General features: G+C 43.3%; 1 protein-coding gene across 1 annotated transcript; it reads right to left on the reverse strand.

Annotated features, from left to right (window-relative positions):
• Positions 1-2,674: 2,674 nt before the first annotated feature.
• Positions 2,675-25,059, reverse strand: MGST3 (microsomal glutathione S-transferase 3). Its single transcript, XM_004424847.3, has 6 exons — positions 24,957-25,059; positions 8,722-8,845; positions 7,424-7,497; positions 6,516-6,573; positions 4,215-4,287; positions 2,675-2,919 (listed from the first exon to the last, which is right to left on the reverse strand). Exons 2-6 carry the CDS (start codon positions 8,836-8,838, stop codon positions 2,783-2,785), a joined length of 459 nt encoding a protein of 152 aa, XP_004424904.1. The 5' UTR covers positions 8,839-8,845; positions 24,957-25,059; the 3' UTR covers positions 2,675-2,782.
• Between the last annotated feature and the right edge of the window lie 47,030 nt (positions 25,060-72,089).

Consider the following 72,089-nt stretch of genomic DNA (forward strand, 5'->3'; position numbering starts at 1 on the left):
ATCTCCTCACAAAAAAAAAAAAGAATTACCCAGAGAGCTTTAAAAATCTGAGCTTCTAATTTAGTTGATGTGGGGGGTGGCCTGGCCTTCTGGATTCTTAAAAGGTCCCACTTGGGTGAACTTAAAAGGCTGCTGAGGCTGAGAACCACTGGTTTAGAGATGTGCTTTCCAAGTACAGTAGCCACTAGCCACAGGTAGCTACGTAAATGTACATTAAATAAAAATTCCACTCGTTAGCTGCTCTAGCCACATTCCAATTACTCCATGCCACACATGGGGAGTGGTTACTATATTGGACAATAGAGATGTAGAATATTTCCATCACGTCAGAAAGTCCTCTTGGACAATGCTGCTTAAGAGGGAAGGAACTGAGAGACTGCAGTTTCTGTTGGGTTAGGAGAGCATCTTTGGAGGCAAGTGCTATCAGGGAGGAAAAGGGAAGCGGGGCAGATTCGGGGGTCCTGAGAACATAAGAAGGTAACCTGGTTGCTGACCTTTGATGAATGAAGTGTCACCAGCAGGCGGCTCCCGCGCTGCGTACCACACCGTGTGCTGGAACCTGAGCTGGCACTTGGCCACGGGAGCGTGGTGCTGCTCCTGGGTGTGCACTGTCATTGATCCTCAAGAACTTTATCCAGTAAGTGTTATCACTGTCCCCAACTTACAGCTGGGCAAGCTGAGGCTTAGGGAGGGGAGTAAACTTGCCCAGGGCACGCAACGACCTGCAGGGGGTGGGGATACCGAGGTACCGTGTGGAGCAATTGTAGAGTGGGATGGTGCTCTCATTTCCATCTATAGCACAACTCAGGATGTGTTTTTCTATAGAAATAAACCGACTCTTGGGAATGTACACTGCCCGATTAGCAGTGATTGGTAGCAGTACTTAATGCCAATCTTCTTTTCATGAGACAAGGGAATTGAGCAGAAACTAGCTTGCCAGACAGGGTTATTCTCTACAGCAGCGATCTCACACTGGATCCCACCGAGCCCTCAGTGACCTGGCAGTGCCGTGAGTGGGGGCCCCAGGGAGATGCAGTGGCAGAGCTCCCGGTTCCCCACTTCTGTCACAGAGCCCTTTTATGTGTTGAGTTCCTTATAAAACTTCATTTGAGCCCATTCTAATAGGAAAATGACGACGATGGGTCACAAGACTTTGAAAAGCACACCCCGTTAAGACTTCAAACAAAGGTGAAAACCCAGCTTTGTCTCCAGGTCCCCTGCCTCGCTTCACTGATGCCTGTGCTCTGTAGACGAGAAACGAGACCTTCACAAGGGCTTATTTCCCTGGGTGCATTTCCTATCAAACACCCCCAAACCACAACCCTAGCTTATTACAAATTCTTAATTATGTTTGTTATTGTTTCAAGTCAGGACCACAAAAAACCCTAATGTTCATCATCACCATCATTTCATAAGGGGACATTTTAATGTAAATTAAAGTTTTATGAAAAGAGGCCTTATTTTTCTCTACACTGGTGAAAATCTCACAAACTAACACTGGGGTTTATACTGATCCAGTCCAACCTCCTCATGAAATGCCCCGAGGGCTCCTGGTGGTCATCTGGCCAAGGCTGACCATCTTAGTGGCCGGCCAGAATATTCTATCCATAAATAACTCAAGTTGTCTAAGTGGCACAGGAAGACAATGGAGAAAGCATGGATTTTATTTATTTATTTATTTATTTTTTTGTGAGGAAGATCGGCCCTGAGCTAACATCTGCCAATCCTCCTCTTTTTGCTGAGGAAGACTGGCCGTGGGCTAACATCCATGCCCATCTTCCTCCACTTTATATGGGACACCGCCACAGCATGGCTTGCCAAGCGGTACGTCGGTGCGCGCCCGGGATCCGAACCAGCGAACCCCGGGCTGCCACAGCGGAGCGTGCGCACTTAACTGCTTGCGCCACCGGGCCGGCCCCAAAAGCATGGATTTTAGAGTCAGGCCTGGGTTCAAATCTCCTCAGTCCTCATAGGCTACTGAGCACTTGAAATGTGACCAGAGCAACTAAAGCACCGATGTTTTTCTGTTGTTTTATTTAAATTTTATTAACTTAAATGTATATAGCCACCAGTGGCTAGTGGCTCCTGTGCTGGACAGCACAGGTCCTGACATATTTCTGTCAGTGTCATTTATGGTCACAGTCACTGTTGGAGCAGCCATCTCATTCTACTGCTTCGCATTGTTCTCCAGGTCAACTAAAACCTTGTCAGTCTTCCATAGTTGGTGGCTAAGGCGTCGTTCCCCATTTGTACCTATGCAATCAGATTTTGTATCCAAATGTAGAAAGTTACATTCATCTCTATTAGGTTTCATAATCTTAAATTGAGTCTATAACTTCAGTTTGTAAGCAATAAAAGCAATTTTCAAGAGATTTTTAAAAATCCTTATTGTCATCCTACATATTAGTAGCAAGTGATAAGATAATCTTATATCCTAACTAGAGCTAAAAGACTTTCCTTCTTTGAGTCCCATTTTTTCACCGCTGTGGCATGACTATGAACATAGTACCACAATTAGAATTAATTTTCCCAGCTTCACATACTAAGTAAGCATCTGCTGGCAGGGTGAGGAGGGGTGCTCTCTACCGTGGCTCCTCTCTCATTTAGTAGAAACAGGCTACTTATTTTAGATAAAGACTCAAAAAGAAAGAAGTGATAGAGTCAGGGTTAGGTATGAGGCTGATGCCAGATAAGTTTTTATTATATCTAGAAAAAAAATATAACTGGAAATAAAAGTAAGTCACTCAAAATGAATGAGAGTTTTTAAATATCCTATCATTTTTTAATGGCAGCTTTTGGACCCTTGGCCCAAGCCAGGATTAACCCAACCAAGATGCTGGAAGCCAGAGAACACAGTGGTGCCCATCAGGCCAATGAGGGCAATGAAACTCAGGGCTCCCCGAGCCCGCTTTCTGGGTTCTGAAAAAGAAGAAAAAACAGAAGTTACCTGGGATGTTCCAGAATGACAATGCTTTCAACATCCATGAGCCATTCTATCAAGGCATGGGGTCCTTATCTCGTCTTAAGAGGTCAACCAACTCTTTAGCCTAAAGCTGTCAGTATGTCAGATACTGCATGCAAAGTAATGTGTCACAGCATTGCTTGGACCTTAAAAAAATTATAGGGTAATAATTAAAGCAATTTTGCTCCAGGACGTTTGGGAGTGTTTCTTTCTCTTCAAAGAAGTAAGTACAGCCCCCAAATGTCTTTTTCCCCCTTCTCTCTCGGGCCCACTATTTATAGTGGCGTTAGGAGCAGGGGCTCCAGAGTCAGACTGCCCAGGTTTGAATCCTGGCTCATAGTTTACACTTAGTAGCTCTGTGACCTGGAGCCCTAATCTTTCTAAGCCTCAGTTTCCTCATCTATAAAATAGGATAATATTATCTATTATCATAGGATTGTTGTACGGTGGAAGAGCATGTGCAGAGTTCTTAGAACAGCAACTGACACAAAGAAAATGCTCAATAAAGATAAGTTTTGGGGCCGGCCCCCTGGCTTAGTGGTTGAGTGCGCGAGCTCCGCTACTGGCGGCCCGGGTTCGGATCCCGGGTGCGCACCGATGCACTGCTTCTCCGGCCATGCTGAGGCCGAGTCCCATATACAGTAACTAGAAGGATGTGCAACTATGACATACAACTATCTACTGGGGCTTTGGGGAGAAAAGGGGAAAGAAGAGGAGGAGGATTGGCAATAGATGTTAGCTCAGCGCCAGTCTTCCTCAGCAAAAAGAGGAGGATTAGCATGGATGTTAGCTCAGGGCTGATCTCCCTCACAAAAAAAATAAATAAATAAGTTTTGTTGGAGCTGGCCCCATGGCGTAGTGGTTAAGTCTGGTGTGCTCCGCTTCAGTGGCCCAGGTTTGAGGATTTGGATCTTGGGTGAGGACCTACACACCGCTCATCAAGCCATTATGTGGCGGCAACCCACATACAAAATAGAGGAAGACTGGCACAGATGTTAGCTCAGGGCTAATCTTCCTCAAGCAAAAAAAGAGGAAGATGGGCAACAGATGTTAGCTCAGAGCGAATCTTCCTCACCAAAACAAATAAGTAAGTTTTGTTACTATTCAAAGGTTAGTAAAGAGAAAGAAGACAACAGACCTTTCACCTAAATATCAAGTTACTTCCCCTTTTCTTAAAGCCCTGCTAAGAAGAAAAATATAGTAGCATCAGATTTTAAATCTGTTTCCTTGGCAGATGTCAACATGCACTTACCTCCTGTGTAATAGCCGTAAGCATAAAGAACTCGTCCAATAATCCAGGCCCAGCCCAAGCCAGAAACTATACGCTAAAATAAAAGGGCTAGGTTAGTATTTGCATTAAAGAAACAGGCAAATCTTTATGAACATCTAGGGTTGATTACCCAATGTTTTAACAAAAAGTTACTAATTTCATGGATATGGTATAATACTCCTCACCAAAGTTAGGGTAGAATTAAGTTATTTGTTTCAGTCTGGAAAATTAAAGATCTGTGAGTCTTTATGAACTGCTCATTAACCTGGAAGGTGAGTGCTGGCTTTCTCCTAGGTGGGAGGGAAGGAACCTCCCAGCTTCCCCTGGGGAACTCAACGTGCTACACAAGAGAAGGAGAGGCAGGCCTGGGGGTGGAAGGGTAAGCGAGAAGAGTTAAGACTAGAGGAGAAGCCGTGTTGTCTCAATGGGCCTCTGAACAGGAGACGGACTGTGAACTCCTGCTGCTGTGTGCTGCGTTGTCTCAGTGAGGTTCCCCACGGGAAGGGGCTCTGAGCAGGCTGTGCTGCGGCCCGCACACAGGTGTGGGGCTCCACTAGAAAAAGTGGGCACAGAGTGTCATGTTTTGAACCCCAGAATATGCCTTCTTGAGGGGAAGTCTCCCCGTTCCCAACACCCTTGAGAAGAGAGAGTAACAACTTATGCAAGATGAAAAATCCTTCTATTTGGGTGTCATCCTGGGTAACCCATTTGGTCAAAAGGAGTCAGGGGAGAAGAATAAAGAAAGAGGGTGTGTGAGAACATGAAACATTGCACATCACTGTCCCCAAGTGCCTTTCTAACTTAGTAGTGGCATCAGTCGGGGGAAGGTTACTACCTTAGGATATTTGTTTGCTTGTTTAGTTGATTTTGGGTAAAGTTAAATATCAGTGCATGAAACAACCAAAAATAAAATCCCCAGGTCCATAAGTCACTATCTACATGTTTTGTAGTCTCTGCCAGGCCATTCTTTACTGTAACGTTACATGATTACCATCAACCTAGGAACAATATTACGTGTTTGTCCTCAGGGTGGTTCTTAGAGTACTTTTAAGAACTAAGCACAAGGAATGGGATCTAGGGAAGTGGGACAGGAAAGAGGATGGGGGGGAGACAGCAGGTGAAGCCTAATCTAGAGACACCAGCTAGTCTAGTCACTTGCTAGGATTGGGGTTCTTTAGAGGCACAAGAAAGAAATACCTTCTCTAAGAGATCAGCAGATGTTTCTTTGAAAAAATACAAGTCTTCAAGGTCATGAACTATAGACGTGCCATTCTGACAGCTGATAACAAAAGCACAGGCCATTCAGGTACAGACCAGAGGCTTATGAAAAGCTTAGAAGCAGAAATGTGAAGTGCCAGCCCCATGGTCAGAACTCAATTAAGGGAAAGTTTGGCCCCTGAAAAGGAAATGCTTTCTGTCCAAGGCAAGACCCAAATGGCAACTAATCAAATTTAGATAAACTTGCTTTATTTAGATAAGGTATAGTATAGACCGAATCTAGGTCCACAAGGGCTATAATGGCCTACACGGCCCAGTGGTCTGTCCTCTTCCTGCTCTGCCCTCAGCTCCTGCTCCCACTGAAGCTGCACTGCCCTTCTCACTGTTCACCAAACCAACCAGGCAGCTCCTGCCTCAAGGCCTCACCCTCACTCTTCTGCCTGGAAGATGTCTGGAGACCCGCTCCCTCAGCTTCTAAGTTTTGCTGTATTATCACCTCCTCAGCAAGGCCCTCCTCCCTGACCCTCCGACTCACACGTGTCTCCCTGCTCTAGAACTCCCTTCCTACCTCCCCTGCCTTGTTCCCCTCGGTAGCACGCATTGCCTTCTAACGTACCACCTAATGCACTCAGGTTGGTTTTGTCTGTGACCCCAACTAAAAGTCAGCTCCCTGAAACCAGGGGTCTGCCTGTTTTGTTTACTGTTGTAACCTCAGGTGACCAGTAAATGTTTTTTGCGTGAATGAGTGAATATGGCAAAGGAAACCCTAATGGACATGAACCTTGTAGAATTAGACATCCCTGGGTTCAAATTCTGATTCTTCTAATCTGTAGCTATTTGACCTTGTGAAAATTACATAGTATCCAAGAGGTTTCCCTCTATCTGTAAGAAAGGAGGAAAATTCTACCTACTTTAAAGAACTCTGTAAGAAGTAACTGAATGAAATTCTTTGAAACACATGGTAGTAGACATTGAAGATGTTATTAAATGTTCATTTCCTTCTTCCCTCTCTGATAGCTCAGTGAACTAAAGCCAAATAGATGAAACTCCCCTGCAAAAACTTACCGGGTGGTAAACACCTCCAACTGCTAGAAAAAATAAGAAGGGAGGATACACTTCCAACCTGGAATAGACAGAAAGACACTTTTTAAAAAAAAGTGCCCCCATTTGAGTATGTCTATGTAAAATGAAGAGCCCTTTATATTCTTATTCGCCAAGTTGTAAACTTGAAAGTAAAAATAAACATTGACTGGATGAGGAAGACCCAGCCACTAAGATCCACCTTCTTTTGCTCTGTTTGGGATTAGAGGTAACTCAGAACACAATGACGAAAAGACCTCAAATCTAACCAACCGAGGAGAAAGGTCTTGGCGAATTAGAGTTGATTTCCCTACAGAGCTCAAAGCCTCTCCGTCCCTAGGGCTGAGAGACTCAGTATCAATTTTGATGGGCCGTGCTGCACATATTGTGGAAGGGTAATGCAACATTAAAGACATCTGAGAAAAGATTATCCAGAATCCCACCATTCTAACAACTCTTAATTTTGCTTAATATTCAATCTTTTCACATACATATTTTTTATGATACTTTTAACGTACCCATGATTGTCATCATCGCGATTAGTCAGAAACAAAGAACCAAAGGCTGAGGTGTTGGACAGAAATCCACCCCCTCAGGGAGCTGGCCCAATGGCACAGTGGTTAAGTCCACACACTCCCCTTCAGTGGCCTGGGGTTCACAGGTTCGGATCCTGGGCACGGACATATGCACCGCTTATCAAGCCATGCTGTGGCAGGCGTCCCACATATAAAATAGAGGAAGATGGGCATAGATGTTAGCCCAGGGCCAATCTTCCTCAGCAAAAAGAGGAGGATTGGCAACAGATATTAGTTCAGGGCTAATCTTCCTCACCAAAAAAAAAAAGAATCCCATCCCCGAAGATGCCCCTGGTGCCCAGTAGGGCCGACACTCACGTGTTCTGGTGGGCTCGCTGAATGCAGTTGAAGAGGTGCCCATTTTCAGGGTCCGTGCTGTACATGGTAGGATACTGTGAAAACCAAATGCATGTTGATCAAATGGTGAAGAGTAGCATTCACTATTGAGAGTTAAAATCAACCTTAAAGGTAATCGATCCCATAGCATCTTCTGTTGTACCCTTGTGAGATGATCAATTTCTGCTTAAATATTTGCAGTGACAAGGGTCTCAATTCTCAGAGGCAGATTCAATCTATTTCTATTAACATCCAGTAATGAGAATGTATGTCTGAGCTGTAGCTGCACAGGGGATAGAGGCAGCTCGAGCCAAACTCAGTGCTTTTCACTGATGTTATGCCATCGCTGGTGGCTTTCAGATGCATTACAGATATCATAGGGAAACAGCTCCTTCTCAAGGGTCATCAAATACCACATCGTTTTAAGATTTCCCTTCATGGGGGAACAGAAATGGAGTGTATGAGAATTTTAATGGATGTGTCTATTAAAAAAACAGAAACTAGGGGCCAGCCCTGTGGCCTAGTGGTTAAGTTTGGTGTGCTCCGCTTTGGCGGCTTGGGTTCAGTTCCCGGGTGCAGACCTACACCACTCATCAGTGGTGCTGCTGTAGTGGTGTCCCACATACAAAACAGAGGAAGACTGGCACAGATGTTAGCTTAGGGCAGATCTTCCTCAGCAAAAAAACAAAAGAAACAGAAATGAGGTATGAAAACTTTAAAAGAAGCTCTAATTAGGGAGCCTAATTATAAGTTGCTACACAGAAATAGATATTTAAAATTGCTCACCAGGGACGACTTCAGTAATTATCCCTTCTAGATCAGCAAGCACTCAAGGAAGCATTAAAAGACCTTCTGCCTACGTGTCATGTCTAAGCCCAGGCTGACCTCTGCATCACGTATTTATTTTCTACTTGGGAAACAGGAAAATCACCTAAGACATCATTTTCAAAGTGGCACACCAGGAAACACTGTTGCCATTTAACCCTCTTTAGAAAATAACACTCTTCCTAGCAAATAGCTCCAGCCAAAAGCACATTGTTCTAACCGCAGCACCCCTGGTCTTTCTACAGAGGAGACAAAGTAAAACAAGATGGAAACTGCTCCCCAGTGGGGGCCCATTTTCTTACCTTCCTCCAGCCAGAAAGGGGCAGAATTTCTAAGGGGTGCAGTCTTGAAACTGTCACCTCTGACCACTGGCTTCTCACCTTTCCTTGCACGACTGAAAACAAGTTCTTGCCCCCGGACAAGCCTACAAAAGCACGGGCTATGTTCCCACTCACCTCCACTTTGTACTTCTTACGGGCCTTGGACACGTTGATGGCTAGATGAGTTACCATGATGAAGCTGGCAGCACCAGTCAGAATCACGAAACCATATTCTTTAGAGAGGACGGCCATCTTGGCTCTGTGGAAGAAAGAACACATTAGGATGCCGCCCGGCACTGTGGGCACTGCACTATAGGAGGCCTGAAGGAGCACAATGCTTTGTTATCGGCAAAGGTCTCCCTGCAGATGAAAAAGAGGTGTGAGTACATCTGATGTGTCTAAGAGGCAGTTAGAGATATTACTAAATATCACACAACAGAATTTAAAAATTATTCAAGTATGAGATATACACACAAAAAAGCACACGATCATATCATAGGTTCTCTTTTGTGCCTGGGTTCTGTTCTTGTGATCAACATTATATTCACGAGATTTATCTATCCCATTGCAGTAGTCATTGCTATAGAATGATACAGCCACTAAAAACCACATTTTTGAAAAAATATTTAACGTGGCAAAATGCTAAAGGACATATTAAATTACAAAAAAAAAAGAGAGGGAGAAAGAAAGAAACAGGATATAAAACAGTAAGTACACAATGATTCCAAGCTTTTTTTGTTTGTTTGTATGTCTGTTTTGTTTTGTTTTTTTCTTTTTGATAAGGAAGATTAGCCCTGAGCTAACATCTGTTGCCAATCCTTCTCTTTTTGCTGAGGAAGACTGGCCCCAGGCTAACATCCGTGCCCATCTTCTCCTACTTTATATGTGGGGGACACTGAGGGCAGGAACCTTGGGGCCTTTCCTGGACCCTGGGGGTGTGCTGGTATAGCAGCAGGAATACACAGCTGGGAAAGGCCCAGTTCTAGTGCTCTGAAAGCAGGGCATGGCTCTTGAGCCTGTCACACTGCCAAGACAGACAGTTTTGGGCAGTTCCTGGGGACCCGGGTTGTTCATTAACTCATCAGTTCAAAACAAGCCCCATGACCTGTTCTGATGTCTGCAACTTATTTTGAAATGTATCAAAAATGATATAAACCAATATAGAAAAATGTTAATTACAGAATCTAGGTGGTAGCTATATGGATGTTCAATGTACAGTTCTTTCAACTTTTCTATATGTCCGAAAAATTTCATAATAAATGTTTGGAGAAAAAGCTGATCTCAGCATTTTTCAGTGTTGAGCAATTTCAGCCATTTTAGCTCTTGTCCTGCCCAAGAAGGAAATAAGAGAGAAGGAAAGAAACAGACTGGGCATCAAGGAGAAGAAACCTTGGCAGGTGGGAGGAAGCCCTAATAATCTCAAGGTAAATTAGTGCTGCCCCTCCAACCTCTCTGAGCCTTGATCAGACAGAAGGAGGGTGAGAGGATGGCAGGACGATGCTTCAAGAGAGCCCAAGCCACCGGCCCATCGTGAGCAAGGACTCCACAGGCCAGCAGCTCCTGTGTGTGTTCTGCATTCAGTTTACAATTTCTATCCCTCATAACTATCTAGCTGCAATCTCTCCTGTAAGCCAGGGAGGGTTACCTTGCTCCAAAAGGTTTCTAGTCATCCTCAGACACAACCCAACAAGATGGTCATATCCCTGTTTTCTAGAGAAAATTTAGAGCTGGGCTGACATCAGGATCACAGCATCTTTCTCAGTGTGGAATTGGGGGTGGGCAAGCAGCTCAGTTCTTTAACAATTTTATTTATTTATTTTCTCCCCAAAGCCCCAGTAGATAGTTGTATGTCATGGCTGCACATCCTTCTAGTTGCTGCATGTGGGACGCGGCCTCAGCATGGCCGGAGAAGCGGTGCGTCGGTGCGCGCCCGGGATCCGAACCCGGGCTGCCAGCAGCGGAGCGCGCGCACTTAACCGCTAAGCCACAGGGCCAGCCCTCAGTTCTTTAAAAGTAAAAGTTTTCCTTAGGTCTGAAAAATAACATTTGGGGCCAAAATCCTAAAAATCTCCCCCCTCCCCCACCATGGTTCACAAGGATACTCACCAGTTTTCCCCTTGTACATTCTCCACCCTGAGCTGCTTGTCCACCTGCCCCTCCTCCGGGATGGGGGCTACACTGCAAAGGGCCACCTCCATGACTCAACACCGAATTATTTCCTGGGCAACATCTCCCGGGCCATCTTGTGAGGCCTCAAGAGAGCAAGGAGTCTTTGGCTGCCCTCCAAACTTCCCTGCCCTCATTCTCTTCTAGAGTTAGCCATTTCCCAAGTTTAGAAAATCAGCTCGGGGAGGAAGCTTCAGTAGTAGTTATTAAAACAAAAATAACGAGTGAATTTTGAACACATCTTTGAAAATAAATGACTAAGCTTTCCAACCTACCTGATATCCTTGGAATTTAACACATTTGGGCCAAACAGCCCATTTACAATGAAGCTGTGTCTAACTCTGTCAGCTGCCTGCTTAAGGACAATAGAATTAAGCATATTCGGTTGAGGTCAAAGTTTGCAAGTCGAGAGTCTGCTTCCCAACCCTCATTTTTGGACCAGATGCCGGCTCCCTGGCAGCGTGGGGCCACCGTGTGCTTAAACAGCACTTTTCAGCACTTCTAATCTTCACAATATCCCATTACCTCCATTTTACAGATAAAGAAATGATTAACTTCAGCTAGATGAAGGCAGAGCTAAGACCAGAGCTGATTTTAGAATTCCTCCCCAAATACTCCAACTAGCCCAGGTAAGACATTAGAATTTGGTGGCTTAGTCATTGACCTCTGTTTTTCTGATAAGGTCTTGGGCTAGGAGAGGCGAGGTGGCAAGACAAAGAAGTGCCTCTTGAGTAGATGTTTCTATTGCAGGCAACGAACACTCAAAAGCAACTGCTCAAAAATCTACTGTTAGAAATTAGGTCTTACTACTGAGCTCCTCTTCCAAAGTATAAATGCAATCTGGGAAGTTAAACCCATTAGACATTCACATCTAGTGAAAGTCACTCTCGCACACTTTGCTAAGGTGATAACTACTGAGGGAAAAGGAATCTGGGTGGGGCAAGCAGAGCCAGGAAGCATAAGTGCCCGTGAAGGGCAGAGAAGCTACAGTAAGGGGGATCAAAGTCTGACGCTGGAGTTGGTGGTTTGCAAAGGACTGCACAATCAGCAAGAGTTCTGGGGGCAGGGGGAGGGTGCCTGCCCTCCCTGAGGCTCTCCCTGCAGGAGCAGGGTGGATACACCTGCATAGGGGCAGGAACAAAGCCTGGACAGCCCTCCCTGACACCTCCTTGCACTCCCACCAGCTGAGGAGTCCTGCTTCATACACCATCTCGGCCAGCACTCCCTAGCTGGTGTGATCAGGGAGAAAGCAGAGAGAGCAGCCAATTACATCAGCTGCTAAGCTCCCATGAGGGAGGGACTGTGTTTGCCTGGCATCCTCCGTGTCAAGCACAGAGCGTGCTTAGAGCTACCTGTGGAATAAATGAAGCAAGCTGCAAGTCCAGGTGGTTTTCAGGAAGGACTCCTCCAACTGAGATGATGTTCGTCACCTGGCCCAGTACTTGGCATAAAGTATGCGCCTAACCAACTTCAGTTTCCTTTTCTTCCCTCAAAAGTATCTATTGAAACAATGGAAGCAACTGGATGTAGGGATTACTTGAGAAAGAGGAGATCAGAATACAGATCTGAAAACATAAATCCAGTAGGGACTGAAAATGGTAAGGCTTGTCCTTTAAGGAAAGAATCAGCTTAATTCACTCAGGGTTCAAAAACAGACTCTGTCACTTGCTGAAACCTTATTTTCTGAGGAATCCTCGGCAAAGAGATGGATGCTCCCAGCCCTTAGAGATGGGCCTTCGTGGGTTCGGGTGCAGGTTCATGCACTTGGAAAAGGGAGGCAGCTCAGTTCACAGGGGCCGCACCTCAGGCAGCCACAGCCACAGTCGAGGCTGTGCCAGCCCCGGAGCTAGCAGACAGTTTCTAGGGCACAGGCTGGAGAAGCTGATAACTGGCACATAACCTCTCTGTGGCGTGATCACTCATTCAGGCTGCACACCAAATTTTGCTGATTACATACCTGCTCTGTGTCACCAGCAACCCTTTTATTGACCCAACAAGATAAGGTTTTTGCAGGTAGGAACTCTACCCTAGATTTTGTCTTCTACATGGTACTAGACATACAGCACACACTCCAACTGTCCTTTCAGAGCTGAACTTTTCAAATACAGGTGTAGATAACTTTGCAACTCACTTTGTTGTATGACACATTTGTTAATCACCATGCAGTTTTCAAGGTTAGTCACATACCAGCTGTAGATATTAAAATTTATGATTTGTATAAATACAAATTTACTTAGGTACATATTTAAAAGTACCTAGTTGGCACTATTACACACTGCTGGGGGAAGTGTAAAATAGAACCATCTGGAGAACAGCCTGGGAACAGGTAATATTCTTTACATTGTTCACACTTTTTGGCTCATTAATTCTACCCGGAATTTATCCTAAGGTAATAATCAGAAATGCGAACAGATTTGGTTCAAAGACATCCACTTCAGCACTATTTATAATAGCAACACCAGAAATGGTAGAGATGTCAAGCAAAGAGGACTAATTAAGTAAATTATATACTCATAAAATAGAATACTATGTAACCATTAAAAATGACGTGTATAAAAGGTAAAGATGTTGAAACAAGCGTAATATATAGCATGTTAGGTGAAGAAAAAAGAAAACAAAAAGTGTATATGCAGTATCATCTTAGTTTTCTCAATAAGAGAAAAAAATTAAAGAAGAAAATATGAAAATCATAAGCATAGTTATTTCTAGATGGCTGAATCATAGATTTTCCTTTGTACTTTTCTATAATTTCCAAAATGAGAAAATACATATCAAAAAAAGTTACGTAAAAAGTGGCCTGACAATGATGAGCAATTGAGAAGACAGGAACAGGCAGTATGTAGGGATGGGACCAAAGAATCAGACCTGACTGCTAGTGGGAACCCTGACACTTATCACTATGTGCAGGACCTGAGACAGCTCTGCAGTTAAGAGTACAGTTTGGAATTGAATTGTCTGAGTTCCATACCTCGTTCTCATACTTCCTAGCTGCGTGTCCTTGAGAAAATTACTCAATGTCTTTCAGTTTCCGCATCTGTTAAATGGAGCCAACAATGGCACCTACCCTACCCCTACGGTCATTGTGAGGATTAAATGGAGGCACTGTCTATTAACACCCATCATGATGCCTGATACATAGTAAGTAGCTGATAATGTTATATATCAAGCAATACTATGTATGTTAATGTTCTGTTAACTATCTTTGCCCTATCCAACTATAAAAGGGGATGTTTGAATAAATGATAATGAAATACATTTAAGAACTAATAGTTTAGAATTAGCATTTTAAAATGGCAAAGAAAGCTTAGAACTACATATATTCTCATCCTTTTCTGAACTCTTAGTAGCCATCCATGTTAAAATATATTATCTGAAAAGCAGGACTATTCAGGAGGAAGCAGGTTTCTAGTGCTGACTGTGGAAATCAGCAAACTACGGTCATTCAAACTCTCATCGCAGCCAGAGATGAAGAGGGGAACAGCCCAGACTTTGGTCCCTGCCCTTGCGAAGCTCATGTTCTAGTGAGAGAAGCAGGCAAATAAGTAAACAGATACCCAATTCCAGATTTTTCCCTTCATGGCAATGATCAGAAACTGGGTACAAAAAAAGTCCCACAAAAATGAAACTAAGTGGGTTAAGGAAGGCAGAAACAGGACACAAGTGTTTCTGTTCTCTCCTCCCTTATTAGGAAATTGTACAGGTATATGCTCCTACTTAACTGTTTCCTGGCAGTCTTGAGTCAAAGAAGTTCAGTTGAGAGAACATTAAATTGAAGGTTCAAAAGAAACTAGCTTTTCTTTTTTATTAGAAAATCCTTGTCACTTATTTGAGAAGAGAGATCCTTTTGGAAATGTTTTTACTCCTAGCAGAACTGAGTACTATTTTATGATTCGTCTTTTCCTATGGGAAAATCCATGCAAGTACAGATGGCGGGAATTCTGGAGTCAGAGAGACCTGTGTTCACACACTGCCTCTGCGAGCCTGGGAGTACTGTCTAATGTCTCTATGAAATGGGGAAAATAACGAACTACTTACTTCACAGGATGTTTGAGGAATTCAATGAGATAAATCAGACAAACATCTGATGAATACTTCATAAATGTTGGTCCAAATACAAAGACATATTGTAAATACTGGTAAGTGTACATATGTGTCCACATCTGTAATACTTCCTAAATAAGGAGATATTAATTTTTCTACAAATCAATAATGTGCTCTGACTTAGAAATTAGTTCTGATACTGCTTAAAACAGATTCAAATTTGGCAAAAGGCTGGGAGTTTTCCAAAGGGAGTTAGTTTCTTTGCTTGGCTAGCATAATGAGTCTAAGAACACTTAATCCATTTATTTGACCACAATATATAAAGTGCTTACTATCTGCCAGGCACTGCTGAGGTGGGGGAGTGGGGTGGGATACAGCAGTGAACAAGATGAGGTCCCTGCCCTCAAGGTGCTGACATTCTCATGATGACAGAAGACTGACATCAACCCTGCAAACAAAAATCCACCTGAGAGAATGTTAACTGTTCTGGAGGACAGACCAGGAATGGTGTAGGGGGAAAGGGTGGGGGCTACTCTAGCAGGAGCACCTGGGAAGGTCTCTTTGCTGCGGCAACATTTGCAATGACACATGAATGTGGAAGAAACAGCCACACAACACTCTGGGGAAAAGAACATTCAAATCAGAGGGAACAGCAAGTGCAAAGGCTCTAGGTGAGGAAAAGCCTGGTACATTCCAGGGACAGAAAGGCAGTCTGTGTGGCTGGACCACAGCAAATGGTGGGAACAGTAGGAGATAAGGTTAGAGAGGACAGATCCAGATTACAAGAGGGACTATACAGGCAATATAGTCAACACTTCCTGCTTCTCCCTCCAGGCACTAAGATGAGAGGCAGAGAGGAGGAAAAGGTGTGGTTAAGTGTTAGCAGAAGCAGCATCACTCCCAAAGGGAAAGGTGTGTGACCAAGCAAATGTGCACCATCACTAACCAAGAAAGCCCTCTGTGTGCATTCAACTCTTATACATGGAAAGAGCTTACAAGGTATGAAGGGACCAGGAGCAGTCCAGACCCTAATGTAAGGAAGAAAGAGTTCTGAAAAGGAAGAAGTGGACACCTTTGCCAAGATGCATGATCAGACTAAGAATATGCTCTTGGCTTTGGTGAGGGGGACCCTCTGACAGCCAGGTTTTGGAGAATGGTAGAAGGTAGAAGCCCATGTGTTGAGGGTTAAGAAATAAGTGGGCTGTGAGTTAATGTGTGTCAGGCAGTCCTACTTCCTAACTGTGCTCACATTGTCCCAGCCTGCCAGGATGGCCCAGTGTAAGTCCTACCCCTTCCTCCCTGGAGCCTTTAGTCCTGACTAAATCCACACGGGCCACAGGCTCTGCCTTTGAATGTTTGCACACTTGTTTCACACTGATCAGTTAGCTTTCATAATATGCACTTGAACTCTGATTAATGAAATAGTAGTATGAATCTCCAAATGGGCTGCATGCTCTTTGGGGACAGAGAACATGTCTCCTACTTATATTTGTTATAGTAACTTGATGAAGACAGAAGCTCAGTTGAGTGCTGCTGTTCTATGTTCTAGGTCACCGGTTCTCAAACATCAGCAGCACCAAAATTACCAGGAGTATTTGTTAAAACACACCCTACCCCCTGAGAATTTCTGATCCAGTGGGTCTTAAGTGGGGCCTGAGAATTTGCATTTTTTTTTTTTTGTGAGGAAGATCAACCCTGAGCTAACTAACATCCATGCTAATCCTCCTCTTCTTTTTTTCGCTGAGGAAGACCGCCTCTGAGCTAACATCTATTGCCAATCCTCCTCCTTTTTTTCCCCCCCAAAGCCCCAGTAGTTGTTACATCATAGTTGCTCCTCCTTCTAGTTGCTGTATGTGGGACGCGGCCTCAGCATGGCCGGAGAAGCGGTGCGTCAGTGCGCGCCCGGGGTTCCGAACCTGGGCCGCCAGTAGCGGAGCGCGCACACTGAACCGCTAAGCCACGGGGCTGGCCCAGAATTTGCATTTCTAACAAGTTCCTAGGTGATGCTGATGATGCTGGGTCAGGGACTGCATTTTAAGAACCACAGTTCCAGGCAAAAAGAAAATCTTCAGGGGGTGTTGATTTTATCCCATCTAAAAACCACAGTCATAGTTTTGTCTTGGCGATCCACATTCTACCAATATCCTTAGAAGCTCCCGAGGAGCCCCTTCTCCTGTAGCACCCCAAAAACACGAGGAGGCTGATGAGAGAGGAGGCTGTTGTGCAGAACCGGCTCCGGCTAAGCCCTTCACAATTACACACAGAGGGTGTGCCGACCAGGAGACCGGTTTCTTCCTTCAGCTTTAACAGAGGGCTCAAACAAAACAAAACAAAACAGGTAGGTAAGATAGCTCAGTATCTTCTGAAACTTTAGCTTGTGAGCCTAACCTGTGACAGCCACTGGATTCCCAGATCTCTCTTCATGGTCACGGTCACTCACCAAATCAGATTTTCCCACCAATCAAATGAGTCAGAATATAAGGCTTTTCCTCCTTCAAAAGTGATGCTCATTACGCAACAGGGTGAACTCTTGAGATGATCATTTCCAATATCAAGTGTTCCTCAAATTCTGAACAATCAGCAATGTGACTTCAAATGAAAGGCCTACTTAAGGATCCAATGTGACCTTCAACTAAGTGCTCATGGAATTTTTCATCCCATCTGGCAGAAATAGCAAAATGGGAAATAATATCACCACTACATATGGAACACCTGATATAAGACCTAGTACATACAGAGTGCTTCTCATATGTCAGGCATGTCTTAGAGTTTACATAAATAATGCTCAATGCCCACAATAATCCTATGGGGCAGTTACTATTATCATCCCCATTTTACAGATGAGGAAACTGAGGCAAAAAAGGAGTTCAGTAAGTTGTCTAAGGCCCCACAGCTGGTGAGTGCAGAGCTGGCATCTGAAAGCAGGCAGATGGACACCCATGTCCATGCTCTTCACTACTACACCACTCTGTTGGGTTAGCCCCTCACCCAGCGGTTAGATTACTCCATCCCCAGCATTGGGAGCAATGAGGAGAAACACCTCCACAAAGCTCCCGCTTGGGAGCAGTACAGTAGCTACACTCCAGCTTCTACTCCAAGAGCAGGGGTAGAGGAACAGAGGTGGGGCACAAGAGCTGAGGTGAGGGTAGAGCTGGGTCCAAGACCTTTGGAATACTTTACACACAGGATCATGTCATCTGCAAAGAAAGACAGTTTATTTCTTCCTTTCCAATGTGATGCCTTTTATTTCTTTTTCTTGCTTGATCACCCTGGCTAGAGCCAATACAATGTTGAGTAGAAGTGGCAAGAGCAAAAATCCTTGCCTTGTTCCCCATCTTAGGGGGGAAACATTCAGTCTTTCGTCATTAAATATGATGTTAGCTGTGGGTTTTTTATAGATGGCCCCTTTGAAAATACTTTAGAAACCGAATTATTTCTATAACATATATTTTTAAACAGCAGCACTTCTATTTGTAACTTTTTTAATCAAAGTATTTATTACTAGCCAAACGTGATTTTTTGAGGACATATCAGGTTGGGGGAAGAAAACTAGGAAAAGTATTTTGAAGCATGTGGGGTATGGGACATGGGGGCAGGAAAAAGCCCCAGGCCACGGTGGGTTTCTAGGAGGACTTCAGAGAACAATGATGCCCTGGTCACCAGCAGGGGCCTCGAGGTCTGTGGGACAGTATGGGAGGATGGAACAGGACTTGAGGAAACAACTCTTCAGTGCAGCCAGTAAGTAGACACTCGGTGGATTTTAAGAAAGCTTCAAGGCACCTCTGCGAAGTCTCACTTTAGGAGTGATCAAGCTTGGACTTAAAAGAGGCAGTGGTGGTCTCACCCTGGAAGATAGGTTCCATTCCAGAGCCTGAATTAGCAACATGGAGTGTCATTATGATATTTGGCTCAGGTACTCTAGGGATTTTACTGACAGATTCTCCTGGAAACATAACTACTCCAGTGCATACATTTCACTTAACCTTTCCTCCAATTCCTGCTTCTGCCACCACTTACTTTATCTCACTGGGGCAGGGTTCCTCCAGTTATACAAGATTACCCAGAAAACTTCCTGAACTACATTCAACAGAATACTCCCAGGGTAAAGATCTCCTTCACTATTTACTCAAGTCCCTCTTGGCTGCCAACAGAAATTCCCTGGGGCACAATCAACATTGCACAAATGGAACAAAAGGCAGGCTTTATGGATTCGGGCACTTGCCTCAAATAATTTATTACTTCTGAGCCATGAAGTTACGACAATTTATCTTTTACTAAATTAAAATCGATTAGCTTTTTTAAGGGAGAGAGGATTTCACCCTTCAGCTCTCTCTTCGCCCTCAAACAAATAAAAGCAAGCCTGGGCAATGGTAACCCCTACTTCCATTTGCAAGATTGTTTTCCTCAAATTGTACTGCAATTTCTCAGCGGCGTCTTTATTTATGCATCCAGGAATGGGACAATGATAAAGCACTCACAGATCGACTTGGAGCCATTTCCTACCGTTTCATTAAATTCCTTGTTTGGCTGCCTGTGCTGTTAATCCAATCTTCCTTATATACGGTCCCTTATTTTGCATGGCAAAAACCAGTATTTTCATGAGAGTAACACGGATGTTACTCTCATGTAAATGTACATGAGAGTAACAAGGATGGTAACTTAAAGGGCTGATTTGATTATATCAAATGGACTTCTGTGAGTTCCCAACACTGGGAGGTAGTTGAGAAAGCTCTGAGATTGTGCCGGGGGCTTCCTTAGCCTGCTTAAAGCACCCCCAGGTAGCTGCCCAGCCTCATTTCTGCCTCCAGATTTTCTACAAAGGAGCAGTCTTCAAAATTATCTCCAGGCAGGGCAGCTGACCCTCCTGAGCCCATATAAAGCTCAATGGAGAAATTTAAGAACCTGGAGGAAAGCAGCACAAAACTAATTCCCTGTTTCCATAATGAGAAAGAAAAAAAGAAGAATCACAGGATTTTTTTGGGTCCTGTCCTACATTTTCAAAATGCCAGTTCTGGTCACTTCTACATTAAACAGATGATAAAATCTGTTTGAGTGTCAAAGTTTCAAACAACAGCTAGATTTAAAAAAGAGAATACAGACATTTAAGAGAAAGAATAATAACCCAGGTAAGGAAGAATAACTATTCCCCACAATTGCTTTGCATGTTCAGTAGATATTTCTCCAAGGGCTAATAATGAAAAGTTAGTTGAACAGGCATACCATTATTTATCCAGGACTTGGTTATTAACTCAAGAGAGACAAACAGCAGAGGCAGGTCATAAAGTGGATCTTTCCTAGTACCTCATATTCTTCAATTCCTCATCAATGTTGCTGGAAGAACACTGGGAAAGTGGAGGCTAACTGTAAGTTAGGAGGATGGACGATCTGCCCCTTTAAGAGATAAACGTGTTATAATCCAAATATATTCAGCTTTATAGTTAAATAGCCACAGCTTGGTCGTATAAAATAGTCAAGTTCCCACATATTTTAATTCCAATGCTTTGGTGAACCATCAGTGCTGAAAACAATTAATAAATTACCATGCTGGCTGGGAGCAGGGCAGGAAGGATCAGCATGATGCTTGAGTGGGTTACGTGGGACCAGCCCGCCCTGACACAAATCAACTCGGTTAAGGCCAAATAAGCAAACTACCTCTTCTCTTCTTCTCTGGAGTCTGACTCACGGGTGAAAAGGCACTAAACACACACGGCTGAAGGAAACTGAATCTCCTCTGGGAAATACTGGTAATTCAGCTCTTCAGTCATCTAAGAATAGTAGATTTATAACAAGACAGAACAAACCCTAGGTTCCCCTGCTGGTGTGACGGCAAACTTGCCCAAACAGATTCATGATACAAAAGGCTCTATGGACGAGAGTTCCTTATGTGTTGACACCTCACCCAGAAGCCTTGGGCCATGCTGGACCATCTGGAGCTGAGCCTCCCAGGAGATGTGATCCCAGGGACAGGCCGCAGGATATTTCCCATGGTCTGAAGGCACCAACCCCAGAGGGCAGAGGAGAGAAGGGGGAGAAGCCACGGGACACAGAAGAAAATGACAGTCTCATAACAACTCATTAAATGGAGCTGATCTGATGCCATCAACGCAGGAGAAACCATTTTACCTCAATGGAATGCTTGCCTTAAGTCCACACCTATCACCTCCTTCAGTATTGCCTCAGAATGACACCTTGCCTGATTTATCCCCTGCTAAATGCCACGCACTACGTGAGGTGCAGGGCTACAGTGGTGATCAAGACTGAGAAGCGGGCCGGCCCGTGGCTTAGCGGTTAAGTGTGCACGCTCTGCTGCTGGCGGCCCGGGTTCGGATCCTGGGCGCGCACCGACGCACCGCTTCTCCAGCCATACTGAGGCCGCGTCCCACATACAGCAACTAGAAGGATGTGCAGCTATGACATACAACTATCTACTGGGGCTTTGGGGGAAAAGAATAAATAAATAAAAATTATTTAAAAAAAAAAACAACACTGAGAAGAAAGGGCCTGACCCTCTAGAATACATGGTCAAATGGAGGGAGACCACATGGGAGAACCATGAACCAGCAAGGTAACAGACTGAGATAAGGGCTCTGAAGGACATGAACAGTGACGTGAGAGAGAACACAGGTAGAGAAAGCAGCAAGTACACAGGCATGGAGACAGGAAAGAGCTTCACTTATATAAAGAAGAGAAAGGAGACCAGTATGTCTGAAGGGTAGTGATATAGACTAGAGGAAGAGTGGTAGGAGAAATCAATTATTATTGATAATATCCGTTATTAGTACATATATTATTTACTATTGCCAATATTAACTCATTTAAATCCTCACAGGATCCCTATATTACTTCCATTTTGCAGATGATGAAACTGAGGATCAGAGAGGTTAAGTAATCTTTCCAAGGTCACAGAGCTATCAGATAGAAAGCCTGGATTCACACACAGCCAGGCAGTCTGGCTCCAGAGTCTACGCTCTCAACCGTTGGCTAAATTATGTCTCAATGAGGTTGGAGAGCAAGTCAACCACACCTGACCTCTTTTGAAACTTTTCCACCTCCCCAGAGCCTCTCCTGAGCATAAAATACATTAACAAGAACAGAAAGCTAATAATTAACTCTAAGTCTGTAGCTGATCAAAGCCTGAGATCTTTCTAATTGGAAGAAAAAAAACTTGGAAAAGGTCCAAAAAGAAATTTTTTTTTTTTTAATGACTATCAGCACTGCAGTATGACAAAAGAGAAGAGATTACAGGAAGGAAAAAACGTCTTCCAATGTCTCAGGTATACAGGTTTGCAAGGAGCAAAGCAACACAGAAATTGGCGCTTCATTTTCATATCATGATTTCCACATAACCTGTCCCTTAATTGGCAGTAGTTAGGAACCGAGGGTCATAGGGAAACTAAGCCCTAACTTCCAGAAGAGGGAAAAAAAAAATCTTGAATGAGTCACACTGACACCACTCGGATTTTCCATCACAAGAAATGTGGGCAGATGGTATTAATTCTTAGCAGCTGCTGAGTCCCAACTAGGGTACCAGCCATTCTGAACAAAGGAACCGCCCAGGCTGCTGGCTCCTGCCTGAAACAGGGGTCTAACTCTTCATGCCTGTCTATACTTAGAATGAAGCTGTGCTGCAATCATTCACATTTCTTAGGCTGTAGAAATAAAATATCACTTATTAAAAAACGAGTGAACTAAGGCACCAAATATTAGAACCCAAGTTCTAGTTATTGAACAGCTCAACTCTAGAAAGAACTCAGAGGGTAACAGGGGGACCTCTGATTCCAAATGCTGAAATTCTTAAAGGCATTTGCAAATGTATTTGGAAGGTAGTACAATTGTCTCAGCTCCTCATTGCTGCTTTTCTCCCCACAAAGACAGATAGGTAGGTAGACACTATAAGAGACAGCGAAGGAAACTCAGGAATTCTATCTTACGTAGCAGTAACCTACCTGATATTTGCTAAATTTTCCTTTTCCAGGAGGATGGTATACTCACAAGTAGTATTACTCTATTCAGTTACATAAACTGTAGTAGTATATTCTTTTAAACAAACATTGTTTGAAAAATGCTCAATGGTTCATGGACAATTGTGGTTGGCAAGGGTTTTCTGAATATAGATCCGAATATTTAAATATAAGTATAGGGAACAATATATTTAAATACAGCTAACTGTGCAGTAGGCATTAAATCACTTTTTGACAGATTGATTTGTCACTCACTCCATTCCAGATTGCTCCAGGGGTTTTTCAGCATTTCTCTGGATAATGGGGTAAAAGTCCTTCTTTTGTTCAGTCTCTTTGCTATCCTCCAGGCTAGGAGGTTCCATTTCATGAGTGTCGCCTCAGAACTCTAGGCCAGCAAGAGGAAGTCTAAATAAGGAGGAAGGTGGCCCTTCTCCAGTTTTGTTCTTGAATCCAAGGAAGCCCCTGGAGTGCAGTTTTGATGGCTGGCCACAGTATCCCTACTAGTATATCTGTTTTATATATAGTAACATTGGTTCAGGAAAAAAAAAATTGCTTGACAAAGTTTTCTATTTCTGTAACATTGTGTCAGGAGGGAAGCTTAACAGAACGTCTTCCCAGGGGTGTTTGAGTTTTAGATGTTAGTTTTATTTAACTCAATTAAATTACTCCTGTGACAACAGACATTCTTGATCCCCTGATTCAGATACTATGCTCTCATTACTGAAATTTAAAAGTTTGAAAAAGCCACACTATTAAGTATGGAGGCATGAATTAGCAGTTCTTGCACACTTTCTCATTGAACTAAAACATAGTCTGTAACTCTGATCAATAACCTTGTAGGTTTCCTAGAAACTGCAGGCTCCCGGTGATCTACAGGTTTCCCAAGAGAAGCCCTGGCTCCAGCTGCCCGCACAGAGGAATCTAAAATCTGCGGAAATTCCGCAAGACCACGCCTAGGTCCACAGCACTCTCAACGAACCATACACCTGCAGAGCAGTAGGGGTGCGTCCTCCAGGACTTCCTTGCTCTGGTTAGGGAATTAAAGCCCCAACCCCGTTGCTCCTTTCCTACCCACCCTCCTGTCTGCTTTCCCTTTATCTCCTTTCCCACACTGACTGGGCCCCTAAGCTACAATGTAGCTGGTAAACCCGTGAAGCCACAACTTCAGGGAATGACTCACCAAAGAGTCTCCAGCCCCTTCTACCGCGCTGCAGCTGCCCCACCGCTGTGGCCCTGGGGCTCCCTGCTGTGACCCCAGATAAGGAGGGACATTCTCTGAAATCTAAGGCAGAACCATAAACGACGATTCTGCCTCCTCCTCTGTGGAGTCTCCCTGCTCTAAGGCAGCGGTAGGAAATGACCCCCTTAAAGGTTCCATGACAGAGCCGGCCCTGATGGCCTAGTGGTTCAAGTTCTGCACGCTCCGCTTCCCCGCCCCGGGTTCGCTTCCCCGTCGCAGAACCACACCATCCGTCTGTCAGTAGCCATGCTATGGCAGCGGACTTACAACTAAAATATACAACTATGTAGCGAGGCTTTGGGGAGGGGGGTGGGGGAAGAGAGGAAGATTGGCAACAGATGTTAGCTCAGGGCGAATCTTTCCCAGCAAAAAAAAAAAAAAAAAGGTTCCAATACAAACGGAAACGTTTCTATGAGGCGGGAGGAAAACAAACACAATTCCTTGGGAGACTGTCCCCGGAGATCCCTAGCAACACACCCACATCCGCAGCAGGCGCAGCGCTCGCAGGCCACTTGAAAAACCAGCGTTACCGATCAGGCCTGCACAGCCAACTGCCCCGCAGTGCCCCGCCCGCCCATCCTCTGCACCAGAGCTGCAGTTGGCAAGGTCGGGTGGGCTCCAGGAGGCAGAAAGAAAGAGCCCCGGGTCTGCACAGCCTGGAGAGAGGAGGAGAAGAAAGGATGGAACTGAGGAAGGGTTGACCTTGAGAATCACCCTGAGTTACAGATACCGAGGCTGGCCCGGCTTTGTCGCTCCAAACCCACATCATCATGGAGAGGATGCAGGGCAAGTGGAGGGCAAAGAGGTTGGAAAGGTAGAAAGAAATCTACAGACAAGAGGGAGGAGAGAGAGCGAGTCCTTATTCAGCTCGAGATAGCAGAGATACAGGCGATGCCCAGCGCAAGAGCTTAAGTGCCCCCGAGGGCCGGCGCTCCCAGCTGCCCGCAGGTGCCGGCACTCACCTGGATCACCTTCGCTTGGCTGGTGCAGACCGCAGCCGTGGAGCGAAGTACGGATGCTACGCCCTTGGCCTCGGGATGGGCGTGGCGTGGCCCGGAGCAGGCCCCGCCCCCGCCTGGGGCAGCGCGAGACCACGCCCCCAAGGCGGGGCTCCCGGTGCCGGGGCGCACCCTCTGAGCGCCGGCTCTTGGTTCTTAGTTGTGAGGCGGAGAGTGAATATTCTTCTTTTTCCTGGTTGTCCATAGAGTTGCCCCTCCCACTGCCAAATCCATTCGGCTATTGCCTTCCGCAGATGCCTTCGTGGCCGCCTTCCTAAACTGTCCCAGGCAGTTCATACGTCTCGGATTGGGTTTGCAGAACGGTAGCACGTTAGTAATTTGTCCCCAGTAGAGCTACCGTAGCTTGCGCTCTGCGGTGGCGTGAGGACAGGCTTGCACGGCGCGTGCGCGGAAGTAGGAGCGCGCCCACCCAGCTTCGTTAGGGTGGCGGCTGTGCGTTTCGGCTTCAAGTTAGCGTTGAACGAGCTAGTCAGTGTCTCGGATTCACTCCCGAAGTGGAAGGCCTTAGGGATGTTGTTAGGCCCTGTACGTTTCCCTAACTAATAAGTATTATTGTTAGTTTTGCTGAGAACTGGAACCGAGCCCTGCCCGCGTGGTGGCCGCACCCATCCTCGCCCCTGCTCCCTGCTCGCCGGCTCGCCTCGTCCCACCCTCGCAGTTCTCTCTGCGGAAACAGGACGGTGGAAACAGGACGGTGGCACCGCCTTGGGAACCCACAGACCTTTGGTAGCGAACACAACCGCGCTTACGCCCTCGTGTCTAGCCCCGGGGTGTGCTGGAGGGGGAGATGTTGAGTGAGGCCTGCAGGCGGAGTGGGGCCCAAAGGATTAGAATTTGCTTCTAGGTGCTATCAACTCAGCCGAAGGAGCCCCTTTCCTCTGGACACAGACATCCTCCCAAGGGTGAAGGGTCGCCTCGTCCGGGCCTCCTCTCGTGTCTTTTCTGTGGAGTACTTCTCCCCTCTATGAGAGAGTGTGTTTGGGAGCCGAATAATTTCAAGTCGAGGTGTGGAAAGGTTGGACTCTAGATCTTAGAAGGCTTTAGGCTGAGTTTTTGTTCTTTTTATTGGGTTGTCTATCCAGACATCTAGAAATCCATTGAAGACTCATAAAATCTTTACTATAGCTCTTTTAGTAACTTCCAACCATTCTCACGCTTTATACTTCTTAAGAAGGCATTATATTTTAGGTTTCTGGCATGTTGGTTGTAAAGAGTTTGTGTTGATTGAACACTGAAAGGAAGAAAGTAGGAAAGCATTTCTACATTATTGAGGGAGATATTTTCTTCCTTTGCAGCTATAGACTGAATGTTTATGTCCCCCCCAATTCATATGTTGAAAGCCAATTCCCAATGTGATGGTATTGGGGGTGGGACTTTGGGAGGTGATTAGTTCATGAGGGTGGAGCCCTTATGAATGGGATTAATGCGCTTATAAAAGAGACCCCACAGAGTTCCCTTGGTCTTTCTGCTATGTGGGGACACAGAAGACTGCCAACACTGTTGTCTAGGAACCAGGAAGCAAGCTCAAATCAGACACTGAATCTGCTAGGATCTTGATCTTGGCCTTCCCAGTCTCTAGAACTTGGAGAAATAACTGTTTGCTGTTTAAGCCACCCAGCCTATGGTGTTTTTGTTGTAGCAGCCTAAAGGGAGTAAGACGTTTGCTCAAGGTGGTGGAAGGAATGGTTGAAGAATCAAGAGCATAATTCTGGCCCTCCTTTCCCAGTTATCCCCGTTTGACCACAGACAAATACTTAACCACTCAGGACCATCTTTAAAGAAACTCTCATTACAAAAGCAATATTTATTGTAGGAAATTTGGAAAATACAGGAAAAATCCATAAGATATTACATATATTTGCAAAAATGGGATCATGCCATATATACTTTTTGTTGTCTGCTCTTTCCACTTCATAAATTGTAAACCATTTCCCTTTTTATTTCTTGAACAGTTCATTCTGCAACATTATTTGGTAATGATTGCGCATCATTTCATAGCATGGACACACCAGTCCCTTCCTGTTGGAGTTGGCTTGTTTTCAATTCTTTACTGTTACAAGCAATGTACAACCTTGTAGATAAATCTGTGTGCGTGCTCATGATTATTTCTTTTGGCTAAATTTCTTTAAAGAGGAATTTCTGGGTCAGAGAATACATATATTTTAGTCTTCGATATCTGTTAACAAGATGCATTCTAGGAAAAGATATATAATCCTCTCCAGCACTGGATATTGGGTATCATTTTCCTCCGTCTTCAAATGGGGATAAGACCTTTCTCACAAGGTTATCGTGAAGTTCAAATGAAGTACGGACAGAAGTCTACATTCCTTTTGCCACTGGATAATAGATTTTGCAACTTCCTTCACAACAACGTGAATTATGATGTGGAACACTTTGGCACAGAGGTTTTACTGTCCCTACTTCGTTCACCATTAACTAATTCCATTTTCATTTACAATCTGTGTTCTGCTTCCAACCTTCTTAAACTGCTCTCTCAAAGGTCACCATTTACCATATAAACTCTCTCTACCCTTGAATTCTCAAACATTGCTTTCTTCTGATTCTTTTCTTTCTGCTCTCCTTTACTAGTTCCTCTTGATCAATCTGCCTCTTAAAATGTATTCAAGATTCTCCAAAGCGCTATCCTTTATTTTTTCTTCTCACTCTTCTATAAGTCTCTTCTTTGACTCTCTGTTACTGATTGCATCCACTCCTGTGGTTATTTTGGTTGTCTTGAGTCCAAATTCTCTTTTAAGAAAACCCCGGGCCGGCCCGGTGGCGAAAGCAGTTAGGTGCGTGTGCTCCACTGTGGCAGCCCCGGGGTTCGCCGGCCTGGATCCCGGGCGCACACCAATGCACTGCTTGTCAAGCCATGCTGTGGCGGTGTCCCATGTAAAAAAAGTAGAGGAAGATGGGCATGGATATTAGCTCAGGGCCAGTCTTCCTCAGGAAAAAGAGGAGGATTGGCATCAGATGTTATCTCAGGGCTGATCTTCACAAAAAAAGAAAGAAAGAAAGAAAGAAAATCCCTCATTTTTTGTATATTCTTTGAAAGTAGTGCCTATTCGCGGACCTACTCACCACTTATCTAGCTATGCTGAGGCAGCGTCCCATATAGAAGAGCTACAAGTTTACAACTATGATAGACAACTATGTACTGGGGGAGAAAAAAGAGGAAGATTGGCAACAGATGTTAGCACAGGGCCAAACTTCCTCAAAAAAAGAAAGAAAGAAAAAGAGTTAAAAAAAGAGAGAGGAAGTAGTGCCTGCCTATTGCCATCCAGAAGTTAAAGGGCCAATTCTCCCTCTCCCCCACTTCAGAAGAGCTAAGAACGTGGGCACGTGCCTTCATATTTGCCAGTCAGATGTTTTCTCCCAAGACTCTGACCCTCAAGAGAAGGAACAGCAACAAGGTGACATTTGGAGGCCTCTTTCATTCATGAATGGCTGCAACAGTGGTTGGACCAGAACTCGTGGAGAGGCTTTTCTAACCACTCCATTACAAATTGCAACCACTGACTCTGTGAGCCCTGATAGCCTTCCAAGCAATACCCTATTCAGCAAGTTAGCAAGAGTCAGTTTCTGTTTTGTGCAGAAGTACTTACTCTGTTACAGGCTTCTCACCCACAGGGTGTCCAAAGCCACATTCACTACCTTTCCCATCAAACCTTGATGAATTTTAGCAGAGGACATCATCTAAGTAATTGCACTAGCTAGAAACTTGGCATCGCTCCTTGTCCTTCACTTCTTGGGCCTGGGAATCAGATCGTCCTGCAGTGGAATCACAGAGTAGCCATTTATTTAGCTGTGTGATTCTGGGGGAAATTGCATAAGTTCCTTGAAACTTGTTTTGTCTTTTTATCTGCAAAATTAGTATACTAACATGTATTTTGTTTGTCTGCTGTCAAGATAGAGTCTTCACAGAGTCTGGGGCTACCGTAGGCACTTAATAAATGCTGTCATGATGACTGATTCTTTATTTTTTTTGTGAGGAAGATCAGCCCTGAGCTAACATCCGTGCTAATCCTCCTCTTTTTGCTGAGGAAGACCGGCTCTGAGCTAACATCTATTGCCAATCCTCCTCCTTTTTTTCCCCCCAAAGCCCCAGTAGATAGTTGTATGTCATAGTTGCACATCCTTCTAGTTGCTGTATGTGGGACGAGGCCTCAGCATGGCCGGAGAAGCGGTGCGTCGGTGCGCACCTGGGATCCGAACTGGGGCCGCCAGTAGCGGAGTGCACGCACTTAACCGCTAAGCCACGGGGCCGGCCTGATGACTGATTCTTGTTGATGGCACCTCGAAACAGTCTCCTTTCCAGTCCTTCTGCCCTAGTTTAGGCCTTAAGTCTCCTCGGGCCTGGACAATTACAGTAACCTTTTAACTGGCTTCTCTTCAAAATTCATCACCTGACTACCATCACAGTAACATTTCTAAAGCAGACCTCTTCTTCGATGACTGTCCATGCCTTTAGGATGAAGTCCAGACTCTCAAACATGGCATTTCAAGATCCTTAACAGTCTAGCCTCAAACTGCTTTTCCAGAATCCTCTCATTTAGCATTAATGTAATAAACATTTGTTAAGTGCCTACTAGATGCCAGACCATAGCAGAACTTACATTTTAATAGGGGAACCTGTCAATAAAAACAAGATAATCACAGATTGTGACTGAGATTGCAACCTGAAGCTTTAGGAGGCATAGAAAATTTCTGCCATCTCTTTTGTGCTTCTGCCACCCACCATGAAAAGAGCATATTTCAGGGAGCCGTTGCTTCTTCACTCTGAGTCCCAGAATGAGACACATGGCTTGCAGACCCAAACCTGATTTGCAATCTGGAGCCAAACTTGGCCAAACACCACCAAAGTCAGCCAAGCATAGTACAGTCATAGCCAGCCTGCAGACTTGTGTGTCAGGCATAAATATTTATTATAACTCACTGTAAGTTTGGATTTGTTTGTTATTTTAGCAAAACTGGAATAATACAGAGATAGAACCAAGACACCTTGCTTGTGGGCTGGATGTGTGGGTAAGGAAAAGAAAGAAATCAAGGCTTCTGTTTTGGGCAATAGAATGAAGAAAGACGTCAATTACCAAGGAATTACCAAGGTAGAGAGGATTGGCGGGGAAGGGAATTTGGGTAGGAGAGTCAAGTTTGGTTTTGGACATCTGTAATTATCTGGGCGGTCCAACTACTGTTGAACAAATAACTTCAAAATGGCAATGGCTGGACACAATAGATTTCTCTTTTCTCTTTTGTGAAAGAGTTCAATGCGAGTATTGAGTGGACGATGTTTTATGCATTTATTCATGAATCCAAGCTTTTTCTATCTTGTGACTCTGCCCTACTCTAGAGCTACATCTAGTTGCATAGGAAGCTAGGAAATACTTAGCTGGGAGCTCAAGGTGAAAAGGATTTGGTGAACAACTAGCTAGTCTCTGCCACTGCATCTTATTGTGAGACACCTCTTAGATATCCAGGAGAAGGTAGAGAGTTATGACTATACTACTGATAAGAGAGCTACTTCTCTATGGAAATAGGAGGGGAAACAAAAAATAAAAATGGTGGAGATGCAAATGGTATTAGGGAAGGAGTCTTCGCCCCTGCCTCACATTTCCTTCCAGGTGAAGGAAGCTCAATTACTGTCGCTCCTGGTTTCTTTCTGTGCCCTTGCCTATGCTGTCCCTGGGGAGGTGGAATGACTTACCTGATCAGTGACTCTGGGAAGAGTAAACTGAGCATGATTGGCTCAGCATCACCCTTCTTCCTCTTGCCCATGAGGAATATGCATTCATCAGTCATACAAATAAATGTGAATAGCCTCTCTTTGCATTTGTCCATGACTGGGGAGAACCTGCCCTGTGGAGTTGGATTGGAATTGGAGGTATCAGGATTGGAGAGATTCATGAATATAAACATGTGTGTGTATATGAATTCGTACTATATATATTTATGCTAATTACATATGCTGTATAAGGACGTTTCAGTCAGTGATGGACTGCATATACCACAGTGGTCCCATAAGATTAGTACCATATAGGGCCGGCCCCATGGCTTAGCGGTTAAGTGCGTGTGCTCTGCTGCTGGTGGCCCCGGTTTGGATCCTGGGCGTGCACCGACGCACTGCTTCTCTGGCCATGCTGAGGCCGCGTCCCACGTACAGCAACTAGAAGGATGTGCAGCAACGACATACAACTATCTGCTGGGGCTTTGGGGGGAAATAAATAAATACATAAATAAATAAATAAATAAATAAAATTAAAAAAAAAAAAAAGATTAGTACCATATAGCCGAGGTGTGTAGTAGGCTATACCAGCTAGGTTTATCTAAGTACACTCTATGATGTTAGCACAACGACGAAGTCGCCTAACAACATTTCTCAGAACGTATTGCTGGCGTTAAGTGATGCATGACTTGTGTACACACATTTGTAATATATATGTGCAGAGAGAGAGTCTTTTTGGCTGCTATAACAAAATACCACAGACTGGGTAGCTTATGAACTACAGAAATTTAGTTTTTACAGTTCTGGAGGCTGGCAGTGCAAGATCAGAGTGCCAGCATGGTCCAGTGAGGGCCCTCTTCCGGGTCTCAGATTTCTCACTGTATCCTCATATAGTGGAAGAGGGCAAGGGATCTCTCTGGAGCCTCTTTATTAGGGCTGTGTCCTCATGACCTAATCACCTCCCAAAGGCCCCATCACCTAACAACATCATCATGGAGGTTAGGATTTCAACCTATGAATTTTGTGGGCAACACAAGTATTCAGGCCACAGTGTGTGCGTGTGTGTGTGTGTGTTTGTGTGTGTGTGTGTGTGCTTATAGCTCTGTCTGCTGAAAGTGTAATGACATCCAAGTAGTAAAGAACACAGCTAGGACCCAGATCTCATTTATTTTGATTTCTAAATACCATTCCCCACTAGAAGGAACCAGATTCCTTGGGAAAATGGCTGATTCCCAGGGCAGCCTGGAAAATCTTGTGCTAAAAAGTAAAGAGGTACTAGGAAAAATTAGATATTCAATAGAAATAAGGATAGTGATGGATTATAGTTAAGTAAAATAAGAATCCGTGAGCCGTACTTATGAAAAATAGATAATACGTAAATGCATGCATATATCCGTGTGTGTTACATGGGGGGTATACGGGCGTTCTCTGTAATATTCTTATAACTTTTCTATAAGTTTGAAATTATTACAAATTTAGAGTTAAAAAAATATTACATCTCCCATCACCCTCATCCTATTAAAAAAGTAAAAAATATATACATAAAATTTATATATGTATAAATTTAAATAGATACAACCTCATCTCACTCTCCTTCTCATCCCCCCCCAGATAGAGATGATTTCTATCATACTCTGTAATTTATATATTCATTTTGTCATTTTTTATTGTCTTCCCTCCCCCACTGCTTCTTTAAAGGATGCAGGCTCCACAGTAGTTCACTGACATATGCTGAGGGCCTAGAAAAGTCTCTGGCACATAGTAGGTGCTCGATTAATATTTGTTGTTGAGTGAATTAATGGATTAGAACTTTCTGGCCCTGGTAGGTCATTATGGCTGAGTTTCTGTGGGCGTTTCTCCTGGCTTCTTCGGAGAATGCTCTGCTGGCACTTCTCACACTGCAGGTGACATATTTTATTCCCTCAGCCTCTGGTTCTCCTGTGGTGTCTTCCGGTCAGACTTTCAGTAGGGGTCCCATCACCCTTCTAGGAGATTCTGTTTGGTCAGAATTTCAAAGGGGTCCAGGCCAGCTCTCTCTCCCTGTTGTGACCTACTTGGTCCACGGCAACACTCATACTTCATTTTCCCCCACTGGGGAGGGGAGCTGGTTACCAGTACAGTCTGTCTTGATACATTTGATTTATCATTTTCCACACCAAGAAACACATCAGTCTTAGCAACATCTTTTCAAACACCACATCTGACCGGGCAAGAGAAACAATAGAAAAAATAAACAAATGGGACTACATCAAACTAAAAAGCTTCTGCACAGCAAAGGAAACCATCAACAAAACGAAAAGACAACCTAACAATTGGGAGAAGATATTTGCAAACCATACATCTGATAAGGGCTTAATCTCCAAAATATATAAAGAACTCATGCATCTCAACAACAAAAAAACTACCAACCCAATTAAAAAATGGGCAAAAGACCTGAACAGACATTTCTCCAAAGAAGATATACAGATGGCCAACAGACACATGAAAAGATGTTCAAAATCACTAACTAGCAGGAAATGCAAATCAAAACTACAATGAGATATCACCTCACGCCCGTCAGAATGGCTATAATTAACAAGACAGGAAACAACATGTGTTGGAGAGGTTGTGGAGAAGGGAACTCTCATACACTGCTGGTGGGAGTGCAAACTGGTGCAGCCACTATGGAAAACAGTATGGAGATTCCTCAAAAATCAACGATAGAACTACCATATGATCCAGCTATTCCACTGTTGGGTATTTATCCAAAGAACTTGAAAACACCAATTTGCAAAGGTACATGCACCCCTGTGTTCATTGCAGCCTTATTCACAATAGCCAAGACTTGGAAGCAACCTAAGTGCCCATCAAGGGACGAATGGATAAAAAAGCTGTGGTATATATACACAATGGAATACTACTCAGCCATAAGAAACGATGAAATCCAGCCATTTGTGACAACATGGATGGACTTTGAGGGCATGATGCAAAGTGAAATAAGTCAGAGGGAGAAGGTCAAATACCGTATGATTTCCTTCAGTAAGTAGTAGATAATAACAACAATAAACAAACACATAGGGACAGAGATTGGATTGGTGGTTACCAGAGGGGAAGGGGGGAGGGAGGAGGGTGAAAGGGATAATTGGGTACATGTGTGTGGTGATGGGTTGTAATTAGTATTTTGGTGGTGAACATGATGTAATCTATGCAGAAATAGAGGTACAATGATGTACACCTGAAATTTTTACAATGTTATAAACCAATGTTACTGCAATAAACAAAAAATTAAAAAAAAAAAAAAAAAAAAAAAAAAAAAAAGAAACACATACCCCCCAATCCAGATAACACATGTTAAGCTCTTAAAGTGATGTCCGTGAAGGTCCTCTCACCATGCTTCAGGTGAGAGGGAAGCACTGCTCACCTACACCCCTCGGGGTGGATAGGAACTTCAGTACAGAATCCTTTTCCTAAATCTTTTCTAATCTTCAACCTTGCAACCCCTTTTGTATCTTGTTGTGTACTATTCATTTAACTGGTTCTGGGAAACCTGCTCACACTTTTCTGCGTTGTGTTCTGTCTCTCTATTTACTTTGGTATCTGACACGTGTTTGATTTCGGTGCCTCAGTCAAAACCTTCAGTTTAACATCTTGTTGCACGTGTAAATCCATGACCTGTCATGCCTCAAGGATATATGGCTATTAAATAAATAACTCATCAATCAAAAAGCAATTTCACAATAATTCAAGTGCTTTCTTTGCATTTCTTCCAAATGCCATGAAGGGGACTTACAGATTACAGTAATATATCTAAATCTTCCTTTTCCACTTCTGTTTATATCCCTCATACACCACAGCTGCTCTCATTCCTCTCTCTTCCAGATTTTCCCTAAATTTAATTTAATTTAAATTTAATTAAATTTAGACTGTTCTAAAAGTATAGAAATTAGAACCAGGAGTGGAGTGCTGCTGTTATAATAATTCAAAATATGTAGCATTGGCTTAGCAGTTGGGCAGCAGGTAGTGAGGGAGTGGAGAGCTGTTATGCTGGGGAAATATAGTTGGTACAACGCTGTCTGAGATAACCTGGAAGGCAGACTCAAGTTCCTCCTGACTCTAGTTATGGGAGAAGCAGTTGGAAAGAGCTAGAATTTTAGGGTGAGTTGGCTGCTGCTTGCCGCTTTTAGCAAGATATAGGTCCAAAAACTTTGGAGCCAGATGTGTTTGAGAATTCAGAATTTTTCAAAACTTAGAAAGTTAATAGTGCATATACTGTATAGTACAAAACACCCCAGCAGAGTCTCGGGCAGCACGCCATAATCAAACACATACCGGGCCTGCCCCATGGCTTGGCGGTTAAGTGCACGCGCTCCACTGCTGGCGGCCCGGTTCGGATCCCGGACGCACACCGACACACCGCTTCTCCAGCCGTACTGAGGCCGCGTCCTACATGCAGCAACTAGAAGGATGTGCAGCTATGACATACAACTATCTACTGGGGCTTTGGGGAAAATAAATAAATAAATAAAATTATAAAAAAAAAACCACATACCTATTTCTGCAGTGAGATGTATGATTATTCACACTAAGCAGGATAAAGACTATAAATAGCCCATATCGATTTAGGTCAAATTTCACCACCATAGAGTTATAGAAGTGAACTACAAAAAAACTTGTTTTTCAGAGCTTTTTGGATTTCAGAATTATGGGTAAGGGATTGTGGACCTGAATTATAAGAGAGAGATGAGTCCAGGCTAGAACTGATCTGTTGTAAAGCAGAAAAGGACCAGATAGAGTTTGGGGGCATCTCTAGATTGCAAGAGATGAAACTGTCCTTGCTGAAGGACCTCCCATTAAGGCTTCTCAGTCAAAAAGGATCCAGCTCTGAGGCCAAGACCAGAACAAGGGCATTGCCATCCTGCTATGCCTATTGTTTCAGATGACCTTGAAGTAGCCTCCATAAATTGGAAAAAAAATCTATTCATAGCTGTGTATCTGTATTCATCTCTTTATATAAAAGCTTTTGTTTCTACAAAAAGATTTCTACTATACTCACAGTTTTTTGTTTTCCTTTTTAAAATACATAATAGGAAACCTTTAGAAACCTTTTAATATCAGCACTTAGAGCACTAACTCATTCTCTTTAATGGTGGCATTTTAATACAGCAGATGGATGTACCTATACTTTGTTTAGCCAGCCCCTTATGGTGGACAATTTAGTTGGTTCCATTTTTTTCTCTCTCATTATTATGGAAAAGTCTGCAGAGAACATCCTCGAAGAGTGTATATTTTGGTATATTGGTATATATTTGATATATCCCTGGAATATTTTGCCAGTATATCCTTAGGGTAAATTCCTAGCAGTGGGATCATTGGGTCAATGTGTCTATACATTTTATTTATTTATTTATTTTTTATTTTTTATAATTTTTATTTATTTACTTTTTTCCGCCAAAGCCCCAGTAGATAGTTGTATGTCATAGCTGCACATCCTTCTAGTTGCTGTATGTGGGACGCGACCTCAGCATGGCCGGAGAAGCGGTGCGTCGGTGCGCACCTGGGATCTGAACCCGGGCCTCCAGCAGCGGAGCGCACGCACTTAACCACTAAGCCACGGGGCCGGCCCTATACATTTTAAATATTGAAATTAATTGCCACATTTTTCTCCAGAAGGAGTCCATGAATTTACACCTCTGTGACATTCCATGACAGTGTATGAGAATAACTGTGTCTCATGCTCGATGACACAGATTCAGGGATGCTGTGCCACACAACTCCAGAGGTAGTTATGGGTGTTCACAGCCTCCGAGGCTCCATCCACCTGCCCTGCCTGCCAGTCTCATGCATTCCATCACCTTGAATCTGATTGCTTTACCTTTGTGTAAGGCTGAAAATCATTGTCTATCTACCTTTCAATTTTCCATAACTGCTTGTATGTCCTTTGCTTATTTTTCTATTTTCAGTTTGTTATTTGAATTTATTTTGTCTACCTGTATAAAGCTTAGTGTAAATTAAGTATATCAGCTATTTGCTTTCTTTAACTGCAACTATCTTTCCCCAGTTTGTCAATGATTTTTAGGCTTGCTTTATTTATTTATTTATTTATTTATTTATTTATTTATTTATTTATTTATTTATTTATCTATCAAAGAGAAATTTATAAATTTGGTGTGGTTAAATTTATCAGACTTTTGCCTTATAGCTCATTGGCTTGGTGTCTTTCCTGGAAAGGCCTTTTCCATTCTAGAATCTAATAGAAATTCATTCATGCTTTATTCAGACATTATATGAATTTCTTTTATGCCACATCTTTGATACATTTGTAATTTCTTTTTCTTTTTTCTTTTTTGTGTGAGGAAGATCAGCCCTGAGCTAACATCCATGCTAATCCTCCTCTTTTTACTGAAGAAGACCGGCCCTGAGCTAACATCCATTGCCAATCCTCCTCCTTTTTTTCTCCCCTCAAAGCCCCAGTGGATAGTTGTATGTCATAGTTGCACATCCTTCTAGTTGCTGTATGTGGGACGTGGCCTCAGCACGGCGGGAGAAGCGGTGCGTTGGTGCGCGCCCGGGATCCGAACCGGGCCGCCAGTAGCGGAGCGTGTGCACTTAACTGCCAAGCCACGGGGCCGGCCCCGATACATTTGTAATTAATTTTGGTATAAACAGTGAGCTCTGAATCCAGCCTTATTTTTCCTAACAATTGAAGAATTCCCACAACACTATTTTATTTAGGCCACTGACTAGATTCCATATAAATTCACTGACTGGAAATGATGCCTTTATTACGAACAAAATGCCTTGCATATTTAGGTCTATTTCTGGATTCTCTATTCTGTTCCATTGGTGTCTTTCTCTTCTCTAGTAGTAGACAGTTTTAATCATGGCAGCACTATCTGGGTTTTAAAAAAAGTTATCATTTTGATTGGTGCAGTCAACAGGGACGGCAGAGTTGGGAATGAGGAATCGGCTGGCATGATTGGTGGCACCAGTGCCAAAGAACTAGCCAGTGTGGCCAAGGAAGGCAAGGGCTGAGGATTTGGCCTTTGTGTTTGGTGGATTTGAGGGGGCTGGAGCCAATGGCTCAGCCAGCATGGTTGGAGCTGCCAGGGCCAGTGCCAAGAAGACAGCCTGAATGGTCGGGAGATTGCTTACACATTGGGGAATTGACTGAAGAAGTAAATATATTGAGAATAATGGAATCCTGGTTTCTTACAATCTGAGAAGGGAATTACAAGTATGGAAAAGCCAAAGTTGGAAAAAAGTCTGTGGTGTTGGTTTGGAATTGGAAATATTGGTGTGAACTCACAGTTTTGAATATGTATAGATAGACTGACATAAAAATAGATTTATAGGTTGTATGTGTATGTTCATATATTTCTGGCTCTACCTCCTCTGAGGACCTAAAAGCAATACTATCCCAGCAGCAATGAATATAACTAGCGCCCAGGTCTTGGTTTCTAAACACTATTTTCCACTAAAAGGATCCAGGGATCCTTGGATAAATGGCTGATTCCAGATATGGAAAAAACAAGTACAAGACGAACCTGGAAGATATTTTTGTGCCAGATAGTAAAAATTCCTCAAAGAATAATAAAGGGTATGTCATACGGACGCAAGAATCAGCTTAGGGCCGGCCCCGTGGCTTGGCGGTTAAGTGCGCGCGCTCCGCTGCTGGCGGCCCGGGTTCGGATCCCTGGCATGCACCGACGCACCGCTTCTCCAGCCATGCTGAGGCCGTGTCCCACATACAGCAACTAGAAGGCTGTGCAATTATGACATACAACTATCTACTGGGGCTTTGGGGGAAAAAATAAATAAATAAAATTAAAAAAAAAAAGAATCAGCTTAAAGGAGCTTCTATTGGCTAAATCTGGGACAATTCGAGCATCAAATAATAATAGTAACAAATACAGTCCACTCAATAAAATAGAAATCCGTGCATCTATACTGATATAAATAAATGTATAAAAAAAGAAATAAATAATTGGAGAAGGAGAGAAAACTCTATCTCACAGTAAGATGTCAACTAATAAGTGTGGAAAGAATGAGAGAATTAGAAGCATTTTGCAATCATTATAGTAATAATGGATTCAGGTAAGATTCATCAGTGGATGCTAAAACTAGTAGGTGAACATTTGATGATGGACAGAATATTTACATAATTTCAAAATTATCTTCACACAGACTATATATTATTTATTTATTAGTACCAAATACTTCTCAGTTAATTTTACCACTGAGAAATCTGATAGACACTATTTTATAAAAGTTAAAACATCACCAATATTGGGACAAATTGACATTGTGTTCTTCCTGATAGGATGGCATTAGAAGACCTAGCATCACTTTTGGGGTATTTCTGCCAAAATTATATAACTTGTATGTAATTATGAGGAAATATCAGACAAACTCAAACTGAGGGACTCTCTTAAGTCAGCTTGAGCTGCCATAGCAAAATACCATAGAGTGGTTGACTTAAGCAACAGAAATTTACTTCTCACAGTTCTGGAGGCTGAGATCAGGGTGCTGGCATGGTCAGGTTCTGGTGAAGGCTCTCTTTCTGGCTTGCAGACAGTCACCTTCTCGTGTATCCTCGCATGGCAGAGAAAGAGAGAGGGTTTGCTCTGGTCTCATTCTCTTCTTATAAGGACACTAATCCCATCATGAGGGCTTCACCCTCATGACCTCATCTAAACCTAATCACCTCCCCATCTCCAAATACCATCACACTGGGGGTTAGGGCTTCAACACATTGTCGCCTGAAATAAAGAGCCTAGGTGACATTAGTGAAGGAGTTTATTCAATAATCAGCATGAGGAGTTTGAACCCCAGGAAAACAGTTCAACAAAGTGCTCTGATGGAACTGCTCCGAGGGGTGTGAGTTTAAGTGCAGCTTGTATCTCTTTCACAAAACAGTGTACGTGCCGGGAGGAGGAAAAGAAAAAAAAAACTTTCAAGTAGATTTCAAAAAAAAGGGATAAAGTACATCTGGGCTTTTCTCTAGATGATACATTGAAGATAACACAAACAAGAATTTCTTGGTTATACATCAAACAATTTCAGAGATGCTGACATTATCTATGAGTGGAGGGAGGCAAGGACCAGGGTCATTAATTATTCCCTCAATCTCTAAGAAATGCAGCTGGGAAACGTGAGGGCGAGATACCCTTTATCTTTTCCTGTTGTGGATCTGTCCAGCTGGTGCCTTCAGTCATGAGGTGTGGGGTTGCAAGGTCATTTTGACACAGGCTGAAGATGGCTTGCATGGCTGCTTCACAATACAGCATGGATTTTATTAGACTGACTTAAAGCCTATGCAGTTTGCTTATGAGATTCGCCTGTTAGACCAGGAGAGGGGTCCCCAAAATCTGTCCACAATATGAATTTGGGGGGGACACATTCAATCCATTACAGGGATTTTCTACAAAGTAACTGGCCTATTCTCTTTAAAAAACATCAAGGTCATAAAAGACAAGGAAAGACTGAGGAACTGGAGACTAAAGACACATAACCAAATGTTATGTATTATCCTGTATGAGATCCTGGACCTATAATTGATATTATTTTAATAATTGACAAAAATTGAATGTGATCTGTGGATTCGATCAAATCAGGTGAGCCCTTTAAAAGGTGAAACATCAGAGCGACATTTCCTTGTTAGCCTGGAAGAAAGCAAACAGCCATGTGGTGAACTGATAATGGAGGGGACCACGTGGCTAAAACCCGAGAGTGGCCTGTAGGAGCTGGGAGTGACCCCCTGCTGATGGGCAGCAAGAAAACAGCGACCTCAGTCCTACAACTGAAACCAGCTGAGTTCTGCCAAAACCTGGGTGAGCTTGGAAGAGTACCTCAAGCTATTAAACTAAAGGAACTGTGAGAGAGTAAATGTGTGTTGTTTTGAGCTGCTAAGTTTGTGATGATTTGTTACACGGCATTGGAAAATGAATACGGACACTCAGGACAATGAGTTCTGCAGCAGTAAATGAGCTGCTGGAAAAGTTTCTTGACCAATGGGAGAAGTATCAACCCTCTAAAATCTGCTGGAGATGGCACTGTACTACCGAGATGCATTTTGAAGTTTTTGCAGAATCCAAATTGGACAGGAACACTCTGCCTACAGAATAATGCACAACATGGAAAGTTAGGCAACCAATAGCCTAGAGCTGTTATCCCGGGAGTAAGTTTGATTTCATTAAAAATGGTGGTTGTTCTGGATTGAATTGTGTCCCCCCACCCCAATTCATATATTGATGTTCTACCCCTAATGTATTTGGAAATAAGGCATTTAGGGAGGTAATTAAGGTTAAATGAGGCCATAAGGGTGGGGGCTGGATCCAATAGGAAGAAGAGGAAGAGACATTGGAGATCTTCCTCTCTCCCTGCACGTGCAGAGAAGAGGCCATGTGAGGACACAGTGAGAGGGTGGCTATCAATAAGCCAGGAAGGGCCGGCCACGTGTCTTAGCAGTTAAGTGCTCGATCCACTGCTGGCGGCTGGGTTTGTATCCCCGGCTCGCACCGACGCACTGCTTCTCCGGCCATGCTGAGGCTGCGTCCCACATACAGCAACTAGAAGGATGTGCAACTATGACATACAACTATCTACTGGGGCTTTGGGGGGGGGGGTGCGGAATAAGCCAGGAAGAGACATCTCATCAGAAACCAATCCTGGGGCTGGCCCGGTGGTGCAGCGGTTAAGTGCGCGGGCTCCACTTCGGTGGCCTGGGGTTCGCAGGTTTGGATCCCGGGCGCTCACAGACGGACCGCTTGTCAAGGCATGCTGTGGCGGCGTCCCATGTAAAGTAAAGGAAGATGGGCACAGATGTTAGCCCAGGGCCAATCTTCCTCAGCGAAACAGAGGAGGATTGGCATCGGATGTTAGCTCAGGGCTGATCTTCCTCACAAAATAAAAAAAGAAAAAGAAACCAATCCGTTTTTTTTTTTTTTGTGAGGAGATCAGCCCTGTGCTAACATCTGCCAATCCTCCTCTTTTTTGGCTGAGGAAGATTGGCCCTGGGCTAACATCTGTGCCCATCTTCCTCCACTTTATATGGGACGCTGCCACAGCATGGCCTGACAAGCGGTGCGTTGGTGCGTGCCCGGGATCCGAACCGGCGAACCCCGGGCCGCTGCAGTGGAATGCGCACACTTAACCGCTTGTGCCACCGGGCCGGCCCCAAGAAACCAATCCTGATGGCACCTTGATCCTGGACTTTTAGCCTCCAGACTGTGAGAAAATAAATTTCTGTTGTTTAAACTGCTTAATCTGTGATATTTTGTTAAAGCAGCCCAAGCAGACTGATACAGTGGTGTATCCAGTGACTGGTTGATTAGGCAGTCTTATCTAAATAGATCAAGCGCAATCAAGGTATGAAAATCCAGTTTTCAGTGGCTGTATAGGTAGTGTCCCAGCTTCAGAATGAAGGAGGAATACTGAGGGGAGTTAAATTTTGGTTTTCTTACATACTCAAAGAATGAGTCATTCCAAATAGCTCAGTTTTCTGATAAGCTTTAGGCGCTCAAATATCCTTTTTAAAATGATTTTGAATGGGCAGCCAATTTTACATCCTTCCTCCTCTTTTTATTTTTAAACTTTTATAAATATAATCAATGCAAATTATTAAAATCACATAGTACAGAGAGAGAGAAAGGAAGAAAGGATTATCATGAAAATACTGATTCATGTATTTCCTAGGGAGGCTATCCTCTGCCTCGGCTCCAACCCTGTTCCCAGACACTGCTTTAATTATTTCTATTTTTTTTCCCCTGTGGTGGCCATCTCCATATACCACAAGAATAACCTTACATCATTTTTTTTTTAATGTATGAACTTCACACCTTGTCATTCTGTGATGGGAGAGGATTTAGTCAGCTTTCGTTGACTTCAATTTCCCCACCCTCCAAAATGTTTCTATCACTATTCTCAGTTCCTCCACTTGTGGTCAGGGCATCTTTAAGCAATACATTTAACCCCCTACTTCTTATTCCATGTGGATCTTGATACTTCCACTGCCTTTTGATCCCCTTTACCCCATTTCCATGCCCCCACGTTTAATAGCTATAGCTCTGCTTTGACAATATCCAGATTAATAGCGTTTATACTTTGTTCTGAAACTGCGGTTAATTCTCCTATCATTTGTCTCCAGTTCAATTCTACAAGTTGAGAGTCAATAACCAGTGTTAATATTATTATGATAGTGTAAATACTCTTCATGATAAAACTGAATATTGTGTTGACCTCCCTCTCCTTATTTCACATCGTGACCCCCATACCTCTTAATGGATAATGGTGCTACACAGAAATATAATGAATATAAGTTAATGCTCCTCAGTAACTCGGGATCATAATTGCGAATCCTAAATATTTTGCTTACTGTAATCCAAGTGCTGTTCTTTAGCATTTATTGAGGTACACATGGTGGTTTTCTGCTAATATTAATGACAGCTATTATTTATTGAACACCTACTAAATGTCAGGCATTCTGATATGCAATATTCTTGTTTTTTCTTGATTACAACACTATATTATTACTATTTTCACAGATGAGAAAACACAAGGTAATTCGATGGAAGGACTGGATTTGAATGAAAGACTGACATCAAGTTGGGTTGACTAACTCTCCCAGTTTGCCTGAGACTTTCCTGGTTTTAGCACTGAAAGTGTTGCATCCTGGGAATCACCTCAGTCTCACGGAAACCAGGATTGTTGGTCATCCTACCAACAAGTCCAGACTCTCTATCTCTCTCTTATTTTTAAATTATTAACAACAACAACAACAACAATAACAACCAGCCATTGGCTGGGCTTCATTGCTCTTCTGCTAGTTAGTTACTTCATTTACTAGTGAGTTGTCTGAATTGAGAGCTCTTATGAAATCCTGAATTGACGTCAAAACTGTATACATCTGCAGTGCTGTATGCCACTTATTTTTCAATATAAAGGATATTCTTCTCAGTCTCCACTAGGATAGTAATTTTTCTATATGAAGCATACTTTAGGAACCTTCCTTTGCTGGTCCCCCCTATGTTTCTACCTCTACCTTAGAACTCAGCACCTCAGAACTCAGGTTTGAACTTCTTTTCTGTCTACACACTTGCATGGTGACTCATCTACTCCCGTGACTTGAAATATCATCCATTTGAGTTAATGACTCCTAAATATATATTGTCAATGAGGATTCTCCCATGTGCTCCTGACACAGATACTCCATTACCTACTGGACATCTCCTCTTAGAGGGGAAAGAGTTATCTTAAAGTGTACGAAAGTGAATTCCTCATCTTCCCAGGAAAGTTTGCTTCTCTCGCAGTCTTCTGCATTTCAAAAATGGCAACTCCATCCCTCCAGTTGCTCGGGCCAACTTTAGAGTCATCCTTGACTCTTCTTTTAATCTCTTACCCTGTATAAAACCTGGCAAATCCTTCAAAATGCACCCAGAATCTTCCCACCTCTCACTATCCTTACCCGGACAATACCTGGGTCCAAGCCGTGTCTCACTTGGATTATTGCAATAGCCTCTTAACTGGTCTCCCTAATTCTATTCTTGCCTGTCTATGGTCTATTTTCAATGAAAATCCAGAGTGATCCTTTTAAAACACATGTTGGGTCACTCCTCTGCTCGAAGCCCACAAATCATTCTCCATCTCACCCAAAGGAAGAGCTCACACCTTAGGATAGTCTTATGTTATGTGGCACATCACCCCATTACTGTCCTGACTCCATCTCCAGTGACTCTGGCTTCCTTGCTCCTTAACCTCCAGATATGCTCTTTGCTGTTCTCTCTGCCTGCAAAGTTATCCCCCAATTATCTGAAAGCAGGACTGGCTATATAATACGTGGAGCCCAGTACAAAATGAAAACAGGGGGCTTCTTGATAAAAACTTATTAGGAATTTCAAGACTGTGGCAGCAGAGCATCAAACCAAATAGGGGGCCCTTCTGAGCATGTGGCACTGTGTGAAAGTTTGAAAGTCTCCCTCCCTCAGCAGCTTTAGGAGTTTATTCAAAAGTCATCTTCTTGGGGCTGGCCCCATGGCCTAGTGGTTAAATTTTGCATGTTCTGTTTCAGTGGCCTGGGTTTGGTTCCCAGGCACGGACCTACACTGCTCATGGGCAACTGTGCTGTGGTGGCAACCCACATACAAAATGGAGGAAGACTGGCATGGATGTTGGCTCAGGGTGAGTCTTCCACAGCAAAAAAAAAAAAAAAAAAAAAAGTCATCTTCTCATTGAATCCTCCTTCCCTGACCACCCTACTTAAAACCAGTATCTACCCCCCACCCCCACCTGGAACTCCTTATATATCCTTTACTATTTCCCTTTCTCTTTAGCATGTCTTACCCTCTAATGCCGTGTGTAATTTACTTATTTTGCATTTTCTGACCTCTCCCTGCATTAGAATATGTGAAGCCTGGGGTTTTGTTTTGGTCAATGCTGTATCCTCAGCATTTAGAACAGTGCCTGGCACATAGTAGGCACTCCAGTATTTATTAAAAGAAAGAAAATGGATGAATACATTGATTTGTAATCTTCTAGTAGAAATAGTCAAGCTTTTAAATCTGTCCTCCAGAGGAAATATCCTGTTGACTTGCAATATTTGTATAAAAATTACACAAATTGCTTTCGTCTACTTCATTTTTACCCCAGGACACACTTGGACCACAGAACAGCTGGGCTGTCTTGCCTTCCCAGAATTTAGCCTCTCCACGTGCCTTTTTTTTTTTTTTCTCTGAGGAAGATTTGCCCTGAGGTAACATCTGTTGCCAACCTTCCTCTTTTTTTTTTTTTTTTTTTTGCTTGAGAAGGATTAGCCCTGAGCTAACATCAGTGCCAATCTTCCTCTATTTTTTTTGTATGTGGGTTGCCTGGCACAGCATGGCTGATGAGTGGTAGAGGTCCACCACTGGGATCTGAAACTGTGAGCCCCGGGCCGCCGAAGCAGAGTGCGCCAAACTTAACCACTATGCCACGGGGCCAGCCCCCATGTGCCCTTTTTTAATGCAATCCTGCCTCTCCTTATAAGATTCTAAAATTGTTGTTTTTTTCAATTCTTGGCTCATTTTCCCTTTTAAAAGTAACTTTATACATAATAACATGGTTTAGAATTCAAAGGTTACAAAGGTGAAAAGCCTTCTGTCCTTGCTTGTCCCGTCGCCTAGTTCCTTTCCTCAGTAAAAACAAATATTGTCTTTCAAGTCTCTTGTGAATCCTCCCAGAGATACTCTATGCAGAGACCATGCTAGTAAATGTGAGTGTGATGCGTTTGTGTGCTCCTTTTTTTATTTCCAAAAAATGATTCGATAATAGGAAACGAGAATGGGACTATTTCTGTCTCAATTTTGACTGAGATTCCAGGATTCTGGGTTCCAAACACTCTCATGTGTCTCAGGGACATGGCAGGGGACCTTTGCAGTACTTGGAAAAGAGTACTAAAAACTGGTGTTGCACGACTTGAACCTTCACCACTTAGGATATAAAAGAGGCTGGCAAGGCCAAGGTGGAGTTCGAGATTGATTAAGAGAGCTGTCGCCTTGGGCTTTGCAAGTCCCATTCCATTCCCCCCGGGAAGCATGCTTTTTCCCTCACCTTCAGCCTAGGACTGAAGTTGGTTCTCAACTGGGGGGATTTTTCCCCAAAGGGGGCATTGGCAATGTCTGGGGGCACTTTGGATTGTCATGACTGGAAGGATGCTATTGGTGTCTATTGAGGGGAGGCTAGCGATGCCGCTAAACATCCTGCGATGTACAGGATAGTCCCCCCCAACAAGCAAAACATATATAGCCCACGGTGTCCATAGTGTTGAGGTTGAGGAACACTGGCCTACGGAGAGGGACTTCTTCGGCACCGCTTGAGAACTGGTTAAATGTCTCTCGCAGTTGGTGGACACAGGGAATTGATGTCTGGCACATGTCTAGAGGCTGGGGCCAGCTCCCCGTGCTAATGGTGGAGAGGTGAGGTTGCTGAGCAGGGGGCAGCCTGCTCTCCCAGAGTGTTTGATAAAAGGGCGCTTGAGTGATTCTTGTGGGCCAGGTAAGGATTGTGAGAGCGAGAGCGAGGAGCGGGAGCAGGAGTGGGAGCACCACAGGCGGAGAAGAGGTGAGCTCAGCAGAAAGAGGCTGGAGGGGTCCTGCCAGAAGCTTTGGAATAAGGAGCCAGTCATAAGTACTAACATATACCAAGGGAGCTACAGGGGAGATGTCTCCAGTTGAGTGGAAGCTGTGGTGTGTCAGTTGTCTTTGAAAAATCTCCAAAAATGCTTCAAGAGAATGTGTCTTGTGTCAAACACCTGGAAAGCCCAGGGAGCTTATGACAGCTCTCAACACTATTAGTCAAGTCTGTGCTTGGCCAACACTCCAATGGCAGACAGAGAATAAAATCCAGAGCTCACAAGATCCTACTTGATCTGGCCTGTGCGGACCTCTCTAACTTTATCTTTTCTTTGTTAGATTGCTCAAGCCACAGTGGACCTCAAGCCTTTCCTCAACACACTGAGTTTGCTCTGACCTCAGGCCCTTTGCACTTGCTATTCCCACCACCTGCCATGCTCTCCTCCCCATCCCCATCTTTGCATCACCATTTCCTCTCTTCATTTGAGTCTCCGTCCAAACGTCACCATCTCAGAAAGGCCTTTCCTGACTAGCCTATCTAAAATAGGCAAATCCGTGTTCACTACCTCCTTTGCTTTCTCTTCAGAGCATTAAATACCTAACTTTCTGTTATAGTGTATCCACTTACTGTCTCTCTCCTCCATTATAATGTAGTATCCCTGCAGGAAGACACTTCATCTTTATACTCCCAGGGCCTAGGCCCATTGCAGCATTTGGTAGGTGTCCAATAAATATTTGTTTAATAAGTGGATGAACGAATATCTGAGCAATGCTGTTGGAGTTTGCCAAGCTGTTTAATTTGGCTTCAGGTTTGTGAGCGAGTGGAGTCTTGGCTCTGCGTGAAGGCACAGTCTGCCTTCTCCAGCTTTGAGCCTGCTCTTTGTCTCGCACATTCTCTCCTGGCTGGGGGGCAAAAGACACCCACACAGGGGAAGAGTAGGACCAGGCCACCCACTTCACACAGCTTTTCAGATAAAACCTCGCTAGGACCTTTGCTGAAGTCATCCCTCCCTGTTTAAAGACTCAGGTGAAAAGTTGTGAAAGAAAAGACAGTAACGATTGCCTGTGTCCTTGTATTTTTTTTTAAGTCAAGTATGTCTATGTTTTATTTATATTCTAATTTAAGAGATAGATATATTTTTAAATCAGAAATAGATATTCATTGTTGAAGTTTTGGGAAATCTAAATAAGGGGCAAAATGGGATAAGATCACCCACAATTCTATTACTAGACATTGTTACTTTTAACGTTTTGTGTGCATTCTTACCATGTTTCTTTTCTATTCATATACTAGAAAATATATTTTAAATTGACATCATATTAAACAATATATCAAAATGGTGTATACTCACAAGTAATGCCACATCATGTTTTATGGGTGTGTATTATAACATTGTATGGAGGCAACCACTATTAATTTTCTTCTAATTCCCTCCAAAAACAAAACAAAATCTGCACAATGCATCCTATCATCTATATATCTATCCATATCTCTCTCTGTATCTATATATTTATGAGTTGATTTATCTAATATCTATATACTTTTGTATCTTTTATGTTTCTGTGTATCTATATTTCTGTCTGTGTACTTTATGTATCTATGTACTCATCTATTTTTCTATCTATCTATCATCTATGTATGTATAGGTCTCTCTCTATGCATTTATCTATCTAGTTTCCTTCCTTCCTTCCTGCCTTCTTTTCTTCCTTCCTTCCTTCCTTCTTTCCTTCTTTCCTTCCTTCCTGCCTGCCTGCCTTCCTTCCTTCCTCCCTCCCTCCCTCCCTCCTTCCTTCCTTGCATCCTTCATCTATCATATATCTATGTATTTATTTATTTGTTAATCATCTATCTAGTGATCTATCATCTATCTTTGTATCTATCTATATATCTACCTATGTATCTATCCATCATCCATCTATTTATGAATGTTTATACATATGTATGTATCCATATATCTCATCTATCTACATATCTATCATTTTTATTTACACAAAAGTCTTTCTGCTATACACACTCTGGCACTTTGTTTTTTTCTCTTAATGCATCTTAGAGAGCTTTTATGTGAGTACTTCAAGAGCTATCTTGTTCTCTTTTTTGATGGTGGCATTGTAATCATTACAAGGATGTCCTAATAACACATTTAACATTTCTTTTGGGGCCCGCCCAGTGGCGCAAGCAGTTAAGTGCATGCACTCCACTTCGGCGGCCCAGGTTTCGCCGGTTCGGATCCTGGGCGAGCACCGACACACTGCTTGTCAAGCCATGCTGTGGCGGCGTCCCATATAAAGTGGAGAAAGACGGGCATGGATGTTAGCTCAGGCCCAGTCTTCCTCAGCAAAAAGAGGAGGATTGGCAGATGTTAGCTCAGGGCTGATCGTCCTAAAAAAAAAACAAAAAAAAACATTTCTTTTGTTTTTATTTTATTGTGCTATATAACATACATAAAGTACACATACACGCACACACACACACATACCATTTAGATACTGCCCAGGACAAGAAATAGATCATTGCTACCACCCAAAGGCCCCCAATAGACTCCTACTCAATTACAGCTTTATTTCTACCTACTAGAAATCACTCTATCCTGACTTTTGTGATAATAATTTCCTTGCATTTTAAAAATTTTAACCATTTGTGAGTACATTTCTAAATAAGACAGTTTATTTTTCTGTTTATGAACTCTGTTTGAATGGAATCATACTTTATGAATTTTGTTGTTTCTTGCTTTGTTTGCTCAATGTTATATTTATGAGATTCATCCATGTTGTCTTGTGTGGCTGAGTTCACTCATTTTCATTACTCTATCATAGTGTTCCACTGTATACCATACCACACCCAAAAAAGTCAATTCTAATGTCAGTGGACATTTGGATTGTTTCCAATTTGGGCATGTTGTAGAAAATGCTCTTATGAACATACTTATAGATGTATTTTGGAGTTCATGTGCCCCAATTTTTACAGGTGTATTTCTAGAACTGGAATTTCTAGGTGATGGATATGTCCACTTCACTGGGTAGTGCCAAACTGTTTCTAAAGGTTACCACCCCTCCCTCTCCACGCCCTCAGGCAGTAAAGAGCCTTCCCATTGCCCAGCAACCTTGTTAACACTTGGTGTTGCAGACTGTTAAATTCTTTTTTACAAGTTTCCTGCTAAGGGTCAATTTAGCTGTCTCTCTTTCTCTCTCTCCTTTAAACATTTTTTGCTATTACAGAAACTATAAGGAACTCAACCTCATAGGTTATGTTGGCAAGATTTGGTAAGTATATCCATAGTATACCTTCTTACTTGTGGGAATGCTAAGTCAAAGGTACTGTAAATATTGATAGCCAAATTTTCCTCCCCGAGTCCATCATTTGTATGAGAGCGTATGTCCCCACATCTTCAACAACATTGGCTATCATCAAACTTCAAATATGTGTCAATCTCATAGGTATTTCATTTTTGTTTTGATTTGCTCTTATCTAATTATTAGTGAGTGTTACTATATATTCATTTGTATTTAACGGTGAAACTTTTTTCTTTGAAAACTGCTAGTTATCTTTTGTGTGTTTTCATATTAGATTGTTGTTGTTTCTTATTAACTTGTATAAGCTTTTTACAAATTAAGGAAATTAGCCGTTTGCTGCCATATATGTTGTAAATATCTTTTTTCATTTGACACTGATCTTTGGATTTTGTTTAGACTAAATTTTATTCCATAGAGAAAAAAAATTATGTATTCAAATTTACCAATTTTTTACTTTATGGTCCCTAGGTTTTATATCCTTATTAGAAAGGCCTTGCCTACCTTCACTCATACTTCCTCACTGAAATTTTATGGTTTATTTTATGTTCAACTCCTTCATACATGTTAAATCTTTGATACTTTATGTTTAAATCTTTGCGGCACCAAAATGAGGGAATGTGGTAGGAATCTAGCTTTCCCTCTAACAGTTTGTCAGTGGATCCGTGAGTTTCCTCCTTGTTTAAAATGTCACCTTGGGCCAGCCCCGTGGCTTAGCGGTTAAGTGCGCACGCTCTGCTGCTGGCGGCCCGGGTTCGGATTCCGGGCACGCACCGACACACTGCTTCTCCGGCCATGCTGAGGCCGTGTCCCACATACAGCAACTAGAAGGATATGCAGCTATGACATACAACTATCTACTGGGGTTTTGGGGGAAAAAATAAATAAATAAAATTAAAAAAAAATGTCACCTTTACCATGAACTAAAATCCATATGTATTTGGGTCTGTTTTTGGATTCTCCACTTTGTTTCACCAATGTCTATATTTTGGTCCAGCATAAAAACAGTTTCAAATTTTGCTCACTGCCTGGGTTTTACTAAGCAAAAATATCATCTTTTTCCTTCATCAAAAAGTCAAAGCCATACATAGGCACAAAGAACACAGACTCCAGGAGAACATCTGAGCAAGGTTTGGTGGGAGAAGGATTAACATGTAGCCATCTGGCAGAGGATAATGGTCTATAGGTGTCAGGGGTACAAAGGTATAATGTTCTTGTGGATTCTTGACTGGGAAGAAACGCTGTGTGTACACATAAAGCTGCCAGTTAGGCAAGCAAAATATATTAGGGCCGGTATCTTAGGGCAAAGTCTGATTTTATTCAAAACAGTAGTGTACCTCGTGACTACTTAATTGGTTATTCTTTAAGTAGTTACAGTGCAACCAAGCTGCAGGCATCTAGTTTTCAGTGGCTGTAGAAGGGAAGGGGACAGTGACGTACTTCAGATAGAAAGGAGAGCTGGTGTAGTAAAACTTTGACTAGCTGACACCCTTAAAAAAATGGCTCAGTTTTCTGAAAAGATAAAGGCCTTTAAATAATATAATATATTCCAGTTTTACTATTTTGAATGGATAGCTCTCTCAAATGCATCACAACCATCTCTCTTATTTCTAAAATGTTCATTAATGTAATTCAGGCACAACTGTGGAATAAATCAGGTGGTACAGAAAAGCAACAGTTCCCAGTTCCACTTAATCCTGCTATCCTGGAGCAACTACTTTTGAATCCTCTCTATTTGATTTTTCTGGTTGTTGCCTCCTTAACCTCTATATATTATATGTATGCTACTTCTTGATATATCAATTTTAGACATTGCTTCTTGACTGTATGCTGTGACGGTTGAGTTTCTCCACCCTATATCCACTCCCACTCTCCCCATACAGTTATATAACCTTTCTTCTTCCATGTGCCTATGCAAAATAACCAATAACCATTCTACAGATAAGAGAGAGAAGGTGACCTTTACTGAAGGCAGGCTTGAGGACTATAATCTGGGAAGGTAGTCTCCACAAAGGAAGAAAATGTTCTGGAGAAGCATGGTTTTCAGTAGTTTTATACTTTTTTTCTGAACAAAAAACCCATATTAAACATGCCCAGGATACATATGCATCAAAGATTCAAAGAGGTATTCAGTTGCAAATTAGCAGGTCAACACGACCCTGATGTCCAGGAAAGGGAACTTATCTTCTAATACAGGAGTTCTAATACTAACACTAATACAGGAGTTACTGATACTAATACAGGAGTTACTGATACTAGTGGGCATATGAAGGGAAGTATGCATTCTTATCTTAAAAGAGTACATTCTTTTACTTTGAGATAATGTTTAATGCATTCTTTACTTCAATGGTTAGAGCAGATGTACAATGTTTGATAGGCCATAAGTCAGGTTTCTCTAGTTTAAGCTGAATCAGTTTTGAACCAGAATATGTACCCCATATACCTCAATATGTAAAAATCTCTTGTCACACACTTACCTGTGTACTGTCAGGTGACTTACTCATGTCTCTACACGTTTTTCTCTTCTCTAGAGGCAGTATATCTCTTCACTCCTCCACTTTAGACCTTTGCACTTACATTTTGCCCTCCCCACTCCTCCCCACTTCCCTTCTCTACATCTTTCAACTATGTTTTTACTTTTCCAAAATCAAGGTTGATAACATCTACCCACTGTTCTATAAGCATGGTTAACTCTCCAATGATTTGTTAATACTTAGAGCCTAAAGGTCGAAAACCAAATAATCAGTGTTGACATTAGGATGACATTGTAGATATAGTTCATTGAGTAACCAAGTATTATGTTGTTTTTCCTTTCCTTATTTAGTTCTTTTATTTTGTGTCTAATGTTATGATCTCGGTGATACTAAATAGAGAACTTGCCTCTGTCATCTTTTTTTTTTCCTAAAGGTTTTATTTATTTATTCCCCCCCACCAAAGCCCCAGTAGATAGTTGTATGTCATAGCTGCACATCCTTCTAGTTGCTGTATGTGGGACACGGCCTCAGCATGGCCGGAGAAGCGGTGCGTCGGTGCGCACCCAGGATCCGAACCTGGGCCGCCAGCAGCGGAGCGCACACACTTAACCGCTAAGCCACGGGGCCGGCCCATGCCACTGTCTTCTTGAACAGGGGCATAATGAACACGGTGTGACTTTCTTTAGTGTGAGAGAGACTGTTAACTGTGTACCAAATCCATTCTTGACTTCTTTTGTTACTCTATGTCTTAGCTTGGGCTGCCAAAACAAAATAGCATAGACTAAGTAGCTTAAATCACAGACACTTATTTCTCACTGTTCTGGAGGCTGGAAGTCTGAGATGAAGGTGCTGGCAGATTCGGTTTGTAGTGAGGGTCCTTTTCCTGGCAGCCTTCTGGTTGTGTCCTCACATGGCAGAGAGTGGTTGGGGGGAGAGAGAGAGAGGGAGAGCTCTGGTCTCTTCCTCTTCTTATAAGGACCTTATAGATCGTTATACACTAATCTCCACCACGGGTGCTCCACCCTCACGACCTCACCTAATCGTCTCCCAAAAGCCCCCCCTCCAAATACCATTGCCTTGGCAGTTAGAACTTCAACATATGAATTCTAGAGGTGGGGGGGGGCGGGGCACCACACACAAACATTCAGTCTGTAACACTGTTACTGTTACCACCCAAAGGGGGAGTTTGTCTGCCTGCTGCAAGACATGCCAATAGATAAGAGGCAAGGAGGTAGGAGAGAAAGGAATTTTTATTACAGCTTGCTAGCAAGGGGGAAGATGGCTGACTCATGGCTGAAAGTACCGTCTTACAGAACAAAGATTACAGGCCAGTTATACAGGGGACAGGTCTCCGGGTGGGGGATGCCTCTGGTCTCATGGTGGGTCATCCATCTGATCTCCGAGTGGAGGCAGATATCTTGTCTTAGTTCCTGATGGTCTTTTGTTTTATTGGATATGCATCAGAGACTAGAGCAATGCCTTATACCCTGATCTTTAGTTGTCCTTGATGATGGCTATCAGCATAGACTCTCTGCCTACGAGTCTTCACGTTCCTAAAGAACCCAAAGGAACAAAGTTATCGATTTATAGCAGCTGGGAGGGGCCATAAAATCCACAGAGCCTGTCAGTTAATAAGAGGTCATTCAAAGTTACAATATGTTTTGTTTTCTACAGTATGGCTTCCCTCATGTCAGCCTCGTATTGAGCCTGTATCATTACCAAACCAAAGTGGTTTCACTTCCTGGCGAGTTAAAATCAGACTTTCCACCAGAAGTAGTTGTTACACAAAGTAGAGTTTATTTACAGCAAATAGGAGACCACATGGAATCATTTCCAAAGTCATGGCTCCCCAAACAAAGGGGAGCAGGTGTCTTTTATTTCGGGTGGGGAATGAATGTCTAAAAGGGAAGTTTTATCATCACATGTAGAGGCGAATATTAGCTTGCACAGGCGCAGTCTGAAAACATGCTCTCACACCCATTGCACTGAGTAGGTTATGCTAATAAGGCCTAGGCTCCTCGTTGGGTGGAGATTTTAGTATCAAGATGAAGTAAAGGGCATCTTTTGGTCATCTCCGGGTCGTCTGTGCAAGCGCTGCCCTTGCAGTGGGGCTTGATCTGGTTCAGGCCAGTTGATGCTGGTATCTCTTCCAACATAGCTCTGAAAAACAACCTTGAGGAAGTGTCAAGCACCTTTAAACTTACTTTGAGCTGCTTATGGCAGACACTGGTGACAAAATCCCTCCTCTAGTTTTTTTTTTTTTTTAAAGATTTTATTTATTTATTTTTCCCCCAAAGCCCCAGTAGATAGTTGTATGTCACAGCTGCACATCCCTCTAGTTGCTGTATGTGGGACCTGGCCTCAGCATGGCCGGAGAAGCGGTGCGTCGGTGCGCGCCCGGGATGCGAACGCGGGCCGCCAGCAGTGGGGCACGCGCACTTAACCGCCAAGCCACGGGGCCGGCCCCTTCCTCTAGTTTTTTATGCTGCTCTTCATTCTGTTTTTTTTTTTAATATTTATTTATTTATTTATTTATTTATTTTCCCCAAAGCCCCCGTAGATAGTTGTATGTCATAGCTGCACATCCTTCTAGTTGCTGTATGTGGGACGCGGCCTCAGCATGGCTGGAAAAGCGGTGCGTCAGTGCGCGGCTAGGGATCCGAACCCGGGCCGCCAGCAGCGGAGCATGCACACTTACCCGCTAAGCCACGGGGTCGGCCCTGTTCTTCATTCTTGAGGGGCCCGGGCCGAAGGTCCATCTTCCGTAACTGTTTCCTGCTGGTTATGGGCATTGTCGTTGTAGGAACTAACAGAGGAGCAGAATTTTTCCCCAGCTAATTTAAGATATGCTTGTGGGTCACCAGGCATGGCCCCGAGCTGCTGGTATCCATGTGTAACCACTGTTTGTAATTTTATTGCTTCAGAAGAAGGATAGCTATTAGGGGCCCCAAAGGGGGAGGAACCAAGTTAAGCTGGGGTAGGCTTGCTTGACCTCATTCCAGATTTGTTCTGTGAGATCTGATTGACTCTTTTCTGTTAGCCAGTGGCTTTTTCCAGCAACCCGGTTGCAATTTTTTTTATAGTGCCACTAGCATTAACATAGAAACAGCAAGACTATTCACTATGGCACAGACTCCGCCCTAGTCTGCCAAAAGGTAATCCAAAGCAATTCTAAGATTAAGAACCATTTTGGCTAAAGAGTCAATGGACTTTTGTAACACAGTAAAGTCCAGGCCTGATTTGCTGGCCACCATGGCCACTGTGGCAGTGACATTTTTAATAGTGACTGCATTATAAATGGTACCTCCCACCAATACCACCAGTGACCCAATTAGGGCACTTACCCCTGCCACCACCAGCAACTCATTTTTTAAGTCTAGGGTAACTTTTTTTTTTTTTTTTTGGTGAGGAAGGTCAGCCCTGAGCTAACATCCATGCCAATCCTCCTCTTTTTGCTGAGGAAGACTGGCCCTGGGCTAACATCTGTGCCCATCTTCCTCCACTTTATATGGGATGCCACCACAGCATGGCCGGACAAGCAGTGCATCGGTGCATGCCTGGGATCCAAACCAGGGCTGCCAGCAGCGGAGCGCGCGCATTTAACCCCTAGCCACGGGGCTGGTCCCTAGGGTAAGTTTTTATGTGTGTGTTCTATTTGTGAAAACTGTAATCTCATCTTCAGGTGGAGTTACATACCCTATTGTCCATGTACCTCTCATTTGGGTGGTATCTAGACATCTGCCTGCCCGTCCCCGGCTTGTTTGCCTCCCAAGGAACATGAGTCCCAAGGGTAAACAGATAAAGCTGGGTTCAGGAGGGGTAGTCTTATTTGTTAGGAGAGTAATAGTAGTAACCGTGTCTTTAGACTGGACATCCTGAGTGGATCACACCCAGGGTAATGACTTTGGTGTTTGGGGCTAATCTCATCATCACCTTTAATCCAGTTTACCCACGTACTCCATTTGGCCCCCATATTTTGGCATTCTGATGGCCAGCTTACAGTCACCTGTTGCTACCTATGCCAGCATCTATGATGGAGTGGTTGCAAGTGCCAGAGATTATAGTCCCATTTAAATAGGTTATTTAAAATCACTGTGCCAGGGCGGCCCCGTGGCTTAGCGGTTAAACGTGCGTGCTCCGCTACTGGCGGCCAGGGTTCAGATCCCGGGCGCGCACCGAGGCACCGCTTCTCCGGCCATGCTGAGGCCGCGTCCCACATACAGCAACTAGAAGGATGTGCAACTATGACATACAACTATCTACTGGGGCTTTGGGGAAAAAAAGGAGGAGGATTGGCAATAGATGTTAGCTCAGAGCCAGTCTTGCTCAGCAAAAAAGAGGAGGATTAGCATGGATGTTAGCTCAGGGCTGATCTTCCTCACACACAAAAAAAATAAAATAAAATCACTGTGGGGGTATACAGTCAAAGGTATTGTTTTGGTATGTTCCCCACTTGGTTGTATATGTTATGCTTGGGTCCCCCGAACACTTGGGGTTTTCTGTAAGGTTGAAATTAGGGTCCACGTTAGTCCACCATGTTAGAATCATTGACGGAAAACACCAAGGTGTAGGGGAAGCCAAAGGTGGCTTGGGGTTTATCCAGATTATTGGGTTGGGGTGTGATAGATTCTCCTGAGTAGGTGTTTATCTACTAATGTCCCCAAGAGAGGCAAGTATCCCTCACAGGAGAGGATGGGCCCCATCTACTGTGGGCTGGTGGTGATAGATCCAACAGTCAGAGAGGTCATTTCCTTGGAGGATATCCTGTGTTAGCCTGATGTGCGTATTGTTTTCCCATCTCCATCCGGAAACCAAGAGGGTTCCCAAAGTCCAGGTTACTATTATTATCCAGCGAGACAGATGCATTTTAGGGATTATGGATGCATTCTATTAGCAAAGCCAAAGCCCTTGGTTACAGGTGTCCCAGGCAGAGCACAGGTAAGTGTGAGGGTTAAAGCTATTAGCATAAATATAGCAAATATAATCCCTAGTACTTCTGCCAAGGTAAATTGGCAGGTCATTGGGATTTACTTATCTTTTTGATGTCCCAGAACAAGAGTTTCACATCAGAGCGGTTCGCAGGAAAACTCAGAGTCATCAGTTGTCTGCAACGATCTCTCTTGATGTGGAGACGTGGGTGCCTTTTTTACTTGTGTGTGGTGGATCCAAGGGGTGACTCCTTCTAATTCTAGGGAAGAGTGTGTGGTTAGTAACACCAAGTGAGGCCACACCCAAATAGGATTTAACTGATCTTGGGGTGAACTGCTTCTCCAAGTTTTAAGAAAGACCCAATCTCCACGTTCATAATGGTGGAGTTTGACCTCTGTGGGCATGGAAAGACGGAAGTTTCCATGTTTATTGAGGGCATCTACCACCTGTTTTAGATCGATTTTGTGTTTGATTGCCGTGGAAACCTCTGGGTCTGGCTTTATGAGTGAATCTGAGTCCTTAGGGAATGGCCTCCCATAGGTCATTTCAAAGGGGCTAAGGTTTAGTTTGCCTTTGGGGGCTGCCCTCATCCAAGTGAGGGCTATGAGCAGTAGTTTTAGCCAATTTTCCTGCATCTGTTGGCACGGTTTAGCCAAGGTTTTTTTTTTTTGAGTTTGATTGGCCTGCTCAGTTTTTTCAGATGATTGTGGTCTCCAGGCAGCATTGAGCCTCCATTTAATTTTTAAAACTCTGGCCACTTTAGAGGTTATCTTTGATATAAAGCCTGGCCCACTGTCACATTGAATTGATTGGGGCGACCCAAAATGGGGAATTATCTCTCTTTTTATTTTTTTTGTGAGGAAGATCGGCTCTGAGCTAACATCTGTTGCCATCCTCTTCTTTTTGCTGAGGAAGATTGGCCCTGAGCTAACATCTGTGCCTATCTTCCTCTATTTTGTATGTGGGGCACCGCCACACATGGCTTGATGTGCAGTGCCTCGGTCCGTGCCCGGGATTTGAACCTGCGAACTCTGGGCCACCAAAGCAGAGCATGCAAACTTAACTGCTATGCCACCAGGCCAGCCCCCTGGGAAATTATCTCTTTTAACAACACTTTTGTTACCTCATTTGCCTTTTCCAACCTACAAGGGACAGATTTAATCCATCCAGTAAATGTATCCATAAACACCAAGAGGTATTCGTATCCCCAGGGGCCATGGGCGTAACAGTAAAGTCAACTTGCCAATCTTCCCCTGGTAAAGTTCCCCAGATCTGAGTTGTTCTGGCGAGGTGGGGGGGAGTACAGGAGGTCTAGTTTGCACATTGCTTTTTTGGCAATAAACACATTGCTCAGTTATTTTGTCAATAAGTTCCTTTACACCTGGGGTGCTTATGACTTTCATTAGCCACGGGTATAAGGTTTCTTTTCTGTAATGTGTAGAATCATGAGCACTCTTAAGGAGTCCCCAAGCTGTTTGTTTGGGGACCCAAATTTTTCCTTGTTGGTTTATCATCCAGCCTTTGATTATTGGGGACAATTGGTAACCCTTTGTGGTGGCTTCCTTCACTTTATCAGAGGAATACACTAGTGTAAACTTATAGGAGGGTAGAGTGGGAATTGGAGAAGCTTTCTGGATATGGCAGCCTTTCTTGAAGCTGCATCTGCCAAGTTATTTTCTCTTATGGCCTCTGATTCTTCTCTTTGATGGCCTTTGCAATGGACCACAGCTACTCTCTCTGGGCCCTGTACTGCTTCTAGCAGTCTAAGGATCTCTGGCCCCATGTTTAGTTTTTTTACTGCTGCTGTTAAGAAGTCCTCTTTTTTTTTTCCAAATGGTCCCGTGAGAGTGAATTACAGAAAAAGCGTACTTAGAGTCTGTACGTATTGTTAATATTTTTCCTCTTTCCAATTCCAAGTTAATGCAATTATTTCTGTTTTTTTGAGCCAAGCTGCCTGGTGTTAGCCCCTTGGCTTCTATGGTTGCATTCAGGGACACTACTGAATAACCTGCTCTTCTTTGCCCATTATGCATGAAGCTGCTCCCATCTACAAACCATACTTCCTCTGCATTAGGCAATGGTTCAGTCTAGAGATCTCTGAGGCTAGAGTAAACCTCATCAATCACTTCTGGGCAGGCAGGGGTAATAGGCTCATTGGAATAAGGGAGCAGGGTAGCTGGGTTTAGGGTATGATGGGTTTTAAGGAAATCTGAGGGGAAGGCTGGCCCAGTGGCTCAGTGGTTAAGTGCGCATGCTCCACTGCTGGCGGCCCGGTTTCGGATCCCGGGCGCGCACCGACGCACCGCTTCTCCGGCCATGTTGAGGCCGCGTCCCACATACAGCAACTGGAAGGATGTGCAACTATGACATACAACTATCTACTGGGGCTTTGAGGGAAAAATAAATAAATAAATAAAATTATAAAAAAAAAATCTACAAAAAAAAAAAAGAAATCTGAGGGGAATCTAGCAGCATAGCTTCATATTGTACTACTCTATTTTGGGATAGCCAAAGCTGTCCCTCAGTTTCTAGTGCGCTAGAGACTTGATGGGGGGTCCACACTGTCATAGGTTGGCCCATAGTCAATTTTTCTGCCTCCTTGATTAATAGGCAGGTGGCAGCTACAGCTTTCAAACATGGGGGCCATCCTCTTGCCACAGCGTCTAGTTGTTTTGAGAAATAGACGACCACTCTTTTTAAGGGTCCTAACGTTTGGGATAACACTTCTACAGCTATTTCCTGTCTTTCATGAACATATAGGTCAAATGTCTTGCTCAAATCTGATAAGGCCAGCACAGGCACTTCCATTAGTAAGTTTTTAAGATTATTGAAGGCCTTATCACACAGCTTCTCCCATTCGAAGGGGTCCGTTTCTGGCCCCTGTAGTTTATCATAGAGAGGCTTAGCCATCAATCCAAAGTTAGGCATCCAAATCTGGCAAAAGCCAGCCGTCCCCAAGAATCCTCATAGCTGCCTACGAGTCTTTGGTGGAGCAAGTTGACATATTAGCATTTTTCTCTTTTGAGGAAGGCTGCATTGCCCCCTTGAAATGATAAACCCTAATATGGTTTCCTTAGTTATTTGTGCCTTCCCTTTAGACACTTTATATCCCTTACTGGCTAAGAAGCTTAATATAGCTACAGTGTTTGTATCTGAGATTTCCTTAGGAGGGCTGGCTATTAGGATGTAATTTACATACTGTAACATAGTACTATATTCTAATTTTAATTCCCTTAAATCTCAGCCCAGAATTTTCCCGAAGATAGTAGGGGTGTTTTTAAACCCTTGGGGTAAGACAGTCCAGCAATACTGTTGCTTCTGATGGGAGTCTGGGTCCTCCCATTCAAAGGCAAATATTTCCTGAGACTCGGGGATAGGAATGGGATACAGAAAAAAGCATCTTTTAAATCCAGCACTGTATAGAACCTACTGTTTCCAAGGAGATTAGCTAGCAGGGTGTAAGGAGTAGGTACTACAGGATGTATGTCTTGGACTGCTTCATTGACAGCCCTAAGGTCTTGAATAAATCTATATTCTCCCATTCCCAGCTTTTTAACAGGTAAAATGGGACTGTTCCGTGGGGATCTACATGGCCTGATCAATCCTTGTTCTAAAAGGCTGTTAATTACAGGAAGAATTCCTCTTATGGCCTCTGGCTTCAAGGGGTATTGTTACCCGAAGCCAATGACGTATCTGCTTTAATTCCACCTTTACTTGTGTGGCACTGGCTGCTTGTCCCACCTGCCGTCGTGCCCACACTTCCGAGTTAACTTGGCTTAAAACAGTTAGGGAAATCTCTTCTTTCTCAGGTGGTGGTGTATCTTGTAATAGGCCCATGAGCTCAACTCCCAGACTTTTAGGGACTTGAATCTCTGTTTTATCTTGTCCCAGCTTATTGAGGCCCCTAGCTTAGATAATGTGTCCCTCCCTAAAAGGGGAACAGGGCATTCTGGTACAGATAGAAAAGAATGCTTTAACATTTTACATCCTATTTCACAGGTCAAATGCTCCAGAAACCTGTTAGTTTCTCCTCTTCCTGACATTCCTTTTATATCACACTTTTCTTTTTTTCTGGTGAGGAAGATTGGCTCTGAGCTAACATCTGTTGCCAATCTTCCTCTTTTTGCTTGAGGGAGATTTTCCCTGAGCTGACATCTGTGCCAATCTTCCTCTATTCCATCACAGCATGGCTTGATGAGCGGTGTGTAGGTCCATGCCTGGGATCCAAACCTGTGAACCCTGGGCCACTGAAGCAGAACACGCGAGCTTAACCACTATGCCACTGGGCTGGCCCTATATCACACTTTTTTTTGGAAAGGTTTTCTTTCTGGGTGTTTAACACTGAGAATGTGGCTTCAGTGTCTAGCAAGAATTTAACTTGCTCTCCTCCCGCTGCCAAGGTTACCCAGGGCTCCTCAGGGGAGATGGGATTTAGTTGTCTGGAACAAACCAGGGAGCCCCACGGCCCCATCACATCTTATCTGTAGTCAAGGGAAGTTGACTCTGTCCTGTTCAATCTCTTCCCTCTCTGGGGACGATTTGGACAGTCCCACAACCAGTGACCTTGTTGCTAGCACTATGCACATTGATTAGCCCCCAACTTTGTGGGTGGCCTTCTGGTCCCTTGGTAGGGGCTGGGGCTTTCTGGTTACCTTGAGCAGACTGGAGGGCTACTGTGAGCCGAACCACCTGTCTCTGCATCTTTTTATCATCCTTCTTTTCCTCAGCTTCATCCTTGTTGAACACCCTGAAAGCAGCCTCTGCTAGCTATGCAGAATTAGTATCAGGACCGATAGTCAAGTTTTGGATGTTTCTATGGATATCTGGAGCACTTTGAGATATAAAGTAGGTATTAAGAACCATTGTACTGCCTTGGGCCTCGGGGATGCCAATTGGTATACCGCCTCAGGCAGTCCCACAGCCTCTGTGGAAAGAGAGGTTTCCTCAGGACCTCGCAGGATCTCCTTCAGCTTACACCAGTTAATGGGTGGCTGACTCACCGTTCACATAGCTCTCAAAAGCAGACCCTGAAAATGCCCTAGCTTTTCCTGGTCATCTGGGTCATTGGGATTTCACCCAGGGTCAGTCCCTGATACTGCCTGTTCACTAGGCCTATGAATATCTGAGCCTGGGTCATATTCATTGTCTGCTTGTTCCCTTGCCTTTAACAGAACAGCTGACTTTTTTCAGCCTTGAGGAGTGTAGTTAACAGGCTTTGGATATCTGCCCAGGTTGGATTATGGGTGGAGAAGGTTCCCTTTGTCAAGATGATGAATTCCTCTGGGTCACCCCTCCATCCTTTAGTGTGTGCCTTCCAATTAGACAAGTCAGAGGTGGACAAGGGGACGGGCACATTAATAAGTCCACGTTTGCCATCAGGCACCTGTCTCAGGGGGTAGATTCCAGGCTTGTAAGTAGTTCCCAATCTAGTTGTACTATCTGGAAGAGGAGGGTAAAGAGTCTTGGGTTGCTGGAGAGTCAGATTCCCTGTAGGGGAATTATTTGGCGAGACAACAATGGATTTGGTCCCAAATCTACAGGGATGAGGGACTTTGGGGTTACAGCTTTTGGCTTGAGTGGAAGTGAGGTCTGGGTATCAGGAGAATGTGGTGGAGGCCTCACTGGGGTCCCTGATTGGCCCGATGGTGGGGCTGAAGTTTGGGTCAGAGAGTGGGGTGGACTCTGAGGTGGGCTTTTTTTGGCCCCAGGTTTCCTGGCTTGGAGGAGCAAGTCCTCTTCCTCAGAAGGATTCTGTAATATGGGCAATAGTTTTGAAGCCTTTGGCTCAACCTTTAATTTTCAAATTTTACATTTTTTTTTGCAACTTTTCATTTTGATAACATGCCATAAAGCAGTGGACATAGGAGATTTTTTTCCCATTTTTTGTTTGCGAAATAGATCTCATTGTAGTATGGTGTTAAAACTTAGGGTTCCATTTTCTGGCCACTTTTTCCCATCTTCCAATGAATATTGTGGCCAGGAATATTACAGAAAAAGATGAACTGTTTTTGGGTCAATGGGGAGTACCTGAAAGCCTTCCAGTTCTGGAGGATGCAGGCCAGAGGGCTTTCCTCCAGGATGGAGTTTCCCCGCCTCCCATATTTTAGGGTTTCTGTTTAGGGTCTGTTTCCAACCCCCCAGGGGCAGTCAGTAATGGTTGGTGGTGACACAAATACCACAAGACTTTGCCCAAAGGAGGCTCAAGAATTTAGTGGCTTGATGCCAGACCCAAGTGGAAAATGGATCTATCTCCTCAAGGTGTTTTTCAGAGTCGTAATACCCTTGATGACCAGGCAGAGAGACAAAGTGGTTAGTGCCCTCACTAAGCCCGGTACCAGCCAGGCACTGCCATAAGGTATTGTTAGCAAGAGTTCTGGGCTTCCTCTCTATAGGAGTAGGAGTTCTGACTGGATCTCTGACCATATATGGAAATAAGATCCTTAACAGGAGCTAAGTTTTGTTAAACAAGGGAGTTTCTATAGAGCTGATCCTGGTGCCGATAAAGGGCCTCCAGGAGGAGGACCTCTAGTAAAAAATCACCACAGTGAGGTCTGAGGAGACATCCATGGGAAAGGTACCTGTAGGGAGGCAATCAAATTTTTTAGAGATGACTGGTGCTGGAACCTCCTTTAAGACAAACACATAAGAAAACGAAGAAAGCAGATGTTAAGACTTGTCCAAGGACTGCTGGTAGAGAAACTGAGGAACTGAGAGAATTTTGCAAGGTCCAGAAGCCAGGTTGTTAATTTACAACCGGAAAGGGAGGTACCAAGAAAGCAGTTGCTGGGCATCCCCGGTCACACAAACACAGACAGACGCAACACAAACACACAAGTGGCTCAAATCAGTGACCTTCAGAGGGAAGGCAAACACATACCTTATCAGCTCAGACATAACTAGTCAACAGATGGATCACTTCCATTTCACCAGGCCAGGCGAAATCTGGTTCAGGCTGGTTGATGCTGGTTATCTCTTCCCAACACAGCTCTGAAAAACAACCTTGAGGAAGTGTCAAGCACCTTTAAACTTCCTTTGAGCCACTTAGGGCATACACTGGTGAAACACTTCACTAGACTACACTTCCTTGTAAGTGGTGTGTCCATGTGACTGAGTTATATCTTTGATACCGGCTCAAGACAAGGTTGACATAAGGGAAGCCATATTGTAGAGGGGAAACCATGTTGTGACTTGGAATGACCTCCGACTAACTCTGGACTTTATGGCCCCTCCCAGCTGCTATAAGTTGATGACTTTGTTCTTTTCAGTTCCTTAGGAATGTGATGTGATGACCCCCAGGCAAAGAGTCTATGCTGATAGCCATCATCAATGACAACTGAAAGATCAGGGTAGAGGGCGTTGCTCCAGTCTCCGATGCATATCAAGTAAAACAAAGGACCACCAGGAACTAAGACCAGATGGATGCCCCTACCCTGAGACCAGATGCCTCCACCCAGTAATCAGATGGATGCCCCCACCCTGGGACCAGATGACTCGCCCACTCAGACACCAGCCCTCAATATAACTGGCCTGTAGTCTTTGTTCTGTAAGATGGTTCTTTGAGACATTAGTTAGCCATCTTCCCCCTTGCTAGCAAGCTGTAATAAATTGCCCTTTCTTTTCCACCATCTTGCCTCTTGATGATTGGCTTTTGTCTTGTGGAGAGCAGATCATGCCCTTTGTGTGGTAACAGAAATCAGGCGACTCTGGCAGGACTTTAAGTCCTGCTCGTGGCAAGCCGACCTCAGACTGGCGACCTGTCAGTTAAGTTCCTAGTGGCTGCCAAGGCTCTCTTTGTCTCAGGGATCTGCCCTACCTGATCTCCCCTGCCGACGCTGGCTGCCTCCTAATGCTCCCTATGGTGGAAAGAGAAACGGCTACTTCTGGTGGGTCGACAGGCTCTCTTCTGGAGTAGGGTAAGTCATTTCAGTGATGCACCACTGACTATCTGGTTAGTAGGGTACCTTACCGATACTGGCTCAAGACAGGGTTGACATAAGGGAAGCCATATTGTAGAAAAGAAAAATTCTATGGTAACTTTGAATGACCTCTGATAAACTAACCCAGCTGGATATGCCGGAGATCTAACTGCTCTGTAGATTTTACAACTCCTGCTTGTGCATGTACCTCCCAGCTGCAATAAGATGATAACTTTGCTTTTTTAAGTTCCTTAGGAATGTGATGATCCCCCAACAGAGAATCTATGCTAATAGCCATCATCAGTGAAAACTGAAAGATCTGGTGTGGCGACTCCCAGTCTGTAACACCAGAAGGTCAGCATTCCTAACCCCCTCCCCTATAACCCACTGGCCTATATAACTGCTGTAAGACTTTGTGCCCCTTAAGATGTTTTTTTCAGACATTAGTTGGCCATCTTCCCTCTTGCTAGCAAGCTGTAATAAAAAAGTCCTTTTTCTCCTACCACCTTGCCTCTTGACTATTGGCATGTCTTGCGGCGAGCAGAAGGCCCCACGTTGGGTGGTAACAATTTGGCGACACTGGTGGCACTATAAGTCCTGCTTGTGGCCAGCCGACCTCGGATGGGTAACCTGTTTGGTAAGTCCCTAGTGGCCACCGAGGCTTTCTTTGTCTCGGGGAACTGCCCCACCTGCTTTCTTGTACCGATGCTGGCTGCCTCCTAACGCTGATTGTGGTAGGAAGAGAAACAGCTACATCTGGTGAGTCGACGGGCTCCATCTGGAATAGGGTAAGTCACTTGAGGACGCTCATGAACTCTCTTCCCCTCCATCTGTGGTCCTTCCGTTTATGGCAGGGCTGTCTGGGGTCCTTCTGTTTGCAGCAGGGCCGTCTGGAGTCCTTCCACTTACGGCAGGGCCATCTGGGTTCCAATGGGACCGTCTGGGCGCACACTCGGAGTGGGAACAGTTGTAGGACTTTATACCCTATATCTGGGAACTAGTTCGCTGGAGTCTGGTTTTTCTTTGTCTGTGTCCGTGTCTGTGTTGGTAAATAGCTTAAAATTGGCTGTTTGGGGACTGAGTTTCTCGGTGATCATAACAAACTCTCTTTAGAAATTACCTTGTTTATGGCCACTTTGGGAAAAGCCCCTAAAATAGGGATAACTGTAAACAGCCGGCAAGATAATCGAGGATAATTTAATGTTACAGTGGCCACTTTGGGCTCCTTTTGAGCTTTTGAATTGAGAAAGAAATCTTTAAAGAGTCAAGGCTCCACTCCTGGGAGCTCACCTCTGGTTTCCAGGCCTGATCACCCCAGAGACCCCAAGAGAGGTGCCTTTTCTTGACGGTTCTGGTTTCTGGTTTCTGTTCATCTGTTTGGGCACCTGGAGTGATTTCAGGTTGGCCCGTGGGTCAGTCGTTTGACTGACAAGGCTGCAGCTTCTGGTTTCGGAGAGTCCGTGCTCCACCCCTGGGAGCTCTCCTCTGGCTTCTGGTTTCAGAGAGTCCGAGCTCCACCCCTGGGAGCTCTCCTCTGGTTTTGGGGCACCTGGAGTGAGTCCAGGTTGGCCCTGGGTCATTTGACTGAAATCTGGAACCCTGTTTTGTCTCCTGTCAAGAAGGCGTTGAATATTTTAGGTGCCTACTGAGTTAGCTATTAGGACAGGATATCTGTAATTTATTCTGTAAACTGTCCTGCTGGGGTTGTGTGCCCTGGCACAGGAACTGTTGTTTGTGTGACCCTTATCTTGATAACTCTTGGGAAGAAGACGTGAGGACGAGGCCTGATCACCTCTTTCCCTTCTTTTTTCTGTTTTGTTCGTCACCTCCTCTGTTGTCACCAAGTCGAGGTTAAGTCCAGGCTAGACCTGAGCAGAACCTGGACTTTCTGTAAAATTGAAAACTTGAAAAACTTTCTGCCAAGTATTTAACTCTCAACCCCGGCGTTGAGAGCCGGGTCCCCCAGCCCGCTCCAGGCTTTTGCCTCTTCCCTCCCTGGTTTGCCTTGTGCTGGCTCAGGGACTAAGTGCCCAGGCTAAGTGGGACTTGACTAAATCTTATAGCTATATTGACACCCACTGTTGGGCTCTGCACCCTTCTCCAGCCCCTGTCAGTGGGACACCGGCTTTACCGCCAGGGGGAACGCCCCAAGCATCCCCGGAGACTCACTCCTCAGGTGCATTTTAACTAATGGGAAACATTTTCTATTGGATAGGTTATGCTCCAGAAACTCCATCTTGGAGAAAACTTGAGTGGTTTCTCTGTGCCTTTGTGATATTGTTGGACAGGTAGATCAAGCTATAATGTTATTTGAGTTACAACCTAATTTCTGAGAAATTAAGAGCAATTTTCCTTAAAAAAAAACTCCTCGTAAGACTTGAAAAACAGCTGTAGAGGCAGTTCAAATTCCACCCGGTCCCTTTATCTCAAAAAGGATTAGTGCCTCGCCTCTCTGGGAAGTGTTATCTAGCTCATCACCAATTCCTAGGACTGAAGAAAAAAAAGAGTGAAAAGGCCAAAAACAGCCATAAGAGCACCCTGGGCAAAAATCTAGCATCTCGAGTATCTTCTCCACAAATATTAGTAAAAAGGCTTAAAACAAAAATTTGGATTCATAATTAGGGAACTTTATTACTGTACCTGATTCATGGCACTAATTTTATTTTATTTATTTTATTTTTATTTTTTATAATTTTATTTATTTATGTTTCCCCCAAAGCCCCAGTAGATAGTTGTATGTCATAGTTGCACATCCTTCTAGTTGCTATATGTGGGACGCGGCCTCAGCATGGCCGGAGAAGCGGTGCCTCGGTGCGCGCCGGGGATCCGAACCTGGGCCGCCAGCAGCGGAGCGCGCGCACTTAACCGCTAAGCCACGGGGCTGGCCCGATGGCACTAATTTTAAAACCATAGCTGTGGAAACTGTGTACGTGTGTCTATATATATGTTACACATATGTGATATTTTACCTCCAGATGGTACGGTCAAAATTAAGAGCTCTGTTTAATTGGCTTAAAGTAAGCACTTACATAAATTCTTTTTTTTTTTTTTTGTGAGGAAAATTGGCCCTGAGCTAACATCCATGCCAATCTTCCTCTTTTTGCTGAGGAAGACTGGCCCTGGGCTAACATCTGTGCCCATCTTCCTCCACTTTGTGGAGGAAGGCCACCACAGCATGGCCTGACGAGTGGCGTGTCGGTGCGCGCCAGGGATCCGAACACAGGCCACCAGCAGTGGAGCGCGTGCGCTTAACTGCTATGCCACAGGGCCGGCCCATAAATTCTAAATGTAATAGAAATTAACCCAAATGTCTTTCAAGTTAACATGATATGAATTAATCTTTGGTAAATGGAAGCTGGTTTAAGTTGGCTTGATTGACAATTGTTGGAAACAAATGAGTTAGATAGATGAAAATAAGTAAGAGTTTTTGGGTACAATAATTATGTTTTATGATCTGTATACTGGATAAAACAGCTTCCAAATTCTTTTTGGTAACTTAAAACTTTAGAGTTTTGCTAAATTAATGATAAAAGTTCATTGAATATCTGGGTCATTTTCAAATAAGATAAAATACTGAAACATTATTGCTAAACAGATCTAAGTTTATCTACTTTTGGCTTATTACAGGACAACTAAAAGGTGTTTTGGGTCTATTAGTAAACATATCTTGTGTTTTATTAAGAGATTGTACTATAAAGTAACATGTTTCCAGACATTATGAAAAGCGTTTGCCAGTAATTTGCCAAGAAATAAATTTGCCAAGCCACAGAATGCTGATGTAAAAGAAAATTTGTAACTGTTTACTTAGTTTTTATTTAGAAGTCCAAGTCTATAAGGGTTAAAAAGTCTAATTAACATATGTGATTAAAGTTACTAAAAATTAATAAGGAAAACAGCTCTGTATATAAGGAAAGTAAGATGTATATTTTCCATAAAAAAAAGGTACAAAGAATGGAATGGTTGGTTAAGAAAGATAAATTTGTCCCAAAGTACCAGAAGGGAAGAAAGGAAGGCATGGGACAAATTCTGAATGTAAAAAGAAAGTTATAGAAGGTTTGGAGAAGAGGAATTCTAGAAAAAGAGTTCTATGCATGGTCAAGTTGGCTGGGATTAAAGTGAATCCAATTAAGTAAATAATTTTAATATCAAAAGTAAGCTGGTACAAAATTAAAATTTGGTCTTCTTTCTCTTAAAAGGATGATTTTCTTGAACTTGGTAAAGAGATTATAAAAGGATTTTTCTTTACCTTTCAGTAAGTCTACCTAAAAGACAGAAAAAAAACTGTTGAAATAATTTCCCATGTTCAAAAGACTCAGGTGTCTCTGTTAAGGCTTTTGGACTGTTAATGCTCTGTTTGCCCTTGGCTGTTTATATTTTTGACAAGCTCCCCAAAATTCATATCTTAAATAAAGTCTTTTTTTGACTTTTTTTCTTTGAGAATTTTCAAAGGGCCCTGGGACTTCTCAAAGAAATTTGATCTCTTCCTATAAGGAGGAAGATACTAAATTTATTAGGCTTATTCGGTATGTTAAATTACGTGGGAAGCATTGTCAGACAAGTAATGATAAACCTTCTTAGCTGGTATTATGTGGGTGAATGTTATTGATATAGGTGTTTTGAAATTGTATAACATTACTGAAATTCTGATCTGTCCTGGTCATCAGTCTGGTTCTGCTTATTATTGTAAAGTATTGTATGTCACAAAATTAACCATATTTCTTTGTCAATTGCCATTTTGGGGTCTTGTTGGTTACAGACAGTTATTTCTTTGCTCTGATGCTTTTGCAAAATATGTTTCATCTTCAGAGAAGTTCATGGAAAGGACTCTGGCACTTACTCTAGAATACAGGCTTCTGATAAACTTTCAGATTATAAAACTGAACAGGGTAAAAAAATAACAGAACTCTAACAGAGAAACTGCTGACTTCATGAAATTGCTAACAGATGATTAAGGTCAAGAATCAATTACACTGGACTGAATGAACTGATGAAGATGATTCTAATTTTTATGATTTTTCATTTGAAGTATTGCTGAATTTTTAATGTTTTTTCAGATTTAAGGAAAAGTTTTTCTCTGTTCTCCTGAGCTAGCTATGACTTATAACAATTTAGTAAATAATACTTTTGTAAGTAAAATTGAAATATTTATCTTTTTCTCTCTACCTGATCCCTCCAGAATTTAAAAACTCTTAGTAATTATTCTTATTTCATGACAATATAGTTATTTGCATAAGTTCAATAAGAATATGTTCTCCTTATAACAGGACACAATTGGAAACATTGGTTATATTACCAAGGCTGTGACTGGAAAATCATATTTGTGATATAACCATACAGCTTTTGAGGAATGAAGATTGGACTTGATGGAATAAAGCCACGTGGAAATATTGGCCTGGTACCTTATGTACAGCATTCCAAGCAGCACCTACTGGATAAGTAAGGAATGTCACTTATCTGGCAGGTGCAAGGAACCTCAAAATATTTCAGGGGACCTCGAGAAGTAAGGAATTCACCCAAATCTGTAGGTATTGCAGGCAAAGACTGGTGACATAGTCTTCGGCTTGGCTTTCCTGGCCTCGAAAGGCCTTTGAAGTTCAATCTGAGATTCCTTATAAAGAGTTCCAGCAAAGTTGATTTAAAAGAGCCTATATGATCAATGGCTATTCTTGTTGTATTTATGTAAATAACTGGGCCAAGTTTATTGAAACTAAACCTATTTTGCAACTAGTTAGCTTTAATTTGGCTATCTGCTACAAAGAACGAGGGCGATTTTAGAGAGAAAAATATATGTTTCAATAGAAACTATAGTACACATTGGTTGATATTAGGTTCTAGTTCTGATAATTGTCTTTGAGGTTTCTGTTTTATATCTGTTAACTGGACTGGATCCTGAATTCTTCTAGTTTCTTGAAGTGTCTGGCTACAAATCTCCAAACTAATGTTTCCAATTTTTTTCTGTCATTTTCATTTGGAATCACCGAGAGCTGAACCTGCCCTTTTTCCTGAAGCCTTGCAAACTGGAGCTGGAGAACTTGCTATAAACTTAAGAGAGATTCGCGTTTGTTGCTGTGTAAGCCATTCAGAAAGGTACCTGAATACCCGATGACATCATCAGAGACATTTAAGTTGCAAAAGATGCTTTGATGCTGACATCTAGAAATCTTGACTGGCTCTCCCCTGGACTCAGAAACTGGTTTATAATTTGCTCCCACCATTAACTTTGTTTTTCTTTTTGTCTTATTAATTACGTGGTTGCTTGCTTCCACAATGTAGGCCTAACTTTGGGAGCCCAGCTGCATCACTGTCTTACTAAGAGACTGGTTCAATAAGATGGAACAACAGGACATCCCTCAAGATTGAGGGGTTAAACAGCAAAGGGGGGGAATTGATACCAGCTCAAGACAAGGTTGACAAGGGAAGCCATATTGTAGAAAAGAAAAACTCTATTGTAACTTTTAATGAACTTTGACAAACTAACCCAGCTGGATATGCACCCTCCAGGAGATCTAACTGCTCTGTAGATTTTATGACCCTTGCTTATGTATGTACCTCCCAGCTGTGATAAGACGATAACTTTGCTTTTTTGAGTTCCTTAGGAATGTGATGACCCCCGCCAACAGAGAATCTATGCTAATAGCCATCATCAGTGAAAACTGAAAGATCTG

The sequence above is a fragment of the Ceratotherium simum genome, chromosome 2 (assembly GCF_057802395.1).
Source record: "Ceratotherium simum simum isolate JZ-2026a chromosome 2, ASM5780239v1, whole genome shotgun sequence".
NCBI classification, from domain to species: Eukaryota; Metazoa; Chordata; class Mammalia; order Perissodactyla; family Rhinocerotidae; genus Ceratotherium; species Ceratotherium simum.

Excerpts from the sequence above, each read along its gene's own strand:
- MGST3 (XM_004424847.3), bottom strand. The coding sequence starts at position 8,838 with ATGGCCGTCCTCTCTAAAGAATATGGTTTCGTGATTCTGACTGGTGCT. Across the intron at positions 4,288-6,515 it reads TTGGAGGTGTTTACCACCCG|CGTATAGTTTCTGGCTTGGG; the intron begins GTAAGTTTTTGC and ends CTTTTATTTTAG. Across the intron at positions 2,920-4,214 it reads TTACGGCTATTACACAGGAG|AACCCAGAAAGCGGGCTCGG; the intron begins GTAAGTGCATGT and ends CTTCTTTTTCAG.